Consider the following 72,089-nt stretch of genomic DNA (forward strand, 5'->3'; position numbering starts at 1 on the left):
CCACCCGACCCCGACCCCGGGCGAGGCATAAGAAATCGGGGTGTGAGATGGCCCACCCCCCCCTCCCGCCGCCCAACTTATAAGTGTATGTGTTTATGTTGTGAATGAATGAGTTGTATAGGGTGCAGTTAAAATTGAGGGGGCAGTTGTGCCACAAGCACCAACTGCTGGACGTCAGTGCTCGCCCACACTGCCCCCCCAAAAACCCTCCATGTCTAAAATGCAAATAAAATTTGGGGACAGACAGAAATGAGGATCTGAATGGGGCCATCTCAGCGGCCGCCCCTCATCAACCTCTAAGTAACATGCCTGTCCCAAAGGTCCTATATGTATCGTGTAGTATGTGTGCATGTGTTGTGAATTATAATGTCTATAGTGCAATTAAAAAGGAGATGCAAGTGGCCACGTGACTCTGCACGCAGCCTCTCAACCCTACACCCTACGTGTGTGTGTGTGTGTGTGTGTGTGTGTGTGTGGGTGGGGGTGGGGGGGTAAGACCAGGAAGGTGGAAAAAAAAAAAAAAAAAAAAAAACCCACCCAACCTGGAAGAAGAGAGCCAGCAGTCCACTGGCTCAGTAGGCACCCCGACCTCCCACACCCCAGCACAGGGCAGGGAGGGCTGAGCCCGGGGCCATGGTGACAGCATCCCAGAGCACTGCAGCACCTGAGACTGGTGCCACCGCCCCCATCATAGAGGGTAGCCCACTCTCCCTAGACGCCCATTCACTCAACAATAGACACAAACAAGCGACAGGACATGCTGGCCTGAGTTGGAAATACGGTGCCCCGTCCCCACCAACCACCCCGCCGCCGTCCCCACCCCCCCACCCCCCCCCACCCCCCGGCAGCGCAGGCACCCCAGGGCCCCAAAAGCGCAGACCGGACGTCCCAACGCAGGTTAGGTCAACCCACCCCACCCGGTGGCGCGCCCGGGACAGCAGAGACCCCCCAGCGCCAGGGGGGACCCACCGGGAGCCGGCACGGCCCCAGGCCCGGGGCCCCAGGGCCCAGCCCCCAAGCCACCCAGGGAAGACCAGCCAACCGACCGGGGGCCGGCACCCTTTACCCCAAACACCCCGGACCACACCCCAGGACCGCAAGGCAGCACCATCCAAGCCCCCACCACCATCAACTAGAACAGGCACACAGACATCACCAGAAGGTCGCCCCAGGACTCCAGTCTCAGGAGGCTACCAGCTACACAGGCCCCCAGAGCTCCCACCCGACCGCCTACAAAGCACCTCAGGGGCAGAACCAACAGCCAACCACCCCCACTAAGTAATGGAGCTGATCAGTGGGAACCAAAGAGAGTCAAATTCCTCCAATTTATCTTTAGATGAAGCAGACATTCTCTCTAAACTAACATAATCTATTAATAAATTTCTGTACTGAGTAATACATAGTTTATTTTTTGACTTCCAATTCATAAGGATAGTTTTCTTAGCGATGCACAAGGCGGTGAGAACTATGTGTGACATATTTGACTCCATCACTAATTCACTGATGTCACCTAAGATGCATAGTCTGGGGGAAGTTGGGACGCGACAACTAAACCATGTGGATAGGTCTTTACATATCCTTTGCCAAAATCTCTGAACAGGTACACAAGACCACAGAGCATGTAGATAATTCTCCTCTGAATTGCTTGTACAGTGGGTGCATATGTTTGAATGTGTAAGGCCCATTTGGAACATCCTTTGTCCAGTATAGTGTGTTCTATGGAGAATTTTATATTGTAAAAGTTGTACTTGGGGTCTTTTAGTCATTTTGAAGATATTTAAACATATTTCTGTCCATAAATTTTGATCTAGGTTAACAGAAAGATCACGCTCCCATTTTGCAATTGGGAGGGAAACTGAATCATCAGTTTTCAGTAATAATTTATACAATTTTGACAACAATTTTGGGGTATAGAGGTTAAGAAATTCTGTTACCCATGTAGGTATTTCTAGATTCAACTGATTAAGGTTAAATCTTCCCTGTAAAATGGACTTAAGTTGTTGATATTCCAGAAATCTACCGTTGCCAATTCTATATTTTGACATAAGTTCTTGGAATGTAATAAGGTTTCCATCTTGGATAATATGTGCTAAAATATTTACACTCTTATCACGCCATAACGGAAAATTCAGCATTTTCTTTTTCTGACAAATATCTGGATTGTTCCAAATCGGTGTTAGCTTACAGGGGATAAGTGAAGATTTAGTTATTTTCAAAAATTCCCACCAAGCTGTCAGAGAAGTATTTATACTAAGGCTTTTATAGCAGTTATGATGTTTAATACTAGGGCTAATGAAAGGTAGATTCGAGATTTTTATTTTTCCACAAAACTCCTGTTCTAGATCCAGCCATGGGTTGTCTAATGAATTGGATTTGATCCACTTTGAAATATACTGCAACCTATTGCTTAAGAAATAGTAATAAAAGTTTGGTAATTCCAGACCTCCACTGTGTTTTGGCTTTTGTAAAGTTTTTAAGCTTATTCTTGATGGTTTGTTTTTCCATAAAAATTTTGAGATGTTTGAATCTAGTGACTTGAACCAAGGAATAGAAGGTTTATTAGGGATCAGTGAAAATAGATAATTAATTTTTGGTAAGACCATCATTTTAATGGCAGCAACTCTCCCCATGAGTGATATAGGTAAACTATTCCAACGTGTGAGATCATCCTCTATTGTTTTTAATAAGGGGATATGATTTAATCTTACCAAGTCTGAGAGCCTGGCGGAAAAATTTATGCCTAAATATCTAATATTTCCTGACTTTAGTGGGGCCCTAGGGGTTCTATGGAAATTACAATTCAGAGGCAAAACTGTTGATTTACTCCAATTGATAGAGTAATCGGATATAGATGAGAACTTATCTATCAGTGTGATAGTCTTCAAGAGAGAAGCTTGTGAATTCCCCAGGAAAAGTAATACATCATCAGCATAAAGGCTAATTTTATGGTTCATATTTTCAGTTTGAATCCCTTTAATATTTGCATTTTGACGGATTGCTGCCGCTAGTGGCTCAATGAAAATTACAAAAAGAGAGGGAGAGAGTGGGCAGCCCTGCCTAGTGCCCCTCTGCAGACTGAAGCTTTGGGAAATGAGATCATTTGTCCTAACACGTGCATTTGGGGAGCTGTGTAGTGTTCTGATCCAGTTTATAAAGGATGAACCGAATCCAAATTTTTGTAGAACTGCTAGTAAGAATTTCCAATTTACCCGATCAAATGCCTTTTCTGCATCTAAAGACACGACTGTCGTCTCTAATTTGTTAATAGAACAATAGTCTATTATATTTATCAGTCGACGTGTATTATTGGCTAAGTGCCGACCCTTAATAAAACCTGTTTGATCTGGATGTACAATAAATGGAGTAATACTTTCTAATCTTTTGGCAAGGGCTTTGCAAATTATTTTAAGATCTACATTAATGAGAGAGATTGGCCTGTAGCTGGATGGGAGTGTGGGGTCTTTGCCTGGTTTAAGAAGCAGGCTAATGTTAGCAGAGTTTAGGGTTGGAGATAAGATGTGGTCACTCTGAATCTGAGTTACCATTCTGAAAAAAATGGGAGCTAGCTCTGACCAAAATTCTTTATAAAACTCGGCTGGAAAACCGTCTGGACCTGGGGCTTTATTATTTGGGAGGTGCTGTACTGCTTCACTAAGTTCAGATAATGAAAGAGGTAAATCCAGAGCTGCAGCTTGATCGTCATCTAGTTTTGGTAGAGTTATATTGTTAAGAAATTCTTCAATTTCAGTATCAGATGGGTTAATCTGTGGTGAGTATAAAGCTTCATAAAAGTCTTTAAAATAGTTATTTATTTGTTGTGGGTCATGAGTAATGTTACCAGTTGAATCTTTAATAGAATAAATGGCTGTTTTTTCTTTATTTAGTTTTAATTGGTTGGCCAGGAATTTTCCAGATTTGTTTCCATGCTCAAAGTTTTCCAAACGCAGCCTCTGCAACATAAATTGTGTCCTTTTATCAGTTATTTCATTTAACTCCAGTTTCAGTTTCCTCAGGTTGTTAATTATATGTTCTTGTGGTGAAGCAGCATAGGCAGTTTCTAAAGATTTAATTTTCTGTTCTAATTCTAACACAAGTGTTTTTTCTTTATTTTTCATATGCGAGCAGTAAGATATTATTTTGCCCCGCATTACTGCCTTTCCTGCTTCCCAAAGAACACATGGTGATATTTCCGGAAGATCATTATTTTCTAAATATGCTGACCACTCCTTTTTGAAATAATTAATGAAATCTTGTTCTTTAAGTAATGATGTATTAAATCTCCAGTTCCTGGTTGGTGGTGTAACTTTTTTCTGTGTCAGAGAGAGAGACACCGGTGCATGATCACTGATCGGGATAGGATGAATCTGTGTGTCTGTAATGTCCATCATCATGGAGCTGCTAACTAGAAAGTAGTCTATGCGGGAGTGGGAGTGATATACTGGTGAGAAAAAACTATAATCCCTCAGAGTGGGGTGATGTGAACGCCAAGCATCACAAAGACCAAAATCCTTCATGTACTGTTTAAGAATGTCTGCAGACTGCCAGTTCCTCTGATTCACTGCTGTACTGAGCCTGTCAATATCTGCATTAAGTACCAGGTTGAAGTCTCCTCCTATTACTAGTGTAGTGTCAGAGTGATCAGATAGTGAGGTGAAGAAAGTATGAAAGAAGGAGGGGTCATCAACATTTGGTCCATATATGCTAGCAATACATAAATCTGTATTCTGAATAGATAAATTAAGTATTATAAATCTACCTTCAGGGTCTATTGTAGTGTTGCTAATGTTAAAGTTTATCTTCCTGTTAATCAGTATAGCTACACCTCTTTGTTTGGAGTTGTAGCAGGCTGAGTAAGTGTGAGGGAACTGTGGAGAGGAGAGAGTGTGCACAGATGTTTTGGACATGTGTGTCTCCTGTAAAAGAACATCTGCTTTTAAGTCTTTTAACTGATTAAAAATTTTTAGTCTTTTTTCCCTCGAACCAGCTCCGTGTACATTCCATGAGACAAATCTGAGTGTGCTCATATTTAACCTAACTAATGGGCTGTTGTGTGCTCACTAAAGATGTGTGTGTATATGCTCTGTATGTTGGTGGGTGTGTGTGTGTGTATGTGTACGTATGCTCTGTATGTTGGCGTGTTGGAGTGCTAATTGCAGAAATAAAAAAGACGTGAAAAAAGTGACCTGAGTGACATAAGACTGAAATAAGAAGAGGAGGAAAAAAGAGGAGGAGAAGAAGAAGAAACATCTTTTAAACAAAACAAACAAGTGATCACGGCACTATGCTCATTAATCGGCGTTATTGGTAATATTTAGACAGTTGAATATACATTTAGAAAACTGCAGAGAAAGTAGAAAAAGAAACAAAAAAAAAAAAAAACTCAGAAAAGAGCGTTAATATGGACACAGATCACCTGAACGATCAGTAGAGCCATGGCGTGGTGCTTTTGTCGCGGTAAAGCTGTCCGTTTACATACAGTTTGTCCACGGCGATGACAGCCCGGGAGCCTCCCTGCATGAGCTTCTTCCGGATGGGGAACAGGACCTTGCGTCGCTCCAGGATCTCCTTCGGAAACTGGTCGTTGACGCTGAAGTCCGTCCCTCTCAGCTCCCGGCCGCGGCTCTTCACCAGCTCTTTTTGTTTAAAGTGTTCGAATTTGGCCACGATCGGTCTGGGTCTGCGTGCTCCGGGTCGCTTTCCTCCCAGGCGGTGGACTCTATGGAAGGCGATGGTCTTCACGGTGTCATCCGGGAGCTTCAGGTGAGTTTGGATAAACTCCTTCACTGTAGCCTCCGGGTCCTCCTCTGCCTTTTCCGGAATACCTGAAAACACAAGATTTTCTCTCATGCTGCGGGCATGAAGCTCGATAATAGATTCTTTAATTTTCTTATTTTCAGCTGAGAGCCGGGTCGTTTCCTCGGTGAGGGAATTTACCGACTCTCTGAGGACAGCGTTTTCAGCAGCCAGTGTTTCCACCTGATGCTGGCTGAACTCGACTGACTCCCGCAGGGCCTGAAACTCCTTGTGGAGGATTTCAACCAGGGCCAAGCGGGCGTCAAAGCTTGACAGCTTGTTGTCAATGGACTCCAGAATGCCCACAATATTAGTGGTGGGTGGCGATACCGCCTCTAGGGAATCTTCGGGGCGGCTTCTTTTCGTGGCCGGAGTTCCCTTGCTGGTGGAGGGAGTCGACGTCTTGTTGGGTTTCCCCATAACGACTCGCTCAAAACACCCGTCGATGTAACGCAACAGACTGTCCAGGTCCTCTTCACAGTCCTCCAGATTGCTGCAAAAAATTTAAGTTAGGCTGAAAAAACTATCTAGATTTGTTAGTTTTAAGCCTGTCTACTTTATAAATTGGCGGAAAAAAAGCTAATCACTCAAATGTTTGCAAATGGAATCACGCCGCCATTGGCGATTCTGCCGAGATTCACAAAGTCTCGCGTGACTACAGCATAGCCTCCTGACTCTCCGTTTCTTCCTTCTGATTAGTGAAGCACTATGTTGGAAAATTGGCACAGAGCAAACATTGTGTTCAGGGCAGACACACTCATGTCACAGCAGCCCAAGGGCCGTGATTGGCTACTGACTGACCCATGGTCATTTCTATAATGGCTCAAAACTTTTAAAATTTGCATTATTGATTTAGAACTGCATGCAGAACAAGTCCTCCTAATGACTTGGGCCTTGAACAAAAATGTGATTGAACAATTTGTGTAGATTCAGAATCACTACTGATCTGTGTCCACCTGAATTAATATCTTGGCACTGGCAACGATGAGTGAAGAAATATTGACATCAAAAACAAAGAAGTCAATAACAAACTGACAAAACCATTCTGCTGAATTTGTGAAATGACAGTTGCTGTATGAAAAATTGTTAATAGTCAGCTTCAGTACGAGACAAAACATGCTAGCTTCAGTGCAGTGTTGCTCTTTGGTAGCGGCTCACGAAAGGCTGAGAATGCAGATTTAAAGTTGTGTTATTCTATCAACAGCAACCATCCTAACAGTTACGACTGCTATTGCTGAAAAAGCCAGTGGTGCTTCACTGTGTGTAACTTGGGAGCTGGTGGAGCAAGTCATTTTTGAATGTTGAGCTTGTGAAATTGTGCACTTTGGGAACTGTGCAGGAGTTGTTTGCCAGTGACAAACACAAAGATGACACTATTAGCCGTGTGAAGCAGGTTCAGCTGTCACATTCAACAGCGGCACAGAGGATGGAAACTTTGTAGCTTTCTATGAAAATAATTCTCTGAAGATGGATAAAATCAACCTCCTTGTAACTCACTGTGGGCCATCTATGATAGGACGAGAGATGCTTAATCTGCTACATTCATCATTGACCAGATGGGTGTTGCATCTTAAACTTTTTGGTGAAATGAAAGAAGCCATGGACACAGTGATCACATTCAATTAAAGCTTCCAGCACTGATGGTTCAAATTGCTCCCACAGGAGCAAGAAGCTCAATATTGAGACCTACTGCAGCACAATGATATTGGATGGCTAAGCAGGGTGAGTTCTACAGTGCTTCTTTGCGCTGTGAGAAGAAATTGTGGAATTTCTTACAAATCTATCAAACAAACAAAAAAAAAGCAGAGGAGTTGTCTCAGTTTATGCAAGATAAGGAATCTGGGGCTGTGGTTGCATTTCTATCACTGTGATATCAATAGTCAACTGAATCATCTTAACCTGTAGTTCCAAGGTGGGGATGCAAATGTGGGAGAGCTTTGAAAAAGTGAGCGCTTTGCAGTCAAATTTGGATGTATTTGTGACAGACATAGAGGGGAAAAAAACCTTAACTTCCCTACGCTGCATGATGTTCCTACAAATGGGACTGTGCTGTCATGAATGGTAGCATTGCTTAAAAAATCTCTCCATAAATTTCAGATTGTGGTTTGACAACTTCAAAACCCATTTGCTGTTAGCAGAGGCAAAAAAAAACGTGGTGCCTGCTGTCATTGAGGGCGCATTCCAGCTGGAACAGGTTCAGATGCAGGCCAATGATGTCCTGAGAGCTGAGGTCAGAGATGAGAGCCTGTAAGTTTTGGGCACATTATGTCCATCAGTATGCAAATTGTAAATGTCGTGATGAGTGTGGATCCAGACCCAGATGCAGAATCAAAGGTGGAATTAGAAACAAGTCCACCAGGCAGCAGATAAAACCCAGAAACCAGAATAGAGACACATGAAGAAAGACCACTGTCAAACTACCAGTACAAACAATACAATACAACAAAAATCTGAGAGAAGACAAAGGCTATAAAAACACACAAAATAATTAGGGAGATAGGAAACACAGCTGCAACTAATTGGGGAAAACACAAAACTAAATGCAATGCACACCAGACAAGAGCCCATGAAAATAAAATAGGAATTAACTAAACAAGGGAACTTAATAAGAGTACAGGAGGAACGCAGGGGGGGCACAGACAAACTGAAAGCCAGGAATAAAATATGAACCATAAACAGAAACCAGGCAGTGAGCAAGAATAGAAGACTCTAGTAACAAATCTAGAAAATAAACTTATACCAAACATAAAATAGAATCATAAAGAACTAAATTAAAGCAACAACTATATACAAGACAAACATGACTTAATTAAATTCATTTCAATTCAGTTCAGTTTATTTATATAGTGCCAAATCATAACAAACAGTTGCCTCAAGGTGCTTTATACTGTAAGGTGAAGACCCTACAATAACTATAGGGAAAACAGTCAAAACGACCGCCTATAAGCAAGCACTTGGCAACAGTGGGAAGCAAAACCTCCCTTTTAACAGTAAGAAACCTCCAGCAGGACCAGGCTCAGGGAGGGGCAGTCATCTGCCACGAGCAGCTGGGGCTGAGAAGAGAGAGACAGGACAAAAGAGACACCTTGAAAGAGAGCCACAGATTAATAATAACTAATGATCAAATGCAGAGTGAAGTATAAACAGAGTAAAAAGAGGTGAATGAAAGGAAACACTGCTGGATAACCTGAACCATGAGAAAACTAAAGATTTAAATGAAACTAGAAACAACTCAAAGATAAAAAAAAAGATTTATTCGATCCATTTTGACAATGTTTGGGTCCACATATATATATGTGACTGAGGGTTTTCAGTGATGACTCTAATTAAGGGGCAGTGCAATAGACTAATTGTCTCACACCACAACATATTGCCTTCACATCTCACAAAGCAAAGTTCAGTAAATTCTCAAAATTAATGAGATGCATTATCTCACATTAAGCAGGAAATCAATAACTGACAGTGTGTGATACATGAAGCGGTTAGAGCACCTGATCCCGTACCTGTATTGGCTGTTTCAGATGTTACAATATCCCTCACAGAAGAAAGCTGTGTTTGTGTTTTTATGAACTATTTCAGTATTTAAAGATTTGCTCTTTGCAGCTACACTTTATGTTAATAGAATCAATATATTTTATACAGGTTTCACATTAAAATAGCTGAAATGTGCTCACTTTATTCTGAAGACTTATTTGTAATAGTCTTTATGAATTTGTCCAATATTTGTAAGCATTACAGGAAAGGTTCCAATAAAAATGTTGAATAGCTCAAAATATTTGTTGATAAATTGCAATGGAGATAATAAAATACATCAAACTATTAAACTAAAGCTATTAGCATTTGTGCTCATTTTATATGATGAATGCAGTTTATTAACTGGCTCCCAGCTTCTTCTCATTTTGAAAATGTGGCCCTCATCCAAATCAAGCTGAGTATCCCTGAGCTAGATGTTCGAAATTAGCCACTTATCTGCACAAGTCAGATGATCACAGCCCTCACACCGCTGAGTTTTCCCACCTCCCAAATCCTACTCTCCCACCCTTAACCATAACCAAGGTGAGGTAGCACTTCCTGTTTCAGAGAAATGCTGCACCAGAAAAATGAGCCTGAGACTCTTCTCAAACATATTGTAGATGAGAAAACAAAGATTTGCTCACATCAGGAAAAATATTCTGCAAGTCCTTCTGGCTTCAATTACCGTAACACTGTGATAGTTAATAAATTAATTTTCCTTTTTATTAAAAAAAAAAAGGATTGCATTTTCATCATGCAGAAATCAAATCAAAACAACAAAACCAAAAGCAAAACAAAACAAAAAAACAAAAATTAACCTTTGTCAGAACCTTTTGGATTTAATTTACATAGCAAGTTAAACAATTAATAAAGTGTTAAATAAAATCTGAATGTACAGATTCATAGTGAGAATGGATGGTTACTGGAGCCTGTTGAAGGAGGTTGCTGTGGTCTATCCACTGAGCATTGGTGTTGTGTGTTGCATCCTTCTCTCATATGCTCTTCCAGTATTCCTCCATCTCTAGCCTTGGTGGAGCTGTTTTCATGTTGTTTCATGTTGAGCGTACACCTTTGATGGTTCAGTGGAAAACATCTGGTTTATTCTCCTGGCTTCTATCTCTCTGGTATACCGCTTCAAGTGGTTAGCCAAGGCTATGCATAGGTATGGACAGCTTGTTGTACTTTTTAGGCACCACTTTCTTCATCACAACTTTCTGCAGCTCTGAGAGCTGAGGTGAGGTGGTGAGGTGGTACTCATTGTGAAAAGTTTGTTAATCACTTCTCTAGTGGCCACCACAAGCTGGTGAATAAAGCTAGTCAGTTCCCATAGAGTCCCATTCCAGATTTATAGCAAAAAATACGGATGTTTACAGTTGGCTAAGAAAAAAGGCCTTAGGGCTGGTTTTCACCTTTGTAATATTTGTATGAGTTTTTTCAAATGACTGATTAATTTTAAATGACTCAAGTGAATGCTGACACAGAGAGCTGTAGCTGCGTAGCCTCACAAAGCTAATTCCTAATTCAGAGAAAGCTAATGACTGTCACACAACTGAGAAGATGGCAACCTCCTTGCGTCTACAAAAAAAAGAAAGAAAGAAAAGAAAAAGACAGCTCCTTGATGACTGTACTGAGCAAGGGGACTCAACTCAACTGGCTACCAGCTGGTTGTATTCTGGTTATATTCCTATAGAACAGGAAGGTTGCTGTGAACAAATGTAATAGTTAAATGGCAGCATGGTGGTGCAGTGGTTGGCACTGTTGCCTCACAGCAAGAAGGTCTGGGTTTGAATCCACCTTGGGCCGGGCCTTTCTGTGTGGAGTTTGCATGTTCTCTCCGTGTCTGTGTACTTTTTCTCTGGGTACTCTGGTTTTGTCCCACAGTCCAAAGACATGCAATTAGTGGGGTTACGTTAATTGGTGATTCTAAATTGCCCAAATGGTGCTTCACTATGAATTCTGGGATGGAATGATCTCTTCAACTTTGATAAAGGATGGTCCAGTGTGTGCTAGGCTAAAGGAGGTAATAAAAGGTGCATTTAAATTATTTCCTTCATATTTGGTGAATTCAACCAGCTAATATTACATTTGAGAAGCAGATACTTCCGGGTCACTTCTTGCAAGCTCTGTCCACACAATAAGAGTCATCAGGGATCACTTTGTAGCTGATTGGTTAAGAGTGGACATTCCAGGCTCTGGTTGCCCAGGTAATCCTCTAATGTATTTACTACCCCATCATTAATTAACAGCGTCCTGAACTCCCACTGAAGTGCATTTGCATGGCATGATTTGATTCTGCCTCCAAATGCTAGTTTAGTTTAATTTACAGAGAGTTTGTTCTGAAATGACTAATAACATTCCCCATGCAAGAACTAGGACATTTTCAGTTATACCACAGTTTTAAAATGAAACCACTTTAGCCAGCAGAGTATGTGACACTTCGTGAGAACTCTACAGTTATGATTCATGCGTGAGAGCCAAGACCAGCAGCGTGGCTTCACCTTAGTTTCAGTTCCACCGAATGACACTCCTGTGGGAGATTTCCAAAAACTCTTTCATAGTTGTGCCAGTGCAGAATCGACACGATGCACTGAGAAACCCATAATACTGTTTCAAGTCCACAAAACCCATGTATACTGGATGTGCAAACTCCTGGGGTGGTGGTCCCCATCTCTAAAAAGGGAGACCGGAGAGTGTGCTCCAGCTATCGGGGGATCACACTCCTCAGCCTCTTCGGTAAGGTCTATTGTCAGGGTGCTGGAAAGGAGGGTCCGTCCGTTAGTCGAACCTCGGATTCAAGATGAACAATGCAGTTTTCGTCCTGGTCGCGGAATGCTGGACCAGCTCATTATACTCTTGAGGATATTCAAGTGTGCGTGGGAGTTTGCCCATCAAGTCTACAAGACACACCACCCAAAAGCAAGATGAATAATTCTCTGTCTGCTGGATGTTTAAATAGGAAACTAGTTTCTTACTTTTTTCTTCTAACTCTTTTCAGTGAATATTGAAGCACTCTCTCTGAAACCACTAACACTTGAATGGAGTCTGGATAAAAACAAATGCATATTTTCTGCTTTACATTCAGTAATTTGGCTGTAATCTTATACAAACTGCAAACACAACTAGTCATTCATATGGGGCACTCCAGGCAATACTTTCCAGGCTGCCTAGTTGAAGAAGACATTGCAGTGATATGGATAAAGTGGCATGTCCCACATAAAAGGCTTAATGTTTTCCTGATCTTAGCACAAATGTTAAAATGTTGAATAACTTTGATGAAAACATCAATAACTTTCTCCCCTTGTTTACACTAAAAGTGTGTTAAATTTGGAATATACATTCAGACTTTACAATTTGCTTTGAGGACAGCATTGGCAAAAGCTACATGTGTTACTTTTCATACATTTGCAACATGTTTGCTTTTGTGTTATATTTTGCTCATTTTGTGTAGAGTTCTTACATTAATATCTAGAATTTGATGTTAAAAAACAGCACCTTCACATTAGAAAAATGATTTTAAGAGGGACATTTTGTGTTTTCAGCTTGACCTGACTACAATATAACCAAATGAATAAATGAACAAATAACTAAATGCAGATTAAAGATGTTCTTTCTTATCTGGAGTTATATTTGCGTTTCTTACTGCATTTCATATATCGGCTTTTACCTGCTTTTGCTTGTTTTGTTGTTGTCATTTTGCAACCAAAAAGTATTAGTCATTTTACACATTATTTTTTTTTTTTTACTACCAATAAACTTGGTATTCTATTTTTTATTTTAGAAATCTTCTGTTTTCTCTTGGAAGTTACATAAATTCAATTTTGAAACCAGTTTATTTGCTTAAAATGGAAATTCCTCAATTTATTTATTTTGAAAGCAGGATGAAAACAGTTTGATATTTTATCCATCCATCCATCTTTTTTAAATCCTCTGGTGAAGTCGTTCACTGCTGCTTCTTGAGATCTGATCAAAAGCACCATATCACCATCTGCTGACAATACTGGGTACCGTATTTTCCGGAGTATAAGTCGCACTTTTTTTCATAGTTTGGCTGGGGGTGCGACCTATACTCCGGAGCGACGTATATGTGACATTTATAACACATGAACCAAAATACTCCAGCCACTTGACATCTCCGTGAACTGCAGCTTTAAGGCAGTCTTGCGTAACCTGTGGGCGCAGTGGATGATGGATGGAGAGCACAGCTTAACGGCAACTGGGAGAATGCGCCACCCAACTTTCCTGGAAGTCATTGGATGGATCAAGAAAACATGGGCTTCAGTGACAACCAAGCCATCCTGTTGGGATTCAAAAAGGCTGGAATAATTGGAACTGCAGCTGACGACGAGTCTGACTAACGCGACAGAAGAGGAAGCGGCGCTTCGTCTACGGAGTGTACGGAATTGTTTAGAAGTGACACCGAGGATGAAGAATTCAATGGATTGATGGTTTGGTTAACTTGTTAGTATGTTCTTTATGCTATGGTTATCTGAATAACTTAATGTTACGTTAACATACCGAACACGTGTTCGTTGTGTGTCATGTAGCTGAATTTATTTATTTAACATTTATCTATGCACTGGTAACATTTATCTGTGCACTGGTAACATTTATCTGTGCATTCGTAACATTCATCTGTGCACTGGTAACATTTTGTCCCCTTAGAATTATAAGGTTCTATCTACGTTCTGACCAGTATTGAGATATTGAGCTTTAAAGTTTTTGCACTCTGTATAGCAAAAATTACACATGAATAAGTCCTGTTTACACATGATTATGAAACACACCCTATATGTATTCTAAATCAGTAATATCAAAATCCTATTAAATGTGCAAATGGGTTGTTTTTTTTTTGAACAAGTATAATGCAGATAGAACCTTCTAATTCTAAAAACTCCTTTTTTGTTTGGAATTATAAGGTTCTATCTGCAAAATGTGATAACTACTACTGATTTGCAAGGAATGAAAAATAGTTAACTTATAGTAAGTTTTAAACCATAAAATTATAGATATAATAGAGTGTCCACAAGTATGGTTAAATCAAATTTAATGAATTCTGTGACATTTTTAAAAATTTCTTCTTTCATGGCAAACTGTTTTTACGGACACATTTCCCTTCCCTTTACTAGAAGAAGATGATGCTTGACAAAGTTTTATCTTTGAATGTTTCAATTCAATTCAATTCAATTTTATTTATATAGCGCCAAATCACAACAAACTGTCGCCTCAAGGCGCTTTGTATTGTGGGTAAAGACCCTACAATAATACAGAGAAAACCCAACAGTCAAAATGACCCCCTATGAGCAGCACTTGGCGACAGTGGAAAGGAAAATCTCCCTTTTAACAGGAAGAAACCTCCAGCAGAACCAGGCTCAGGGAGGGGGGGTCATCTGCCGCGACCGGTTGGGCTGAGGGGAGAGAAAGACATGCTGTGGAAGAGAGCCAAGATTAATATCAATTAATGATTAAATGCAGAGTGGAGTATAAACAAAGTAAATAAGGTGAATGAGAAGAAACAGTGCATTATGTGAACCCCCCCAGCAGCCTAGGCCTATAGCAGCATAACTAAGGGATGGTTCAGGGTCACCTGATCCAGCCCTAACTATAAGCTTTAAGCCTAATCTTAAAAATAGAGAGGGTGTCTGTCTCCCGAATCCAAGCTGGAAGCTGGTTCCACAGAAGAGGCGCCTGAAAGCTGAAGGCTCTGCCTCCCATTCTACTCTTAAGTATCCGAGGAACCACAAGTAAGCCAGCAGTCTGAGAGCGAAGTGCTCTATTGGGGTGATATGGTACTATGAGGTCTTTGAGATAAGATGGTGCCTGATTATTCAAGACCTTGTATGTGAGGAGAAGAATTTTAAATTCTATTCTAGATTTAACAGGGAGCCAATGAAGAGAAGCCAATATGGGAGAAATATGCTCTCTCTTTCTAGTCCCTGTCAGTACTCTAGCTGCAGCATTTTGGATCAGCTGAAGGCTTTTCAGAAAGCTTTTAGGACAGCCTGATAATAATGAATTGCAATAATCCAGCCTAGAAGTAATAAATGCATGAATGAGCTTTTCAGCATCACTCTGAGAAAGGATGTTTCTAATTTTAGAAATATTGCGCAAATGCAAAAAAGCGGTCCTACATATTTGTTTAATATGTGCACTGAAGGACATATCCTGGTCAAAAATGACTCCAAGATTTCTCACAGTGTTACTGGAGGCCAAAGTAATGCCATCCAGAGTAAGTATCTGGTTAGACACCATGTTTCTAAGATTTGTGGGGCAGAGAACAAGAATTTCAGTTTTATCTGAATTTAGAAGCAGGAAATTAGAGGTCATCCAGGCCTTAATATCTTTAAGACATTCCTGCAGTTTAACTAATTGATGTGTGTCATCTGGCTTCATTGATAGGTAAAGCTGAGTATCATCTGCATAACAATGAAAATTGATGCAGTGCTTTCTAATAATACTGCCTAAGGGAAGCATGTATAATGTAAATAAAATTGGTCCTAGCACAGAACCCTGTGGAACTCCATAATTAACCTTAGTGTGTGAAGAAGACTCCCCATTTACATGAACAAATTGGAGTCTATGAGATAAATATGATTCAGTGCTGCAACATCTCCATTCATCCATTCTCTTCCGCTTATTCTGTTCAGGGTCGTGAAGGGGGGGGGGGGGGGGGGGGGGGGGGGTCTGGAGCCTATCCCAGCTGACATAGGGTGAGAAGCACAGTATACCCTGTATAGGTCACCAGCCTGTCACAGGGCCAACACCGAGAGACAGACAACCATTTACACCTGTGGGCAATTTAGAGTGACCAATTAACCCCAGTAACTGCATGGCTTTGGACTGTGGGAGGAAACCCACACAGACACGGGGAAAACATGCAAACTCCATACAGAGAGACCCGGGCCAAGGTGGAATTGAACCCAGACCTAGCTGTGAGGCAGTAGTGTTAACTACCATGCCACCTTGCTGCACAACATCTGTTACACAATTTTAAAATTGTACAATTTAAAAAAAAAAAAAAAAAAATTTTCTTAAGATAACTCAACATATAATTATATGAAAACCAACTAGTAAAAATAAAATTTATAATAAATAAATAGAACAAAATAAACATTTGATATAAATTTAGGAGGCGTATACTTTGACATATAAACAAACTTAAATTTCAATAAAATTTATACAGAGAGTCAAACAAATTCTGGATAATTTACCACACTGTTTTTTTTTCCCCTTTTAGCCTAGATCTTTTTAAATTTTACAAGCTGAAATCTACCTAAAAATGCATTCTTTAAAATTCTGAATAAACATTTAGATTCTGAGTCCATGTCCACTGAGTACAAAAATCCAAATAAAAACTCATCCCATTTAAAAGGTAGATTTTTTAAAACTTGGATCTTTAATTAAAATCATTCTGCTATAAAAATGTCACTGACAATGAACTGTTTTCTTTCGGTTGTATTTATTCAGGAAAAATGTAACAATTTCTTTGCCGTCCCTTTTCTGGTGTTTTTTTCTTTTACTTGCTCTTCTAGAGTTTGATGACAGAAATAAAAATAGACAGAGCTCATTAGCATGGTACCACTGCTAGGTCATAGAATATATTAAATTCTGAAGTCATTCTTCAATCAATAATATTTTATACATGAGGTAACTTATATTATGACTTTTGACTACTCTCAATATTACCAACTACATTGTTTGTTTTTTTATGTTAGCACTGACCACAGACAAACAATACAAAACTAGTGTTAGCTCACTAGCTTCGTAGCTAACAGTGCAAAGAAACAGCTCAGTGGAATCTAAAAAAAAGAAATCAAAAGTTAAGAATTTTTCTGCCATTAGTACTTCCGTCTGTTGTCAATTCATTTTTGAAATCCTCAAGCTTTAGATGTCTTGTAAACAGCCCCAGCTTACCATGAAACATTTTCTCTAGCATCTCCTCTGCTCCTTTGCTTGACATTGGGCACCAACATTACAAAAAAGAAGCAGCCTGATTGGCTCTCTAGTGAACATTTCAAGTGCCTATTGGTTCACAGATAGAACCTTATAGTGCCAAGTTAAAGCTTGATTTTGCAGATAGAACCTTATTATTTTGTGAATAAAACACCCAAACATATATATATTTGAAAAAAATCTCTTACATATTGTTCATAAGTGGTCAGCAAATAAGTATATGACAATAACTCAGTTTTGTCAAAAATGTCAGAACCTTATAATTCTAAGGGGATGATTTATCTGTGTATTGGTAACATTTATCTGTGGACTGGTAACATTTATCTGTGCATTGGTAACATTTATCTGTGCACTGGTAACATTTATCTGTGCACTGGTAACATTTATCTGTGATCAAGCCAGTTTGCCCACGTCCTACGATTATAAAACATATATATATATGAATGTAAATTATACATGCAATCATATAAGTGTACACAACACTATTTTTCCAAGAAACATTTGAAAAATAAGAAAGTAAAAGATCAAATAGCATTTTTTAATGCTTTTCTCAGAGTATTTATGGATCTGTCAGGTTTCCGATATGTGTCCCCCCCAATAGGAAACTCATTCCTATGCCCCTGTCCTCTATCCTGAGGTTATAGGCCTGCTGGTTCTTCATTGCAACAAATCCTATCAAAAGACCCACTGAACAGCAATGGGGCTCAATGGGACAAATGACTAAGACACACCAGGATGTGGAAACACAGACAATACCTTTTGGCATTATATATACACAATAAAGTGTTTATATGTACTTAAAGTCTGCTGGGTAGCCCAAGTCCAGATTAATCACATGCAATGCTCCCAAGGATGTGAAACACTTCCACACCTCTGATGATGACTCCAACACCTTCCAGGTCATCTATGGGTTCTGCATGTTCACATTTCATCATTTCATGGCAAAAGATCATCACAATAGCATCTTGGTTGTCTTCAACGTCCTCAAAAGCAGAGCAAAAACACTTTAGTCAAAACAGGCATACCAGGAAAAAAAAGAAAAACAACAAAACTGTCAATGCCAAGTGACAAGTTACCATCCCTCCAGACAGCATTTGTTGTAGCTTTTCTAGATCTGATATTATCTGCTGTTTCTATCTTTTATCAATCATGCATATAACAATGGTTTTAAAAAAAAAGTTTTTTTTTTTTTTTACATGTTTCTATGATATAGTAAAGATCACAGAGACTTCATAAGCTTCAAGAATTTCTACTGGCAAATCAATACAAATTTTGTTTGTGCCACTATCAAAACCTCTTGCAAAATAGCAAATAGGTCTATGAGACATACAATATATAAGGCAAAAACAATCATTTTTTTGCAATTCTAATAAGCTTAAAAGTCAAGCTTGTGTTGCAGAGGCATGTCAACCAAGACGGCCCTACAACATCCAGCGCCATGAGGAACTCAAATTTTGTTCACCCCAGGGGCCCTGCTTGTTGCCAAGGAGTTATTTAACCATCTCAGTGACCTCAACCACAGTAATGAGCAAGTCATCCCCCTCATCCCCAGACTCTGTTTAGTGCTTACAGAAGGCGTGTCAATGGGATTAAGGAGGTCCTTAAAGCATTCCTTCCTCTGCCTGACTGTAGCTTCAGTTGAAATCAGCAGTGCCCCGCCCCACCCACACTTTAAACCGTGTGAGTAGAGCACTGCTTTCCCCTTCTGAATCACCTGACAGTTTGTCAGCTCTGAGTAGCAGCCAAAACAATGAAAGTGCAGAACATGGTCCATTCAGACTCAATGTCCTCAGCTTCCCTCAGAATGCTGTTGAAGTTCTGCCGAAGGAGGGAGTTGAAGATCTTGTGGACTGGGGCCTATGCCAGGCCTTCCCAGCAAACCCTCACAATACGTTTAGGTACGCAGGGTCTGTCCAGGATCCTCCCCCACCGCCTGATCAAATTTAACACCAGGTGGTGATCAATTGACAGCTCAGCTCCACTCTTCACCCGAGTGTCCAGAACATACAGCCGCAGATCTGATGATACGATTGCAAAATCGATCATCACCCTGCGACCTAGGGTGTCCTGGTGCCACGTGCACTTATGCATATCATGTTCCAACATGGTGTTCGTTATAGACAAACTGTGGTTTGCAGAGAAGTCCAATAACAAGACACCATTCGGGTTCAGATCGGGCAGGCTGTTCCTCTTAATCACGCCCCTCCAGGTTTCACTGTTCTTGCCTCAGTCTTTCCTGTTTCATTTTTTCAGCTCAGGGAGCTGAGCATGTGGGTTTGACTGAAGCCTCTAAGCTTGCGAAGGATTAATCTACAAGGAACAATCTACACTGATTCTAGGCGATTCTATTACCATCTTCAGTTGCTTTCGTATTTGTATTGTTGTGCCATTGTGCTGTACACTCTGCTGTACATGATCTCGTTTCAATAGCAATGATAGAACTGATGCTGCGGCTAAGAATGCTGCTTGTTCTCCTCCCCTCATGCTGCATAATTGGTTTAATTCCCGGCTGACACTCCTTTTTCACCGTCTCAGATGCAGACACTCTCTGCCCCTACTGAAAAAGCTTTGTGGAAACAACATCATGGTTAATGTGGATGTAGAAGATAAACATTGCCTCCCTAAACATTTCTTCCCTCACTATGCAAAGCTGATGCATGGGTGAGACCATGTGTCAAAAGGGGGGATGCTAGCTATGCTAACTCAGCACTGGTTCACTAAAGGATCCACTAATTATGCAGATAGGTATTGCTGTTCTTGCATGGTCTGTGCTACTAACAACTGGGATAAACCAACTTTGCAACCACCTGTTGCGTACCCACCTCCTGGAAAACCCTTTGTTAATGTCATGATGAATTTTTATTGAACTCAGTCCTACTGAAGGGAGGAGATGCTGTCTTCTCAGGTCTACCCTGGACCAGAGGCCTTTCACTGGTCCTGACTGGCGTGAGGAAAAGAGGGTGATACAATCGTAGTTTTTTTTTTTTTTTTTTTTTAATTTTGTGTGGATAGCCTCCTGCACTGGGCGTGGGCCCACCACCTTGATTTCGCCCATCTACTGACTATTGTGAGCATGTTATGTTAACCTATTGTAGGACTTTGTCCTCTGTTCTTTTACAAGTTTCTTAGCAGGTCAGCATTAGTTATTTTAGAACCTATGCTTTACTCACAATAGAACAAAATATTATCAATCTGAAAAGCCGTCAGCTGATCCAAAATGCTGCAGCTAGAGTACTGACAGGGACTAGAAAGAGAGAGCAGATTTCTCCCATGCTGACTTCTCTTCAATGGCTCCCTGTTTAATCTAGAATTGAATTTAAATTTCTTCTCCTCACATACAAGGTCTTCAATAATCAGGCCCCATCTTATCTCAAAGACCTTATAGTCCAATATCACCCCAATAGAGCACTTCGCTCTCAGACTGCTGGCTTACTTGTGGTTCCTAGGATACTTAAGAGTAGAATGGGAGGCAGAGCCTTCAGCTTTCAGGCGCCTCTTCTGTGGAACCAGCTCCTAGTTTGGATTCGGGAGACAGACACCCTCTCTATTTTTAAGATTAGGCTTAAAACTTTCCTTTATGATAAAGCTTATAGTTAGGGCTGGATCAGGTGACCCTACACCATCCCTTAGTTATGCTGCAATAGGCCTAGTCTGCTGGGGGGTTTCTTTTCATTCACCTCTTTTTACAGTTTTATTTATATCCCTGTCTTCCACAGCATGTCTCCCTCCCCTCAGCCCAGACTGGTTGTGGCAGATGACTGCCCCTCCCTGAGCCTGGTTCTGCTGGAGGTTTCTTCCTGTTAAAAGGGAGTTTTTCCTTCCCACTGTCACAAGTGCTTGACTGGTGGGTTTTCTCTGTAATTATTGTTATATATATTGTAATATAAAGCAACTTTAGGCAACTGTTTGCTGTGATTTGGCACTATATAATTAAAATTGAATTGAATTGAAAAGTTTTCATCTTTTGTGACTCCTTTCTGTTTTCCTTGTCATGTCACTGTGTGTTATGGTCCTGCACCACCTTCATCGCCATCAGTATGATGGCGATGAAGGTACATAATTCATCATCTTCATCATTCAAGTTGTAGTAAGAGAGTGGGAAAGGTTTATAGGAGTGTTGGAAGGGTTTATAAAGCCTTAAAATATATATAAATAATAAAATAAATATAGAATAAATATAACACTGCTACTTTGCAAATTTTCACCTATTGCAGGGGTCTCTGGAACGTACCCCCCCTGCGATAGGTGAGGGTGGGATCACTGTATACTGCTTTGTTATAATCTGAAACCTTAAAAGTACTCGGCAGCTACAGCTGTTAAATCAAATACTGTGCATTAAAAAATTATATAAATTGAATTTTATGTAAATCACATGTCATCTAAATATTTTCACAATGTAATCACGACATGACATGTTCAAACTTCATCTTCACCCGTATGTTGGAAACTAGCCATGCTTCACATGCTCAACAAAATTAATGGAACACTTCAGATCGCAATGGGAGAAAAAAAAATAATTCTGATATCTACAGTGATATGGACCGGGTAATGTGCCAGAAATGAAAGGATGCTATGTCATTTGATGAAGATGAAAATCAACCTACAGACTGACTTCACATGGAAATACACGTGGAGACACGTGTGGCGAACACTCCCGGTGTGAGAAAAGCGAATAAGCTTCACTTCATCACTAAAAATTCTGCCAACCTCAAAAGTGTACATATAATGTATACATAAGGGGATGTATGTCATATGATATGACCATGTGAAACAGGAGGTTGTTTTTACTTCAGTTTTCAAAAGACATGCAAGCTTCTGAAATAATGTGAAGCTACATTTCCATAAAAAAGCTTTAGAAACTGAAATTCAGCAGTGCAGATGGCAACATTTGAAAATAAAGTACTCAGTTTCTGCTATTTGCTTTGCAGTACTGATGCCCACTCTTGCAGTGTTTGACAGTGGGTGTTTGTACTTTCCTTCCTTGCATGTTCATTTTAATCTCAAAATAACTGCAGATGAAGATTTGCTTAAATCGAATTCTGGCCCAGTATCTAGAAATGCACAAGGACAGATACTGAACTAAGACAATGAAGCATTTCACAGTAAATAAATCCAGACATTTTTGAGATTGGTGTCAGAAGGGTGCACAGTACGTAGGGTGGTAAAAGATAACCCTGCCTCAGTGTATTAGCCCAACACTGAAGCACATGGTGAAAATACCAAACATTATTCTACCTCTCTAAGATGTTTTTTTGTCAGATGTTGATGCCACCATCTTCAAAATGATCTAATATTTTTCATGAAAATAAAAGTTTCAGTTCAAACATTTGCTTGTTTTTTTTTTTTGTGAATAAAAAAATGAGTTTATGAGATTTGCAGCCCATTCTTTTGAGTTTTTATTTACATTTTAGACAGCATCTCTTTGTCGTCAGTGGTGTTATATTTTGAATGTAATTTTAATTTAGCCATTAGTGTTGGATGAAGCTGGACATGTTACAGTATATAGTTTTTAAACTCATGCCTCCACTTCAGGGCTTAATAGAATCAGGTTTGACTGTCGTTATGTATAGTGTGTGAAGAAACAAGACAAATGCCATTAAGGTGTGAAAGTAATAAAAAGGAATTAACAGCCCTCATGACCGCAGAAAAATTCCAGTAAGAAACAACTCAGTTGCAGTGGATTGTGAGTTTCGTTACACATCTTCAAACCCATTAAAAAAAACACCTCAATAAGTTTATTTTTTGCAAAGTGGCTGTGATGGTTTATTATTCTTATACAAGCACATTTACAAACTGCATATGGCTCTATGCAAAATAAAAACAAAAGAAAATAATTAGCAAATCAGTTAAACCCTATATTTACGGTAATTATAAATATACAGTTTGTAGTGTCTCAAGATTAAAAAAAAGAGGATGTCAGAGAGGCCGTAACTCTGAGAATCAAAGAAGCAGTTCATCATTCTGTGAAAGACTGCACGGAAAAATATACAATAATTTAAGCTCCCAGTTACATTTCTTGAGCTCAAGAAACATTTCTGTATTTATATATGCAATCTATTCTATATCCACCTTTTCTCCAAGGAGAATCTCTACACTGCTGTCTGATAGCAACCTACAGAGAACTGTGCAGGACCCACTCTCTGCTGTTCTATTTGGCCTTCCTCGGGGCACAAGTCACCACATAACTGCTCCTGTACATTCAGGTCCTGTTCTGTTCTGTCAGCCTCTGGAAACATTTGGTGAATTGCTTTAAATGCCATTAAAAAGCCCCCACAGAGCAGCTGAAATCTTATCTCTCACAAAATGGAAAAATCTAGAATGAAAATCTAGATTTTTCTGAAAGTAGCTTGCATTCATTCAGTTAGTTCAATGTGCAGTTACAATATCTACATTAAGATCCTGCATTGGTGGATTAAGCTCAGTGCATATATAAATGTAACATTCATGTTTAATTTGGGAAATCTGATTAAGTGCTCTCTTTGTGTTGGAAGAAAAAAGTGTATACATCATATTTCTAAGCATTGTTTACAGAGAGCCAGCTAACAGTTAACCTAGCTTAGTATGAAGATTAATTAGATGTCAGTGCTTTGTGTGATCAACTCTGATGTGTACTTCCGTGTGGATAACAGAAGCTCCCTGGAAAACCCTGCGCGCTTTATTTGAGAAGTGAAAATATAGGTAACCAGGATTATGAAAGTGCTGCGAGATCGCTCATTATGGGTAACCATAGACATGCAATATATTTAAAGGGGGCATATACTGACAGTATACTCACTGAGCCATTAGAGGAAGCATCAGTAACGGCATATAAAACAGCTGAAGGACCGTTATAATAACTTAAGACATTAATTTCTTATCTGATCTTGATTTCAGCCAGCATGGCTAAAGCTCTTGATTTTACTTACAAACTTCTTAAAGTGATCAGAAGTAGTGTGGGTATTTTAGTGCTTATAGTCATCTTCTACATCCTGCAGTACATTTATAACGTGCATTTTTTATGCTCTTGTAAACCAGGATTACATGCGAATGGTGTACTGTACATGGTTCTCCCTCCCTTGATCCTTGCCTTTGTTGTCAACATTGTTGAACCCTTTCAGCAAAGAAAAATTTGTTACCGCTGTAACCATTGGAAACACTGCGGTAGCTGTTTCTGCGGCTATCTGTTAAAGCTTGCGTTCACATGGACGGGCTTGGCTGCTGTGTGGATAGCTGCTGTCTTGTTTGATGGAGACTGGTACATTTGCCTAAAGACAAACTTCAACATGAATCAGACTGGAATTCCCTGCAAACAAAATCTGACCTTTGAGGAGCAACTGATTCTAGGAGAATACATGACTGACTCGCTCGTAAGTAACAACACACAACAGTCAAATAACATAAATTAGATCCATTATCTGGAAAATGACATTTTTGTGTGAAGTCGTGCTGAAAGTGCATCATGTATCTTTTCAAAGTATCTACTTTTTATTTAAGATTTTTTCCATGTTTAAAGTAAAATATTTTTGACTCGACACCATAACAATTATTTGAGTTACTTGATATATTTTTCAAAATGTTTTACTGCTTTTGAGTAACCTAAACAAGTTTGTTGAAAAGGAACAGCTGAAAATTCACACATTTCAGAAAACTAGTACAATTAAACGTATTCGTTTATAACTCGATTCATATGAAACTCTCAATCATCACATTTAAAGTCGCACTGAGTGCAAGTGTAAAAAAACTGTCTGCATTACATTTGATAAATTGTGCATGTAGAGGGGACGATCACAGTGAAAGACTTTTTTGGCAGGAATATCTGTCTAATTATTGAAGTCACTGAGCTAACACTTTACCAAAACTCAAAAGCACTGTGTGTGTGGCAATAGTTGGATATCGAATGCTGAATATTATGTAATGTTGAAAGAGTTGAAATAAGCTGGAGCTTGACTGAAAACCCAAATATAATTTTGCAAAGCTGACCTTTTTTTTTTCTTTTCTTTTCCAGCGCTATGGCCTTATTCTCATCTCTGCTTTTCTATTTTTCTGGGGCACCTTTGAAATTAGAAGAGTGTCGTGCATGACTTGTAAAACAAATCCTTACTACCGCGTGGTTTTTAAAGATCTTCTGGCAGAGGAAGTCAGTAACCATTTGAATGACAAATTAAGAGAAATAGCAATAAAAAAAGCTGAAGCAATCTGTACATCCTACCTTCAAGTTATTGAGAACGATGAGGTAGAAAATAATGGGAATGATGATGGGATCGCTGCTGCTGATGCCTGGACAAAAATTTCAGTCCCAGGATTCTACTTCATGAAAGATGAGTAACAAGAAACACCCGGAGACACCGGAGCAAACCAGGGGACACAGCAGGAACAGACGGAAACAAGTCTGGTTGATCAAAATGTTTTTTTTTCCAACAGTCTAAATTGATGTTTGTTGTTGCTTTTTCATGTTAATTTTAAGGTCTTTTGAAATGTTTCATTTATTCAGTTATTCTGTTAATAAGGAATGCTTTTAAACTGTAAAATGTGTGGATGTTTTAATGTTCAGATAATCTTACCTGAATAGGTCTAAGTGAAAAAAGAATAAATCCACTGTTTTTTCAGGAGGAAACCTGCATGCAGTGGCTCGATTTTGTAAATGTTGTGAAGCCAACTGAATCATATGATGTAAATGTGATGATTGAAGGGGGCAAAAACTAGTTCTTGGGTATTTCTTGGGCATTGCTGTTGGTCACTTCCTGTGCTAAAGAAAAATGGATTCCCTGCTAAATATGAAGTGGGGGTATCATAAAGAGATGGGGGTGATTTCGTTTAATCACAGATGCAGTTATGAATGAGGAGGCTGCTGACCCCCAGACTGGAGTCTCCAATGATGAGGTGACTGTAAACTATAAATGTCATTTTTCAGAAATCCCAGGTAGAACCAGTTTCATAGGAGGAAGATGGTCTTCCTTTCCTCCATGTGCTCACATTGTTTATGTCTCTAAGTGCTATTTGTCCAGAAATCACAGGTATATCTCTGCCAGAACAAGAACATTTACAGTTATACCACAGTTTCACTTCTGAAGTTCACATGGTTTTAAAGTGAAAGCACAGCAGCCCGTAGAGCACGTGGCACTTCTCAAAAGTTCAGGATTTATGATTGATGCTTGACAACCGTGATGAGAAGCAGGGTTTCACCTTAGTTCCACTTCCACTGAGGGGCATCGAAATGATTATACATCCATTTATTGCTCTGAGCTCATAACTCCATCCCTTTGTTTTTGTTCTATAAAGAAACTGACATAAACTCACATTCCTCTGTTTTCTTTTTTTTTACTGCAGTAGTTACACCTGCAGAGGTTTCTCTGACTCAGTCACTTCCGTTCATGTGGTGATTGGATGAAAAATCAGAACGAGGAGTTTAATTTGTCTCTGTAGATTTCATTGGATATCTACTTCTGTGGCCGGACAATCATGTTAATGTGTTTGTGTATTTGTTAGGTTGGCAGCTGAGAGTAAAGCATTGAGTTGTGTTTACAGCATGCATTTAATTTGGATTTGGACAATTTAACTTCACAGTGCATAACCCGCTGCAAACTGCAGAGGTTAGTAACTAGCTGAAAATGATGCCTTCAGCTCACTTAAAGTTAAAAATACACACAATTCCAAATTAAATTGAGTGATCTACTCCATCTGCCGAATGTTAAAATGTTTAAAATCATTTTTCTTCTCACTTTGTTCATTGATTATTAAAGCTCTCTCTCTGAATCCACTAACACTTGTATCCAGTGAACTCTGGACCTGGGAGGTTACGGACTGTGTGGAGAAATAGAAAAAGCTCCATGTTTTCATTTTCTCCTTGTTCTTCATGTGTTTACTCAAATGATGTGAATTACTACAAGAATTACTACATTACTACTATTACTACAAGAACATATATTTGTTCATGTTATGTATTTTTTGCTGGTCTTATGTAAGGAGTCTTTTCAATTTTAATTAGCAAAAAAAAATTTTTTTAGTCTCTTATTTGTCTTCAAAACTAGATCAATTTAAATTACAAACTGTCAAATGTACTGTGTGGCAGGCAGGATGTGGACCCAAAGGCAAGTCTTAAGAAGCAAGCAGACAAAGGCCAAGGGGAGGCTCAAGATACTAAGGATGTGATATTAGGTATAAACAATAATAAAATAAAAACCAAATAGAGCATTAGAATAATAAACAGACCTTCAAAGCTCCCAAACTGAAACCTCTGGGTCCAAAACCCAAAACCATGACAGAAACAAGTTTATTCACTTCAAAACAAAACAAAACAAAACAAAACAAAACAAAACAAAACAAAACAAAACAAAACAAAACAAAACAAAACAAAACAAAACAAAACAAAAAACACTTTTCCTATTTGTTTTAGAACACCAATGTCTGCAGGACTTATACATAAAATTCTCATAATGTTTAAGCACTTTTACTATGGTATTTATTATCATTACTATTATTATTATTACTGTTATTTAATCCTCTGGATAAATCTTTTGAGGTCTGATCAAATTCACAACATCACCATCTGCTGGCAATCCTGGGTAGTTGTTTTCTACAGTGTCGAAGTTTTCACTCATGCTGTAACAGCTTCTTTTGGGTTCGGATATTCTATAATCTAAAAAGAAACTTAAGCTTCATTCTCAGGCTTAATTTGAGTGAACCTTCACTCAAGCCGCTATGTGAGTCAGGGCCAAAACTCAGACTGTGAACAAGCAGCTACACTGATAAAGAGCCTTGTGGAAAAACATTAAAATCTCTGCAAATGTTACAGCTTGCTGTGCTGCATTGCTGTTGGTGGGTTTCCCCTTCAGAATAGATTAAAAAAAAACCTGCAATGAAACTGTCAAGAACTCAGTTACTAAACTGGGCTGATTAAATAAGTTTTCCCTCCTCTCATGTTTAACAAACTCAGTGTCACTACAGTATGTGAAACATTAATCAGTTAAAACACTTTCACGTTAGTGTGACAGTTGATGAGAGATGAGAGAAAAAGAAATTTCAATGCTTTTATTGCTGCTCGTGAGCTCATAGCGAATCCAAATCCATAACCAGCTACTACAATCACAAAGATCACTGTAACAGCTTACAAATTATCAGTGAACTCTGCATCATAGCTAAAGTAATTTAATTAAATTTTTTTTTTTTTTTGCATTTTTGGCCACAGCAGCTCTTATGAGCAGTGGAGAGAGAGAGAGACAGGAAATGGGGGAAAGATACCGGGGAAGACACGCGGGCAAATTGGCGACAGGCCAGGACTTAAATCCACGCCGCAATGTGGCATATGTATGTGGCCACCGGCTTCACCACTAAGCCACCTGGGCGCCTAAAATAGTTAAATTTTTATTGTTTATTTTTTTTTAATCAGAAAATATTTTTAAAGACTGGATTATTTTAATTTTGCTGCCTGATTCATTTGAAAGTTGATTCAGTTTATTTCTGTCACAGTTTAACAAACCTTCAGGGAAAAACCCTGATACAATGTTATGAAGCTTTCTGCTTCTTCTTGTTGGGTCTACGGGGGTTCACTCATAAATATTCTTGATAAGTGGCAGCTGGTACTTTCACTTTCAAATGCATGTAAACATTATACCCCAGTGCTAAGCCATTTTCTCACAGATCCACCTCAGATCAGCCTCACATGAGCGATCGTTCCAGTTTTCTTCTGTATTTTTGCCGCTTCTGATATGTGCGCAGTCTTCTTCACCCCACTTTGGGTCACCGCCACCGTTATCAGGCTGCTTATCGTCCCAGTACCTAACAGGTTTCAGAACAAGACAGTGGTGACACTGTTAATCTCTGACTCGAACAGTCTCCCCATAAAGGGATGGAGGGACATAATGTGTGACATGCTGTCTGATTGTAGTCACCCTGTAAATGAAATCTTGTGGCCACAATTGCATATTGTCTCTGGACACAGAGTGGACCGTGAGTTACTGGAATCTACAGTTATGTTATTTTCATGGGCGTGCCCATGTCCCATTAAAAAAGGCTGGAGCTGGGTGACCTGAGAGGCAGAATTTTGTGGTCATTTGCACATCCACTTGGTGGGTAAACCTGCGCTGAATGCAGAGTGGAACGCAATCCAGGCTGTCCCCGACTCTGCGTTCAAGGCTTAAAGATCATTTATGATCTGCAGGTTATTACACACATGCACAGAAATGAGTAGCAAACAGAGTGAATGTGCAAAATGTACAAACAACATCTCAGAACCACATCTGTTTCTGGCAGGAAGTCGGTGTGTATCAGGAAATACAAAGTTAACACTGAGAATAAATGTGTGATAAAATGAGGGTGGGGGCTTGGTGGTGCTAAAAAACCAACAGTAATTCATGAAAGTCTCTTTCTTTGAAACCTTGAGCGCTTGTATATATGTATATATAATGAATAAATCCATAAAATTCTTAACATGCATGCGACATCTTATGATGTGCCCAGCAAAGAATGCAAGATTTAACCTTCTGTATCTGTATCGCATTGTGAGGAAACTCATAAATATATGACATGTTATATAAATGAATCTTCTCATGAATGTGAGAAAACAGTAAAAGAGTTTTGGTTTGAACACAAACACCAAAACTCACAGTGGTAGGTGGTGCTTGATATGCTTTGGTGCAAGAAACCTCAAAAAACAACAACAACAACAACAAACCTTAGAGTGAGTGAAGATCCATCGATCCATTTCCAGGTTCCCTCAATGCACCCATCAGTCAAACCAATCCAGCTCCAGGTTTCTGACTTTGTTAACTTAGACAGGAATGTCTGTTTTAATGATAAAATAAAATACATTCAAATAAGTGCAAATTTGATCTTTGATCTGACAACTCGACCCATATTTTGAAACACACTGCTTCTAATTATTCCGCTGAAACAACTCAAAGAATGTAATTCTCAAAGATCCTTCGACACAGTTTGATCTGTGATCACTTACTTTAATTACTTACATATAAATATAAATACAACTAAGGTTGTACCTTATTAATTAAGCAGTCTGGTGAACTAGTAGGAATGCACACTAAAAGTTGCAGGTTATTAAATAATGCTGCAGCTTTCGTGCAATATGTCTTCATCAAATCTGAAATATGGCCTCATCTACAGAGGAAGGATTGACCCAAAGAAGACGGGGACACAAAACATTTGTTGTCCTCAGACCTGACTTATCAATTAAAAAGTTATATGTAGCCTCTCATTGCCTTAGAAATAATGCAAAGGTTTTACGTTTCTTACAGTGTAAACACTGTTATCAGTGTTACAATCCGATAACATGCTCCTCAAAAGTATATACTTTCTATAAAGTATATACAAATGTAGTTACAAATATAGCAGTTTACTGGCTGTTTGAACCAACTTCAGTTCAACTTTAGGCCATGTTTTTGTGGAGGGCAGCTTTAAACCACACGGTGGATCTAATAAATAAAAACAATGCAACATCTTTTGCTTCTTTAATATTTGTGTTCCTGTTGTGTTCTGTCAGAACTTTGTAATCAGGACTCAGTATGTTGCAGACACTTTATGAACATAAACACACTGCACCTGCTCACTGTTGACATCAATGATGACTAGATCTGCTCCTTTGCCTCTGCAGTCCTGTCTGGCTCTCGTCCATGAACCAGACTCATTGGAGAGGAAATAACAGGAACCACTGAACGTCCTCCATCCTGCTGGACAGGCTTTCTCTCTCTGTCTGCTCGAAGTGAGTTCTTTCTTTAGCTCAGTGACGCTTGAGTTCAGCAGGTCTCTCTCTCTGGCCATGAAAGAGAGCTCGTTAATAGAGGCCTGGAGATGCTCAGTCAGGTTGTTTTTGAAAAAAGAGAACTGTGCAGCTTCGCTGTGATCTAGAATAAAAACATTAAAACAGAATGTAACTGAATGTAACATGTACCAAACATTTGTGTTTGGTACATGTTACATTCAGTTACAGATTCCAAGGCCAGGATAAAGTTTGATTTAAAAAATTCAAAGTTCAAAACAGGAAACTTTTGTGATGATGTCAAAAAATACTAGAATCCAAAGAGTTACGTTAAATATAAAAAACTGATTAAAATTTCTAAATGTGAACCAGACTCACAGTGAAGACCAAGGCCGATGAGCCCAGCGAGCAGGGAAACACTCAGCAGCCCCAAACAAAGAGAAACAGCTCCGTGAAATCTGTCAGAGCTCCGCAGACCTGATCAGAAAAATAACTCAAATAATCACGTCTCAATAAACATCTCTGCAAAAATGTCTGTGATATAATGCAGCATGTCAGTCTCTGTCAGACTGGACATTCTTACCTCTTTGAACTGTTAAAGACTTTCTGTTGACTGACTTGTCACATTGAACGTTAACATAGATTTCCTCCATCTCCCTTTCAGAGACTGAGCTCTGCTACTCAAAAGCCAACTGAGGAAGTTCTTGTTTCTTCTTTTTTTTTTTCCTTTACCAGAATTTGCAGAAGCTGTCAAAATGCTTAATGTTTAATCACACCCTCAAGTGTTGTTGAAGAGGAAATAAGTCAAAGAAACCAACTCTTCTTCATTTCTAACAAATCTTCGTACACTGGGATTTTATTTGTTGGTTGCAGGGAAAATGATCAGACTGATATTTCATATGAATTTACATCAATGTCCATTAAAATTAGAGAAAATAAAAAGGTATTCATCCAACAAAATTAAATGAAAAAACAGCACAAAACAAACAAACTTATGAATTTACAATATAACTCCTCATGTGTCCATTCAAGCTTTTTTTCTATACAGTGGTCCAGAGAGAGGTTTCCCTAGCCAGATTTTATCTGAAAATTTGAATCACTGTGGCTATAGTGATTTATAGCACAAAATATTAGGTTTACAGTAAAGCATCTAAAGTGTGCGAGTTGTCAGCATTTTTATTGAATAAAAGTCCAAAGTACAGTGGGAGTAGGTTAGCATGGCCAACAATCCAAAGGAGGAGCAGACAAAAGGCATGAAGTCCATGAAGAGGGTGTTTGATAACCGAATAAAGAGCAACACAAGTGAGAATAATCAGGACAGGGCCTACAATCACAAAGGAGTGAAAAGTAACAGACAGGAAATAACCCGACAACACTGTAAACTGCCTAGGAATTACAAAATAAAACAGGAAATAACTCAACAGAAACTCAGCATCATGACAGGCACTTGCTGTGTTTTAATCTACAGGCTTAGAATAGAATAGAATAGAATAGAATAGAATAGAATGCCTTTATTGTATTATACAGGATGTACAATGAGATTGGAGGAACAGTTGACTGCATTTCTCAGCTTCTTTTAAATCACATAACAAACATAACAAAAAGCCTGTACAATGAATACAATTTTAATCTTGATCACAATTTTGGCTTTCCACAAAGAAATGAACATGACCGGGTGATGCTGCAAATGTCTGCTTTACCAACAGAACACAAAGCAAAAGCAAGCAAGAAGCACTGAGAGTGCAAACCTACACCAAAGCAGCTTTTAAGGGAGGTCAAATGATGCATGATCTTTGGATGCAAACTATTAATGTGATATTAGAATCCCCATAGACCAGCATCATTTCCTAAATGTTGCCAAGATGTTTCAGGCCATAGATCACCCTTCCCTTTTCAGACTTATCTTAAATTTTCTAATGTTCTTTTCTGGCTCTGCACTCAGTTTTCATCTTTCCGGGTCACGCTTGTCTGTTGCAGGTTCACGATTGTTCCTTCTCAGACCATTTTTTATAGATACTGACCACTGCAGACTGGGAACATCCCAGAAGAGGTGTTTGGGAAGAAGAGGTGTTTTGGAGATGCTCTGACCCAGTCGTCTAACCATCACAGTTTGGTACACTTTGATTTAACACAAGTGATGTTAACCAAGAAGAAAATATGCAAAGGATGCTGTAGAGTCGTACCTGCATTGCCAAGCAACACAGTTAACTCATTAAACGGCCTGAAAAGACACAACCAGCTACCATAATTAATGCATGAAGAAAAACAATGCAGTGGTTGCTAACATGAACCATCCAGTATCAGCTCAGATGTCCATAGCCAGCCTATACAGCATGTCTGCATATCCATCCAGCTCATAATGTCATGGTCCTGGGTCTAGGACCTAATGTTTTCTCTTTTGGATGTTTAAGTTCTGTTTTATGTCTCTGGTTGATTCTTGGTTTATTGTTGATTTTGCAGTTTTTGTACCTTCTGTAATAACTCCTGGTTAGGTTCTTTATTTGTATCTTCAGGCCTTCTTAGTTTAGTTATCTGTGATACATTCTTGGTTATAGTTTATTTATAATTGAGTCCTTGCCCCCCGTTCCCCAGGTCACTGTCCCTGTTTACTCACTTCCTGCTTTATTTTGCCAGCCCCTTGTTTCATGCAGATTGTGTTCAGTTTTGCGTCTCCTTGTCTCATTAGTGTCATTCTGTTCTTCCCAGCTGTTTCCACTCTCTCATCGTTACCTCTTGTGTAGATATTATGTTTTCTTCGTTTCTTTGTTGCGTCGTCGTCAACTCTCCTCCCGCTCTGTGGGCCCTTATGCCGTGTTTCCCATGTTATTTCTGAACTGCTTCCTTGCATCACATTCTATTAGAACAAAGGTTTGTGTCCAGTAAACCCAATGAGTAACAAAAATGGTCCTCATAAAAGACGTTATCACCACGAGCAGTTATTTTTCCAAAGTGAAAAATCTTTCAGTGCACAAAGCGTCGCAGGAGAAATGGAGAGAAATCTCACAGCTGTCAAAAACCTTCTTACTTTCTTTTTTTAGTTTAGTTATCTGTTTTCATCGTGTCCATCATGCAGAATTAATGGCATGAAAGACTATATTTGTTGATTGTTGATTTCATTTTGCTAAGTTTTGGTATAATTTTTTTAAACATACTTTTTAGTTGTCCTGACATTCAAAATATTTTTGTAATTGTGAGATCTCAGCCTTTTGTCCAGGAAACCATCGGTGATAAACAGGCGATAAACTATCATGTTTTCATGCAAACATAATGTGACTAAACTTTACTCCAGTCTCCATAATTAAACTGACATTTTGAGTTTTAATTACTTTATTGTATCATGTGCATGCAAATGCAATGGCACCAAAATAAACTGATGTGGGGAAACATTTGTGCAACCTTAATAAAACTTTGTATATTACATTTTTAAAATTTTTTTTATGTTCTGACCCAATATTTGTAAATGAAATCAGCCACACAATATATTTTTTTTCTTGCTCAGTGGTCCACTATTCATCAATAAAGGCTAATCACAAATAAATGCAATTGTACTGACTGCACGTCCCCCTTAAAACATTAGAACTTGATGAACCTATGAGCACATTGTAGATACAGTGTAATTTGGATGTAGGTTATTCTGCAGTACTGTAGTACAGACATCTCTGCAACATCTACATATGAGGTATCTTTTAGATATTCTCAGTGTGTGTATTCTTTTTGCCGTGTCACAGTTAAAGTTCATTTGTTATTGTTTCTTGATCTACATTTCATGTTCTATCAGCTACTAAAACAGTTACTAAAGACATCAAGTGAATGTAGTAGCATAAAACGTGCTCTCCCTTTGAAAGCATAAAGGTGACCAATTTGAAAATGGTCAAATAAAGTGCAAGTAGCTTTTAAATGTACTTAATTACGTTCCACATGATATACATTTTAAATGAAAAATGAAGCCTATTTATCCTTGAAGCCACAATATACTCATCTGCCTGGACAGCATTACATCAAAGATAGCGAGGCGATGACTGAAAGTAAATACATCAAACAGCTATGAAAAAAAACCCCAGCATCAAAACTGGGATCGATTCTAAGAAATCTCTTTGAATTGCAGCATTTAACAGAAGATAACAAACTGTTACTTGGCTCATCAACCAGCTGATGTCAAACTTTTGTCTGTTAAAAACATGTCATATTATAATCTCATGACATTATCCTTATTCTCTGCTCTGATAATTTCACCAGTTCTTTAACACATGTTCTCCTTATTTCTCCTTACATATTGTCATTCCCTTCCAACATTTCCCATCTTCTGAAGTTTATTTTCCTTGTGCTAATCCTCTGCTCGGCCCCAGCTGACAGGTATCCACTGTGGTTCATCCTGTGCCTGTTGAATGATGGAGCAGAGCTGTATGCAGGTATCCTGTAGGTCACAGTTCACCAGCACGCTGTCAAAAAACTGCTTGTACTTTGCTTCAATCAGCTGTGATGTTTCTTCAAGCTCCACAAAGTCTTCCTCCTAAATGAAATTATCATCCTTTACTGTCAGTTTTGCATAACATTGCTCTCATCTGACACACCCACACACACACACACACACACACACACACACACACACACACACACACACACACACACACACACACACACACACTGTCTGTGCTCTTACTGTGAAAACTCTGTTGATGGCATAGTTGGTGATGATTCGAGCATCTCTCCGGGTTTGTCTGAGTCTTTCTGGGCTGGGTGGTTTGATAAAAATCACATAGGGTTTAAATTTCTTTGTTCGCAACAACTGGATGCTCTGGAAATAAGATAACACACGAACACCAAAGCTTTTCAGTCAGGCACACACAGAAAACTTCACAAAAAAGTGATTCTGTGTTTAATGAAACTCACATGTGGCTCAGCATCAATGATGCACATCCGCCCCCGTTTCAGCACCTCATCAATGGCATCAGTGCTAATCCCATACAGCTGACCTTTACTCTCCCCATACTCCACAAACCTGAACACACATCCATGCATACACATGTTCAAACATAAACACAAACATCATACAATTAGAAATAAATAAATAAGCTCATGTAAACCGCAGTTAATTACTGTGCAAGAAAACACAATAAGAATCATGCCAATCAACACCAAGAACATTAGCAAATCATATATAGTTAAAAAACAACGACAACTTGCCTGTGGTTGCAGACCATGTACTCAAACAGCTCTTTGGTAACAAAGTGATACTCCCTGCCCGTCTGCTCCCCTGCTCTGATTGGCCGAGTGGTGTCTATAGGAACCGAACAATCAGAATGTGTATATTAATAGTTACTTGTACACCAGTAACACTAAAACCATAAATCAGTCAATTCAGTCACAGATGAATGTAAACCACATTAAATAACTGGAATGGAAGTCACAGATCACTGACCATAAACTTTTAGTTGGACTTTGTTGCAAACCAATAAATAATGTCAAACTTCACAACAACCATCTTTCTATACAGTCCATGATAATATTCCAAATGTGCATTTAAAAGACAAAACTAAAAAATACTTCTCTCACCACAGAGCTACGCTTTTACTGTTATACAAAATGCGAACAGGCTAATTTGACTTCTGTAGGAATGCTACACAAATTAAATTAAATAAAAGGCACGTACGAGGCACAGGTCCCTGAAAGGTCGAAGGATTCAGTTTGATGAGTCTCTTCCTCAGTTCATTTACTCCAACTCCTGAAGCACCTGTGCAGAGGGAGAAATAAGAGGGGGGGGGGCTCTATTTCCAATAGATACAGATAGCAACAACAAACTTTTTGAAGCAATGAACCTAAAGCTGTCTGATCAGTGTTATGTGTTCTACATAGAACATGTGATCACAAAATTCATTTCTCCTTACTGCAGCAGTAAGCTGCATTTTCAAGTGCTAAAATGATAAGATGAGTCTGGTAGGTGAATGTCCAAGGTTAATGAAGTTAAAGGAGACCTTATGCTACACATAACTTGTTTTGAGGAGCAGATGACCCCTGCAAGTTTGCCAAAAATGCACTTTAAGTTTTTCTCAGTAAATTCGCAATAAATAAAACAAACAAACAAAAAATATATGAAACCTCCAGCTCATCAGTGCTTGTCTCTGATATCTCATCACAGATATTAAATTGATGTTTTGCTTCTAACATTATGATATTTTGAATACTGATGCTCAAAGATGGTTACAGGGAAAAAAAAAGTGCTCAAAACCAAAAACTGTACTGTACTTAAGAAGTTATAGGGAAAGAAAAACAAATTAAAAAGTACAAACTTTTAGCCCGTTCTATAATGTGACAGTACGCTGATTCTGATGGGAGGCTCTGACTGATTTTTCAGGGAAGGATCCCTGTGTGAGTAATGCGGCTGTTGCTCTCACCGACGAGGATGATGAGGCGGTGGTTCTCCTGTGGGGGGCGCTGGTACAAAACTACTTCCTCATACGGGGTGGACAAAGCATTGCTGTTGGGGGAGCAGGTGGTGCAGGACTGTCGTCGCTTCCTGTAGGAAGTCCTCTTCCAGACACGGAAGCTCCGACGGAAGCCGGCTGGTGAGGGTGAAGAACACTAAATGTGTTACCAGTCCTTGGGAACAATTTGCAAAATGTCCCTTAACAATTAAAGAGCTGAATGAATAATCAATAAAGGATTGACAGATACTTTTTTGATCCCGAAGGAAATTAGGGCACGAGGATAGTCTTCAGTTTGTTCTTATTAGTAGCTTATTACAACTGATAAATTAATCAGCTTAAATTCATCATTCAGTTCAACATTTTATTATCGTTCCTGCCCACTTCATGACTCGTTTGTTAACTATCTAATTATCTGACTAATAAATGTGTCTTACCCAGGTAGATTCCATCAGTAATATCAGATTCAGGCTCATCTGAAGGAAAAAAAAGTTTATCACCATTTACCATTTACTTCATATATACTTCATACTTATTTTTACCGAGTGCAGAAACAAACAATTTCGTTGAATTGTGACAATCTAAAAAATACAAATACAAAAAGGATACACACATATAATGTATTTTTGTTGTTGTTGCATTGATCACACCATAAGGCCCAAACACTGTAATCCACAACCTGCATGTTTTTATTTTTTTTTCAATAATCCACAATGACCCATGTCACTGTTTTATGACTTATTTGTGATTCATTTCTGTTGATTCTTGTATAAAACAGTAGGTATATCTGGTTCTGTGTCATTCTAAAATATTGATTTAACAGACTTAACTATTATAAAAAGCATAATGAATCAGAAAGGATCAGCAGTGATCACCGTACGATCAGAGCGTTACACTTTTTTAATGACACTTTTGTCACTGGACAGACTTACCTACCAAAATTTATTTCCTCCAGATCTAAAGAAAAGAGAAAAACAGCAGTGGCATTCACTGGGCTGTGGGATCATACACAGTTTTACTTTATAAAAACTGAATAATGTATTTATTATGTTTCACCTGTTACTGCGTGCTTCTCATCAGAATGTCCAGGATCGTTCTCTGGAGCGATAAACAAAAAGACACGTTTCTTATTCAAAGCTTGTTTTCACACAGCTGGGTTTTAATATGCCAACCAAGACAAAATCAAGTATCACCAAATGGAAAAAAAGGTTATAAAAATAGTGACCACTTGTTTGAAAGTGTTAATGTGACACAGTCTAATACAATGTAACACACTTTGATTACTGTGATTACTGGGTTAGGGTAACATTGCAGGTTAACTGGTGATTCTAAATCAGCTGTGGGTGTGAATGTGCGTGTAAATGGTTGCCTGTGTCTCTGTGGCAGCCTTGCAACAGATTGGCAACCCCACCTCTCACCCTATGACAGCTGGGATAGACTCCGGATAAGTGGAGAACATGTAGGGATGGATGAACTTAATCCCAGTGTTCTGCTTTAAGTCCAGGTGGCTCCTTTAACTGGGTTCAAACATAATGTATGCAACATTTCTCTTTATTGGAGGTTTGTTACTAACCAAATAACCCCTCTCTGAATGAACTGATAACTCACTCCGGATGGTAGGAACTGATCTTAGCTGATGTTCAGATTTAGTCCTGGTAAATAAACTATTCTTGCAGGAAACAACAACAAAGCCCACCAAAATCATGAAACAACTACATTAACTGTGTATTATGGATGGTGTGTCACATGTCACACCCACCATTAGCAGCCAGGGTCACTGAGGGCAGCAGGGTTAACAGAGAGAAAAGAAACAGCTGTTAAAAGCATTGTTAGCTTTATGTCACTTTCACAGTGCACTGCAGGGATTCACAAACTACAAAGTGAGCACAATCATTTAATTTTAGTGATAATAATCATGATTCCTCACGTGGTCTGATGCAGGTATGAACCTGTAGTGGCTGGCACCACCACTGTTCCCTCTGTTTACTGTAGGAAGAGAAAGAAATTATGAAGCACGACCAATGTTTTCAATTATTTAATTGTGCTATCACAGTGTAAAAATGCTTTTAAAATCATCTAAAAGTTTTGCGCCTGCAGGTAGCACAGGTGACTGCAGTTACCTTTAATGTATCATTAATAATGCTACAACAGAAGTATGAGCCTCATGTAGGTAAAGTACCAGTAATAAAGCTAACGTCTGATACCTGATTCTGCCTGACATTATTATAAACAAACTTCATCTGACAGTATAAAGGTTTTGCAGTCAGTCAATTTAAACATGTGGAATTTAAGTGGCATGTCACCTCTTCAGCATGCTGGCAGAGGGAATCAGACCAGCGCAGAATGTAGCACATGGCAGTTTCCTGGCCTGCCACCACTGTCCATCTGACTGGTCGACTACCTGAAGAAGGTCTCCTCTGCTGAAGGCCATTCCTGCATCTGGACATGGGATGGAGGAGTCCTGCAGAGGGCTGTAGTCCACCATTGCCCTCATACATACCTGACAGACAGATAAAGGTCGCTTACTTGCAGATTAATGACTGAAATAATTGAAAGTAATAATTTATGAATAGGTGAACATACAGGACTTGATCTAAAATATTGTTTTCTAATTAACTTTGAAATTATTGTTCTTTTTTAGTCTGTCTTTAATCAATAGGAGTGTTAAATTTATCATTTGCCTCTTGGTGTCTTTACTATTATAAAATGATTACTGAGAAAAATATATGTATATTTTTTAAAGGATCATGGAAATTTGCTCATCAAGTATGCTCAGATTTTTCACAGGCTTTGTTGTTCATTGTGCTTGATAAATTAAACTTCCTGCAACTTTGATAGTGAAAGTAAATTTATGGTATAATGTTGCTGGATCTTTGACTTTAGGTGGTGCCTCAGCAGCCCAGAAAATAATAGCCTGAAATTATTTCAGTGAATCATCTCCTCAATTTTCTACTTATAAGTAAATTTAATGTTATCAAAAGGTGCATTTACCCACAGTAAGTGTTATGGAGATAAAGTGATGAGGTGGGGGTGTCTTACCGGTGCCTGGCTGCTGCTGACCTGAGATGGATTTGGAATGACTTTAAACAGGATAGTGCCTTGGGAATTGGCCTGACAGAGAGAATCACACACAAAAAGTAAATTTAACGTGACCTTTACACAACTAAAGAAAGTATCTCATTTTCTTTTTATGAATGGTTCACTAATAATTATACACATTATTAATAATACACTTATAATTAAAAAAAATTTATTAGGTTTAATCTGTAAACTGGATATTGAGCAGTATAGTGACAAAGCATACAGCAAAGCATCATGGATGGTGGGAGGGGAGGGGGGGGCAGGTTTCAACATCATTTTCTCATCATCTTATACCAGTGAATTCCCGGAGTTTAATGTCTCTGAACTTTTCTGCTATTATACAGTAATACTGTAGTAGCAGACTTTTGAAGATGTGTTTATAACTTAGACACTCCAGCGGGACTTCACTACCACACAACAATACGAGCATAGATCAGAGCTGCTTAGACATGTTTTAAAAGCACAACTGTAAGAGTGTCAGATTTTTTACTTAATAGTCTTAATTTGTTATACTATAAGAAAGAGCTCGTGTTTAATTTGAGTGCTTTTACAGGGAGCAAAATCTGCCTATAATATTTTTTTTTTTACATATTTTTTTCAGCATCTAATGACGTACCAGTATGTGGATGACCTGCTCTGGGTCCAGGCCCACCACTGGGTTTCCATTCACCTCCACTAACAGATCACCGGGATGCAGGAGTCCTGGTACACACACAAACCCATTTTAAGGCCTATCACTGCGAGGCTTGATGATTTTTGTCTCTCACACAAATATAAAAACACACACACACACGCACGCACGCACGCACGCACACACACACACACACACACACAAAATGTATGGCTCACCGCTACGGTCAGCCAGTCCTCCATGAATCACCCGGGCGATGTAGATATCTCCTGTCACTTCATCCTTCCTGATGGTGGCACCCTGATAAACAGAGAGTCATTCGAAATTTAAGAAAAATAGTAAAAATAGTGTAAAAGCAGCTCTTGGGTGAGCTCAGTGTAAATGCAGGGTAAGCAGATCGGAATATTAATGGGTAAAGGATACAGATAAAAAAGATTTAAAAAAAAAAAGCCCTCAAGGCAAAAACTAAATGTCCTCTGCTGCCTGTAGCTTTAGCAAATAGAATGCTTTGGTTATGTTTGTAAAAAAAAAAAATACAATAAGTAATAAATAATTGATTACATACCTTTTCTCTTTATAAGATGCGTATAGAAAAAACCCAAGCAAACTTAAACTGTTCACCTCCAACACTGTTGAACAGCTTAAGGTTTTGACATAACAAAGAATTAAAGAAGTAAAATACACATTAACATAATACATCCAGCAGCTGCAGATACATTTAACTCAAACCCACATAGGTCAGCTCAGTGCTGGTAGTAGATGAACCAAAAAAGGTTTTATTGCCTGGGCATTTTCCAATTAATCCATTGAACTCTCAAAGCATTTTGCACACACTCCAAACATCAAGGGGACACTAAAGGTGGGAAACTTAATTGTACTGGCAACATGAATATCCAAATAGATTACCGTGGCAGAATCTTTAGACAGGCCCAAAGTGTTAGACCGATCTACTTACAGGCCGTTACTAGAGCCAAAAATGGTAGCATGGCTGAGGGTTCATTGGGAGGTAAGAAGCTTAAGTGGTAACTCGAGTGGTCCTGCAAATTTGTTACCATAGTTTTGGGAAAAAATTGCTAAAATATCTTAAAAATGCTAATTGTATGAGTTCTGACACTGTGCTAAAACAGCGCTCACAAAGATTCATTATGATGTTTGTCTGTATGTAGAATAATGTTAAATTTCTTATGTACTTCCACAGGGTTTTTGTTGTATTTGACATGCAATACTGTTAGATGTATAGGTACTATATAAATGTGCAAACAATGAGGCAAGATGCAGTTCCACATATATACAACAATGCATAGCAAATATACTTATTAAAAGTTAATTTAACCCCAAGCACTTATTACATGATTCCCAGAGGTTCAGCTCATTTTGTGTGCAGACCATCATAAAACAAAATACCAAATCAGAGCTGATGAAAAACATGAAAACTGACATAATTTTAAGAATTGCTGGACTAAATGAAGACTAAGAGAAAGTTATTTGTACCTTTATATTATTAGTATTTGTTCCTTTGAGTGATACGTAGCTCTAGTAATGAAACAGTCTCTTGAAAGTTGTTTTAAAAAATCCATATGCTGATGAAGCTGATGTTTCTTTTTAGACCGAAAACATTAGATGTGATTATTGTCACAGTTTTTTCCAAAACAAAGGCAGGAGAGAGTAAAATCTGTTTTTAGTCTGGTTAATGTTTCTTTTTCTTCTTTGTTTTCAAGCAGCCTGTGCTGTTACCGTCTTTTTGGTCCTCCAGAGTAACTCTTGAAACAGTTGCAGTGTTGAGTCTCACCTGTCCATTACTACCTCCTCTACCTGCCCTCTGAGTGGCTGGCACCATCCTTTTAGATCCTCCATTGATTCCTGTTGAACTTCTAGGTGTTGTAAAGTCATCTGCACAAGAACTTGTGGATGAAGAAGAGGAGTGAGTAAAGGACGGGGATGGTGAGAGTGGGTGTGGGTATAGTGTTCGCGGTTTACGGACCATTTTTGGAGATAATGAGGAGACCCTTGGAGGAGGAGGGGGAGGATTATATTGTTTATTTCTCAGAGGAGGTGATGATTCTTGGTGTTTTTTTGCCACAATCAGCCCCTGAAGCTTGTCCACCACCTCGGCGAGCAGGTTAAGCGCCTGGGCATTCTCTTCCACGCTGTTTGTGATCATCTCTGATGCCGCCACCATACTCTCACCAAGATGGCGTACGTCCTGACTATTGTGTTCAATACTGCTGGCTACCATCTGAACAGTGGACCTAAGCTCTTCCACACTGCACTGTTTGGTGAGTTCATCAGGCCGAGTATGGTGCCCTGATTGCTGCTGCTGCTCATTTTGTGTATGTTTTGGCTTGCTGTGGCATCCATTGTGATGAGGAGCTGAAGAGCAGTGGAACATTAACAAATGATTTAAAGACTCTTCCTGGTATTTGTTATCAGGTTTAGTTTGACCAGTTTGACAACCATGTTGTCTCTCAGGGGTGGGGAGAGTGTTGACCCCTTGCTCCCGAGTACTCCTTCTAGTTGCAGGACTAGAAGGAGTTGTGTGAGCTCTGAGAGAGTTCATGCCAGGACAAGAGGGGGTCTTGCCAGGTGTAGGAATGTTCCTTGATTGTCCCCCTGTAGAACTCTTTTTGTACAACACGGGAGAGTTGGGAAGGCTGAAACTGTAAGCCGGAATTGGAGGAGGTGGGTATGAGTAGTCATCACTGGTCTCTCTGGTTGAAGCACCATCTTTCCCGTTGGGTTTGGGTTCCTCTGAAAATGAACCATCAAAAAAATTTGCAGTACAGGAACAGAAAGACAACTGGCAAGATTAGGCTGAAAAGACAAGTTACCACAGCACAGCAGGAAAGTTTTAAAAAGCAGCCAGATGATGATGAAGAAACAAACTTGGTTGCAACTGAGGAATGCCACCAGTGTAGATGAGGTGGTTGTTGCCTTTCAAGCCATTGTTAGATAAATGAAAAGTTTTTTCTACAAAGTATCAAATGCCAGAATGGATAAATGAAAGAATGAATAGATGCGTGATTGATATTAGTGAACATATTGGTGGATGATCTGGGTCTTCATATTTTGTCACCAGCTCTTTGATGACTGAGCGGCTTGATGACAATGACTGAATGAAAACAAAAATGGTCAGATGATTGGTGATTGCATGGGCCATCATCATCATCTGCTCTTCCTCCTCTTACCAGTGCAGGTGGCAGGACTCAAAACAGAGGGAGCTGACTGGTTGAGTTCTTTCTTCCTTAGTTTTACAGTTGGCGGACTGAAATAGCAGCTTCCTGTGGATTCATAGCGAGGGAGAAAGGGGTGGCGTCTGCTTTCTTTATGAACAAGGAGAAGACTTGCTTCACTTTCAGGCACTCTGAGCTCCTCCCCTGACTGTGCTGATCTTGCAGGGATGAGGCGGTCCAATGTGAAGCGGTGAAGGCTGCTCCAGCGGTTATGAATTTCTCCTACAGTTCTTCTACACTCTTCTCCACTCTTAATGAACGAAAGATGAGAAACTCTGAGCTTTAAAAGAATGTTTTTAAATGAATATGATTTAATTAATAGACAAACCTATTTAATAGATCGATAGATAGATTGTAGCCTGGTGGGCTGGTAAGCCATCATGTTGACTTAATCGATTCTGTGTTGTAAGTGCGATCATTAATGCAACCCGTTCTTCTAAGAATATAATACTAATTTGCTTTCCAAATTAACAACTTTATTCTCAGAAAATGTCATTCCTGTCTGGATTTTGCTCATGGACAACGGTTTTATTAAATGTGTGGGAATCCTCCCACTTTTCTTCTTTCTTTTCTTCTTCTTTGTTTCAGAGTTTTGTCAAATATAAAATAGAAAGCTAAAAGCTACCATACCTTATCTTAGCCTAAAGACTGAGAACAAGAAGAAACATATGGCCTGGCTTTGCCCGCAATTAACAAGATTCTGTAAAAGCTCTAAACCATTTATACTCATGTTAATGTATCATGTAATTATATAGGCTTTAATTACTAGGTAATATTCCTTTAGATGACACACTGATGTTGAATGATTCATTCACAGACTTGTTCATTTGCTCCCAAAGGACCTTTTGGTCAGACGTTTCAACACCTCTGCTCACAACGGATTCCAGAGGTGGGAAAGTGCGCTGCTTGCACTACAAGTACCTGGATTTTCTATTCCTCTTACAAACAAAAGTTTTTACACTTTAAAAATAACAAACGTATATGAAATCTATACATAAGGGTTTTATGTAAACTAAAGAACTACAAACTAAATTAAAGTGCAGAATAAAAAGAGTAGAATTTAATAATGAAAATGATTTTGTCTCACCAATGGCTGGTTGTTCTTGACAAGACATACGATCCTCATGGCCTCCTCATCCTCTGGCAATTCATCAGGGAGAGGGGGTAAGACAGGTTCATAGTCTGCCTGTGCAACACTATCATGGGACGACAGAAGAGCCTTACAGACAGAGAGACAGATAATGGGTAACGTAAAAAGGAGCTTCAAATATAAGTTACAGAGAAACTTGAAATGAATAAGTTCCAATTGAGTATAAATACCTGGATATCAGGTAAGCTGAGGAGGCTGCACAGCTCTCTAGCTTCAGCTGAAGGACGGTGAGCTTTATGTATTACAGTCATGATCTGATGAAAAAAAAATAAAGGCTCCAGAATTAATGTTAAACTACTGTACTCTGGCAAGACACCACATACAGTAATGTTCAGACGTTTACATGAGCTAATCAAGGTCATGAATGTCACAGTAATTAGTGGATTTTAATGATTTCTTTGAGCTGTTCTTTTCCCAGGGTGGAATGATTGTACAACAAAAACCTTTAATGACTTTAAAAAACAAGGATTGGGTATCAAAGTTTGAATTTATTTATAACCATGCAAAAGTATGCATACAGGCTCAAATACACTGCTCAAAAAAACTGAAATTATTTTGAAAACACATCAGGAGAAAAAAAAAATCATGCTGGATATCTAAACTGATATGGGCTGAGTAATGTGTTAGAAACAAAAGGATGCCACATTGTTTGATGGAAATAAAAATTATTATCCTACAGAGGGCAGAATTCAAAGACAAAGTAAAAATCAAAGTGAAAAAATATAGAGCAGGTTAGTCCATTTTGTTGTGATTTCATTGCAGCAACTCAAAACAGTACTCAGTAGTTTGTATGGGCCCCACGTGCTTGTATGCATGCCTGACAATGTTGGTTTCATGCTCCTAATGAGTCGATGGATGGTGTCCTGGGGGCATCTCCTCTGAGATCTGGACCAGGGCATCACTGAGTTCCTGGAGAGTCTGAGATGCAACCTGGCAGCATTGGATGGACTGTAGCATAATGTCCCAGAGGTGTTCTATTGGATTTAGGTCAGGTGAGTGTGGGGGCCAGTCAGTGATATCAATTTCTTCATCCTCCAGGAACTGCCAGTTTACTCTTGCCACATGAAGCCCAGGTATTGTTGTGCACCAGGAGGAACCCAGAACCCACTGCACCAGCGTAGGGTCTGACAATGGGTCCAAGGATTTCAATCCAATACCTAATGGCAGTCAGGTGCCATTGCCTGTAGAGGTCTGGGCATCCTCCCATGGATATGCCTCCCCAGACCATCACTGACCCACCGCCAAACCGGTCATGTTGAACGATGTTACAGGCAGCGTAATGTTCTCCACAGCTTCTCCAGAATCTTTAATGTCTGTCACACATGCTCAGGGTGAACCTGCTCTCATCTATGAAAAGCACAGGGCACCAGTGGTGGACCTGCCAATTCTGGTATTCTATGGCAAATGCCAGTCAGAATTCATGGTGCCTGGTAGTTAGCACAGACTCCACTAGAGCATGTTGGGGCCTCATGCCCCCCTCATGAAGTCTGCTTTTGATTATTTGATCAGACTTTCACAGCAGTGTCCTGCTGGAGGTCATTTTGCAGCTCTGGCAGTGCTCATCCTATCCCTCCTTACACAAAGGAGCAGATACGGGTCCTGTTGATGGGTTAAGGACCTTCAGCTCTCCTAGAGTACCTGCCTGTCTCCTGGAATCTCCTCCATGCTCTTGAGACTGTGCTGGGAGACACAGCAAACCTTCTGGCAATGGCACGTATTGATGTGCCATCCTGGAGGAGTTGGACTACTTGCACAACCTCTGTAGAGTCCAGGTATCACCTCATGCTACCAGTAGTGACACTGACCCTAGTGAAATGCAAAACTAGCGAAAAAACAATCAGAAAAGATGAAGGAGGGAAAAATGTCAGAGGCCTCCACCTGGAAAACCATTCCTGCTCTGGGGCTTGTCTCATTGTTCCTCCTCTAGTGCATCTGTTGTTAATTTCATTAACACCAAAGCAGCTGAAACCGATTAACAACCCCCTCTGCTGCTTAACTGACAGATCAATATCCCAGAAGTTTAACTGATTTGATGCTATACTCTGATTAAAAAATGTTCCTATGAGCAGTGTATATACATACACCTTGAGTAATATTTGTTTAAATGTCCTTTAGCAAGTTGCACCTCAACCACACACTTTTGGTAGCCATCAACAAGCTTCTGGCATAATTCTGGCTAGATGTTTGACCACTCTTCTTGGCAGATTTGGTAGAGCTCATTTAAATTTGTTGATTTCCTTGCAAGGACCCGGCTTTTAATTAAAGTCACGGATTTTTGGTTAGGAGTTCCAGTGAAAGGGACTCTTAATGCTTCAGCATACTAAGATATCTGGGACAATTTCATGCTCCCAACTTTGTAGGAACAGTTTGGGGATGGCCCCTTCCTGTTCCAAAATGACTGCACATCAGTGCAAGCAGCAAGTCTATAAAAACATGGATGAGTGAGTTTGGTGTGGAAGAACTTGACTGACCTGCACAGAGTCCTGACTTCAACCCTACAGAACACCTTTGGGATGAATTGAGACTGTGAGCCAGGCCTTTTCATCCAACATCAGTGTCTGACCTCACAAATGGAAGAATGGTCAAAAATTCCCATAAAGACTCCTAAACCTTGTGGAAAGCCTTCTCAGAAGAGTTGAAGCTGTAATAGCTGCAAAGGGTGGGCTGCCATCGTATTGTCACCCTCCTAAAATAATGGCTTAAGTCATTTCTTAACAAAAATTGTTGCTTAAATCATCATATTTTCAATGTTTGGTTCAATTTTTGTGTTTTCTGAAAAAACAAACAAACAAAAAAATGACTTAAGCCATTATTTTAGGAGGGTGAGGATATTAAACCCTGTGGATTAAGAATGGATGTCATTCAAGGTCACGTGTGTGTAAAGGCAGACGAGCGAATACTTTTGTCAATGTAGTGAATGTTAAACTGCTATTTTTACAGAGCACAGTGTTAGCTTCTTCACTAAAGGATATCAGGGATCTAAACATCTTCCAGAACTGGTTGTTTGCATGTTGGTGCGTGTGTATACACACCTCATATGAGAGTCCTGAAGCATAGGGCAAAACAGGGCTTGGTGTCAGTCTCTGGAACTTTAACAGGCACTCATAAATCTGGAGACACAAACATGATATTTTTAGTTTGCAGACAGCTGGTAGATGTGTGTGTTTTACTGCAGCACTTTTGAATCACGTACCTTCAACAGGGCATGAAGCCACGGTGCGCTCAGTAGTTCATGCAGAAGCTGAGCACCATTAATGTTGCTGCTGACAGCTTGATCAACATCCTTCACCACACTGGACAGCACTTCACTGACTGAATGCACACATACATAATTTAAAAAAAAAGAGAGAAAAACAAATGAAGACATACAGCTGGGAAACTTGGGAACACTTGGTAAATGGACTGACAGATTCCAACATGCCGGAGACTGAATGTTGCCTTAAATATCACAGCAGCTGTTTGAGGCTTTAAGTTTTTCTTGAGCAGAAGGTGAAAAGCAAACATGTCTGAGCCAGACAGGATTAACATTACAGAGAAGCTGTGACCCTACAAAGACTAATTCTTTTGGAATAAAGTTTTAATTTAAAGTCTCTACTTGGGATTGAAACAGGTGAATTTAGTGGAAATTAACTGGGGCAGCTCAGGTGGGCACAGCAGACACATTCAGTGTGTTTACAAATGTTTTGTTGAACAAGTGTGAGATGGGGTTTGCTCTGTTTGCTCTCAGTTAGTGGCTGCATCAGTGTTATTCAATCTGCAGCAAAATGTATAAATGACAGAGATTCCCTGACCCTGCAGAGAGAGACACATTCTACTGGATTTTTCTGTGTGTGTGTGAGTGTGTGTGTGTGTGTGTACACTTCTCACCATCCTCCATAGCTTGTTTCATGGTGTTTTTTCAGAGGAGGAGGAAAGGGTTATTCTGAAAAGATGTGGAAAAGGGAAAAAAGCAGTGAAGTAACAGCCTCACAAATTAGATTTAAAAGAGAAAAGTCTGGATAAGTTAACAATCGTTAATTTGCACCAGTGGCACTAACTAAACTGATTAGTAGACTAAAATGATCACAAATTATATCCTGTGTGGCTATCATTATGCTTCTTTGTAACACATGAAACAAGACGACATATTTAAGTTTTCATTGCAAACTCATTTCACCTTGGGTCAGAATGCCCAGCTGATCTTGATATTTTCAAGAAAATAGATACTCAAAATAAAAAAAGTCTGTATTGCTAATAATTTTTGCTTCTGAATTGTACCAGTGGTTCTAATAATCGTCTTCCTGCATGTAGAAAGTGAAAATCAGGTTTCAGGGCGTGTCTTACTAAATATTTGATACAGATATAATCTTCTGTTTCTGGATGTTATGTCTGATAACCACAGCATACAGTAAGTTCAAAAACAGCACCTTGAGGCTCTGGACAGACCGAGTGCAGCAGCTGGATAAAGTGAACAAAGCACACCTTTGAAGTTTTGCAAATGCTCCGGCCCTATAACTTTTGTAACTTCATAACAAAGTCTGATTAGTATTAAATGTTATCAGCCCTGCTAAAGAAAATAAGTGCAATTTATATCTGTAAACCCATCGTGTAATACACATACTACCTAAAATGGTGTTCAGATTATTAACTTAAATCATGTTGTGATTGACTTTATTGTTATGCTCTTTAGTTTTGGCCATTGTAGGTGTGGTGTATGCTGAATGCAGATATATAAATAAAATGCTAAAATTAAAACCAGATTTCTATTTTTCTTGCATGAAGCTTTTCATTATGAACAACAAATGGTCAAATTTGTTGACAGATTTAAAAACAAAATCAAATTCCCTGAAACAGCAGCACAGGAGGAAAAACAGGGAGTGAAGGGAACGTTTCAAATGCAGCTTCTGTGACTTTAGAACTTCCTGTTACAGCAGCAGGTTACTAAATGTGGACTAATTTCAGGTTAGGTCACTTCAGCTGCTTATCTCAGGTCAGCTTCCGTTTCCACTTATACTGCTTGGGAGGAGCTTCAATTAGTCATCAGAAGTTAGGAGGTCACGTCACACTCACAGAACTTTCTCGGGATTATTTCTGTTGGTGTCTATTATCAAATACCACAAAATGAATAACAGATATTTTTAGCTTCATGGTATGCTACAAAAGTGTTCTGATGATTTTTCTGGCAGATCAGTTTCTAAAATTGGATGGTGGTGAAATATAAGTTTGATTTATAAAAAAATCGTGCCTGATGTTCCCAGAAAAATATGATTTCATCATATAAGATACATATTATCATTAAAAGGTTAATTGAATCCAAATCTATGTACACAAGGGACATTTTGGGGGAGTGCTATTGTATATAAAATATACAATAAAATTTTTTGTACACTATCATCAGGAGGGTCCCGTAATAAATATCATTTATTATTATTTTATTTAGATTATTCTGTCTTTGCTTAAATCCCTCGTCTTCACCCCTGAAGTCCTTAGCGCTACTAAGCAAATAGCAAACACAATAGAAGCAAACAAAAAGCTTAGTGAGCATATTAGCATTTAGCTCAGAGGACAACTGTAAATAAAACCCCATAGTGTGACTAGGAAGGCTCTATGTGCTTAGTCTGATTTTTATATCAATTGCAGAAGAGTCAGAAGTGTTAAATAAAATCCACTTACATCCTCTTGCTGCGGTCCAGTTTCCACTGCAGTGATTTTTCAGTGTGTGAATCAGTAGTGTGAGTGCATCAGAAGCAGCCAGTGGTAACTGACATGGCTGTGAGTTTACTACCAAACCTCAACCAACACTAATCCTCGCTGACCCGACTTAATCCACCAACCACCAATCTCTCTCTCTCTCTCTCTCTCTCTCTTTCAGCCCTTCACACTCTCTCCTGCCCCCACTTCCCTCTTTGTTGATTTTTGTAATTTTTAAAAAAATCTTTACTTTTCCAAACAACCCTTTTTATCACTCAGTCATTGCTGTCTTTATGTCCATGTTTATTCAAGTTCCCACTTTCTCATTGCATTCCTCATTCATCATCACCTCCTCACACGCTCATTCACTTTAAGTAATTCATCACATCACAAAGCTTCTTAACTCTTCACTGCTTTTAGCCCCCGCCCCACACACACAAACACACACAAAGTATAATCACACATGTTTGTACATCTATCTTTGTGAGAACCCTTTGTAGCACACTGCATTACTCTGTCCTTTATTTTAATCTTAACCTAATTCCAATGACAAAGTCTGAAGCCTCAAACAACCGGCTGCAGGTTTGTCAGAATGTGAAGAGCAACAAAATTATCCTTTATCTTCAATGTCCAGATAAGCGGAACATCAATCTTGGTTCTGGCAATAACAGATGAACAGGGACACATGCACACAGCAGGTCAGCAAGCAACCCAGTGTTAAGATGACAGCACAGAATAACAGTAGATCAGCTGCATTAAATCCCACTTCAACATCTGGGTGAGGCCAGTTGCTATCTGCTTTGTGCATGTGTGTGTTGGGTGTTATCACAGGGTAATGGTCACTGGGTCACCTCCTCAGAGGTTAACACTCCTCCTTCAGAAAGCGAAATAGACAGAAATACAAAGAAAAGAGAGAGAGGCCATATAACAGAAACAGATGCAAGAAAACATCAAAGAGGAGCCCTGTTTTTTTCTTAACAGCTGACCAGCAACAATTCTTTGAAAAATTCCCAAAGCAACACCCACATTAGCTTATCTTAGACTAGTTCAATTCAATTCAATTCAATTCAATTCAGTTCAGTTCAGTTCAGTTCAGTTCAGTTCAGTTCAATTCAATTCAATTCAATTCAATTCAATTTAATTTAATTTAATTTAATTTAATTTAATTTAATTCAATTCAATTCAAGTCAGTTCAATTCAATTCAATTCACCAAATCACAGCAACAGTTGCCTCAGGGTGCTGACCCTACAGTAATACAAAGGAAAAACCCAACAATCAAAACGACCCCTATGAGCAGCACTTGGTGACAGTGGGAAGAAAAAAACTCCCTTTTATCAGGAAGAAACCTCCAGCAGATCCAGGCTCAGGGAGGGGCAGTCATCTGCCTTGACTGGTTGAGGGTGAGGAGAGTGAGACAGGACGGAAGACACACTGTGGAAGAGAGCCAGAGATTAATAATAACTAATGATTAAATGCAGAGTGAGGTATAAACACAGAGAGAGTGAAAAGAGGTTAGTGAAGAAGGAACCCCTCAGTAGTCTAAATCTAAGTAAGGGAGGGTTCAGGGTCACCTGAAACAGCCCTAACTATGAGTTTTATCAAAAAGGAAAGTTTTAATCCGAATATTAAGAATAGAGAGGGTGTCTGTCTCCTGAATCCAACAATTCTTTGAAAAATTCACAAAGCAACACCCACATTAGGTTATCTTAGACTAGTTCAATTCAATTCAATTCAATTCAATTCAATTCAATTCAATTCAATTCTGAAAGCTGAAGGCTCTGCCTCCCATTCTACACTTAAATATCCTAGGAACCACAAGTAAGCCAGCAGTCTGAGAGTGAAGTGCTCTGTTGGAGTTACACAATACTATGAGGTCTTTAAGATAAAATAGGGCCTGATTATTTAAGTCAGTAATTTTTTGAGACTATTTAATAGAAAAAAATGATATTGTACTCATAAATATACATACATTAGTGTGTAATTAACACAAATAATTGATGCAGTCTCATAAACTTATAATTAAACCATTAAAAAATGAATTGGTCTTTACTTTGTGGAGGCTGCAATGTTCCCCCACCATATTTCAATACAGTGGCCAAGAAGGACATCTCTTTTCACACTAATCGCCAGGCAGAGGAGAAGAGAACTCATAGGCATGCTCATGTTGTGGAGGGACACTTAAATTTGTGCCTGCAACTTCAGACCCAGCATCATTCCTATGTTTTATTCAGAAAAGGGGTCCCCATCCCCCAAGAAGTGAAAATGCGAAGAGATGACACAACACCACCGGCATGTTAAACTGAAATGACGCCAGGGCTCTAACACATGAAAATGTGCATAAGCATTTATTCCTGATATTGTCAGCAGATTACACGTGCAGCCCCTCCATTTCCAGACAGCTGACAAGAGCGGCTAAACAACAGCAGCTGGTTATAAGCTAACACTGTCAGCTGATGTTAGACGCGAGTGTCCAAAAAATCACACGTTCCCTTTGATAAACAGTTTGATTTGTGTTTGAGATTTTGAGTTTATTCACTAAACCTCTGAGTTCAACAATGTTAGAGCCACTTCAAAGAAAGTTTCACTAATGTCAGCTAACAGCAGTGCTTACCAACAGCAAAGATCTGGATACTCACCTCAGTAACACTGTCATCAGTTAAAAGTGAGCTTCACTGACTTCATCCATCCTTTTTCTTCCACTTATCTTTTTCTTCCTGGACAATAATCCAGCCTAGGAGTGATAAATGCCTGGACTAGTTTTTCAGCATCACTCTGAGACAGAATGTTTATAATTTTAGAGATTTTGAGCAAATCCAAGAAAGCAGTCCTACACATTTGTTTAATATGTGCATTGACGATCATCTGATCAATAATGACTCCACGATACCTCACAGTGTTACTGGAGGCCAAGGTAATGCCATCCAGAGTAAGTATCTCGTTAGACACCATGTTTCTAAGATTTGTAGGGCAGAGTACAACAACCTGTTGTTGGAGATTGTTTTTAGTTCTGGCTTGTTATTTTTACAATACATGTAAATACCATATTTATTTGCATTAACTTTCACTTGTGGTCCTTTCTTTCAATCTTGGCTGTTTACTTTTTCCTTTTAAGCTTTTGTTCTCAATCATATGCCACTCCCACATCCCCTAGACTCACGGGACACAACAGCTTCTCATTTACATGAACAAATTGCAATCTCTTAGATAGCTATGTGACCCAGTCTGACAAAATAAGTTGGAAGTTGCTGGGGCTAATTCTTAGGCCAATAAAATATGAATGTATTGTTGGTCATTTTTGGGTTCAGGATGTTCTAAGCAACAAGGGAGAGATTGCTAACATGTTCTGAGGGCTCATACGGGCTACCAGTGCTGTCATTACTAAAATTAATTTGCATATTAAGTATACAATGTAAGTGGTTGCCTCATAGCAAGAGGGTCCTGGGTTTGAATCCACCAGCCAGTGGGGGTTTCTCTGTGAGGAGTTTGCATGTTCTCCCTGTGCTTACCCCAGCTTCCTCCCACAGTCCAGAGACCAGCATGTTCAAAAATTGGCCATAGGTGTGTGGGTGTCTCCCTGTGCTAGCCCTGCAATAGGCTGGTGACCTGTTGTTGATGCACCCCAACTTTTGACCTATGACACCTGAGGCTCCAGCATCCATGCAACCCTGAACTGTTTGTCATTTCCTGGATGTTTATGTCATTATTAGGTAATTAGAATAGATTCAAGAAGATTTAAATGAGACCAGCAAAAAAAGAAAAAAAAAGAAAAAAGAAATCCAAACACAGGGCACTATGAAAGACACATAAATCCATCCATCCATCCATCCATTCACTTCTGCTTATGCTTTTCAGGGTCGCAGGGGGGCTGGAGCCTATCCCAGCTGTCATAGGGCGAGAGGCAGGGTACTGTTAGGGATTATTTTTTACTCAGTGAATAAAGGACAAATGTTTAAAGGTAAACTCCAGTAAATTAATTAATAAACAGTGGATCAACCACATAATAAACAATTAAATAATATATTAGACAGAGAGCAACAGATCAGAAAGTACTAGACTAACTTCTCTGTTTCAGTGCATCTTATCTTGAGGACCGGCCACAGAACGTACAATTAAAACATCACCAACGTCACCATGTCCTGTCATTAATCTGGACAAGATTTCTCTATGACAAATTAAAACATCAGGAAGATGATGTGCTTCATGACTCCACAGCTGAGGAATCTGGGCCATGAAAAACCAACTTGAACAAGACTGAATGACGAAGGTCAACTCGTAGCGCCCGGGCTCAGAGAGAGAGAGAGAGAGAGTGCACACTCTTACTCTGAGTCCCCACATTAATATATTAAATATCTTACTTTTTTAATTAAAGTGTTTCAGGTGTCTTCCTTCATAAACAACCTGTCAGTACACCCTGTACAGGTTGCCAGCCTGTTGCAGGGCCAACACAGAGAGACAGACAACCACTCACACTCACATTCACACCTATGGGGAATTTAGAGTTTCCAGTTAACCTAATCCCAGTAAGTGCATGTCTTTGGACTGTGGGAGGAAACCGGAGTACCTGGAGAAAACCCACACAGACATGGGGAGAACATGCAAACTCCACACAGAGAGAGAGGGTGGGGCCTGGGCCAAGGTGGAATCAAACCCAGGCCTTCCAGATTGTATTCTAACTGTGAGGCAGCAGTGCTAACCACCGTGCCACCGCACTGCCCTATAAATGCATTTTCTAAAAATTAAGACCATAATGCTTATTCTTACAGCTCAGCTTTGTTTCTGTCTGAAGATCTCCAGCTCTTCAGGTTTCATAGACTAAAAACTCTTTATCATTAACTTTTATCAGTGCAAACAAAATTACTAAACAAGCAAAGTAAGCAGATACTGCACAACAATATGAACAATACTTCACTTTCTCACTTTTATGTATCACTGCCGGATTTTTATATGCAAAGTACACAAAACACAACAGTGGTTTGTCTTTGTAAAATGAAAATTTAATCTAATACACAGATTCAGTACAACCTCTATATTATGATAAACATGATAATGGGTGGTTGAACACATCTATTTTTATATTTCGGCTTTATTTTTTGCATGCATTTTCTCAAAATGTAAATTCACTTATTTTGTAAACTATTAATAAAATTCAAACAAAAAGAAACAAGGCTAAGTTCATGTATTCTGTTCAGTATTGTCACACAATTTCATTCACTAATCTGAACTAATAAGTTAGAATCTTAAACTTGGCTATATATATGCAACACCACACAGTGGTTCATGAACAGTGACTAAACCACACAGTGGTTCAGTCACTGTTCATGAATCCATTGTAATGGAGCCCCTATAGGTCCTGTCTATCATGGGTATATCTGATAAGGAAAAGAAAAAAAAGTCACTATCTTTTGATATGAAGCTCAAAGTTTACAGTGTCATCATTTGTAGTTTTACCCCAGAAGCACATAAAACACATGTTCTAATTTCTGATACATTTTTGCAATGCGTTACATTGTAGCTTTAATAATTGAGTCTTCCTCTGGAATGAGAAATTATTCACAGACATTTTTAAGTTATTTTTAATGCTGATTTTCTCATAAAGCGGTTGAAATCATATGAGTACTTATATGTATGTATATAAGCATTGTCCTTTTGGTAGCTTGATACAATAGTTTAAAGAGAGATAAATTAAGCATTGATGGATGGGTGGTGGTGGAGTAAGTGCTTATTCACTAGCGTTTGCTTTCACTCTAGTTAGATGTTACAGTATGCCAAAGTAAAGATCAAAATGCAGGATGCAACAAAAGGCAAATGAACTGAAGGGGAGCTTTAATAATTGATATATAAGCTTGACATAAACAAATAACAAATAATATTTAAATGAATCACCCAAATGTGATTTACGAAGGGTTGAGGCACACAATTTACTGCAAGTTGTGCTAAACTTAATGCCAAACAAAGCACATCTTATGCTTGATATGGCTGTGATACAGTGACGTGCGGTGAGGGTCGTGACTGGTGAGGCACTGACGTCATCACATCAGATTTACAAACATATAGCTTATTCACCATTTGATTGGCAACAGTTGTTTTGTTTAACATTAACATAGTCTGAAGCAAACCTTTTAGCTCCGGTGTTGGTCTTCCTTTAATTATTATCTTCTGCTTTGATTGAAAGTCCAGTTTAGAAAATTCTTTCAGTTGAGTTATGTAATCTTCCATGTTGAACATAAGGCCAAGCAACAGGAAAAACTAACTGGCCTTGCTAACTGTTTATGGTAGCTTGCCGCCGAGGAGTCGTAGAGTCCCTGGGATCACCAGCGCCCCCTACCATGAGGCACGAGAACTGCGTGCCTCACCTAGTGTCTCTTCGCAGCAGTTTCATGATCGCTCCACACAAGAATGCATTACACACATACAGTTGTTAATGAAAAAAACAACAAAAAAAAACTGTGCATTATATACACCAGCTAAAATATAGAAATTTAGTTCATATAGTAAAAGTGTTAGAACATTTTAATAGCCACATGCAAAGGGAAAGTAATCCGGTCTCACTGCATAGCATGCCAGCACAGTTAGTAGTCATTGGCAATGACTATACTGAGCCGCACCACGGATTGCGCAATCCGTGGTGCGGCTCGCCGGGCTGGTGCCTCACCGTTCGTCTCTTAGTATTTGACCGGCAAATGCGAAAATTCAGCGATTTTGAAAAAACTAATCTAAAAATGGTGTAGTTAAATGGAAAAGAACTTTAAAATACAAATCACTGAATGAATATAACCATTTAATTTATTTTTTAATTTTATATTTCCACGATGACAGGTGAGGCCGTGCCTCACCTGCCTCCCCTGACTGCACGTCACTGCTGTGATAGTTGCTTGTAGGAGTGTTTATTTATTTGGAATGAAAGGGGGACATATTATCAGAATGAGTGCATAATTATCACTTTGGGTGGGTGGCTCAAAGCTGTAAGTGCAGTGCCGCAACTCTGGCTTTATCCTAAAACTCTTTACTCAGTACTCAAGAATGTTTAGAGATGAGCCCCACTTATTTCTGCTTTTCAGTAGTACTGTTTTTTTTTTTATGAAACAGTTACAACAAGCCACTGCTTTCTATTGAATGAGCTATAACAAACCAAATTCAAAGGTCTGTCAAAATACAATTATTAATCAAACTGCACTTATGTGTTAGATTAATGGCTGAAACTTACAATATGTGACTGCTGAAAAAACAAACAAACCCCCCAACAAGCCTTGATCAATATGTGCATTTACACAAGTGACACAGTAGCAGTACCTTTATTAACACAGGGACTGCATGTGATCTAACAGATCAGCTGTTATACACAGAAATGAAGTTTAAAAGGTAGAACAGGTTGTAATAATGCAGCTCTTCTGATAGAAATTGTTGAGCGCTGTGTGTGAGATCCTAAAGACTGAGACTCAGTTCAGGGGGTTGGCCTGGTGTGGAAGACAGTGATAGAGATGGAGATGGAGCTGTTCTGGAGGCCGGCCTGCAGGCCTCAGCTCTGGAGGTATGGAATCCAGTGGCTCAGTGACGATGGGCTCAGATAACTCTGGACCCACCGGCTAAGACTTCGATGAAGTGAGACCCACTAAAGACTCTGGAGTCTGGGACTGCACAAGGCACTCAGACCTTAATGGTTCAGGATCTGGCAGTTCCAGCTCAGGCTTGGGATGCACAGGATACATGGGATGCACACGATACTTGGAATAAACAGGATGCTTGGGATACACATGATGTGCATAGTTAGCCAGCACTGGTTGCTCAGAGTTGCTTAGGATTTATAGGGTCACCATCTGAGGCGCAATCTCTGAGGCAGCTTGCACTTACTCTCATGGTGCTGACACAGAATCTGGGGAAGTGCCGGCTGGAAGAAGAAACACTGGCAGGGACCAGGTGTAAGTAGACGTGCACTGGGACACGGTCTGGCTGGGACCAGCATTGATCTTCTGCTTCCCTCTTCCATCACTCATGAACAAGACCCCAAGATACTTAAATTTCTCCACTTGGCCAGCAGGTCGTCCCTGACTCAGAGTGGGCATTCCAACCTTTTCTGGCTGAGGACCATTCTCATGAATTCTAATGAAGTCAGCAGAACCACATCATTTTCAAAAAGCAGAGATGAGATTCTGAGGCCACCGAGGCAAAAGCCTTCCACGATACTCATGCAGCACTGAGTGTGATCCCCCTATAGTTGGAACTCACGCTCCAGTCCATCTTCTTAAAGATGGGAACCATCGCCGCAGTCTGCCAACCCAGAGGCACCACCAGGGATCTCCATGTAATGTTGCAGAAGCATTTCAACCAAGACAGCTCATTCTCTTTCTCTTGACAATACTTTCTTTAAAGATACAACACAGTTTGGGATCAACTTGAATGAAAGGCAGATGTAAAATGTAAATGTGAGATCAGTCAAATGTGACATATTTGGATGTGAAATGTGAAAATGTGAAATTTGAATCCCCATCATTCCTATGTGCTTATACACTCCCCTCCCAAAGTAATAGAGAAGTGAGGTCAATCCCTTTATTTTTGCTGTAGAGACAATATGAGACAAAAAATCTTAGCTTTAACATCTTAGCTTTTATTTCCATGTATTTTCATCTGGATCTGAACAACAGTTCTGAAGATGGAAAGCAAAAACAGCAAAAATACACCAGAAATAAAGGGATTGTCCTCACCCTTCCAATACTTTGTATGTTGTCAATACAAACAATGGCAGTGATAAGCACAGCTTTAAATAGCCCTATATAGCATTATTATCCTTTTGCCCTTCAGAACAATCTACTGACCTTGAAGGGGAGGTCAGAGATCAAATGTGACATGATATTTTAAATCTTTATACAGTAATTTCTATGCGTTGACAATACACACCACACTTGTAAGAATCATAGTTTCTAAGTTATAGGGGTTGTTGTCAATTTGCGACCAATAAATCATGGTCCTGGTCAGGCATTATTTAATTACCATCTTTTGTGATCCCTTTCTGTTTCCCCTGTAGTTGCTTGTTTTTTTTTTTTTGGGGGGGGGGGGGGGGGGGACTTTTCTTCCCTGCCTGGTTCAGTTGATTGGTTAATTGATTGGTTTGTTTTGTTCTTAGTGTCCTCTGTTTTTAGTCAGTCTCTTCTCCATATTATCTTCTGTCTCTGTGTCAAGTTCGCATGTCTTAGTCCTGCTCTCATCGTCTTGTGCTACTTATTTCCTGTCTTATTTTGATAGTCTCTTGTCTCTCATGTTTTGTACTTGGTTCTGCTTCCCTTGTCTTGTCTTCAGTGATTAATCCCAGCTGTTCTTCTGCCTGTTTCCTCTCCCCTTGTTACCTCATGTGTATATATTGTCTTAGTCTTCCTCTGTTCTTTGTCACATCGTCTGTCCTCTTGCAGTGTGTTCTCCACTTCCATGTGTTTCCACAAATTCTTAGGTTGTACTTCTAGCTCCAGCAGAGCCCTGTCTGTATTTTGTTTAATCTGTGAGTTGCCACCAAATAAAGCTGAGTATTTTTGAGTCCTGCACTGGGGTCCTATTCCTACTTTCCACAAAGCGGTCAATGACAAATGATGCTTTTAGATGATACACTCTAGGTTCTGGTGTAAAAGTTCCTGAGAATCCTGGATCCTGGTCCAGATTTTAAGTCTCTTGGGGCATACAGTACAAGCTGGCCCTTTCAGACTTTCTTCACCATAGCAATGATGTGGCAAAAACCATGACCAGTCCTAAGTGATGTGCACACCTTCACCACTGATCCAGAGTGGGTGGTAGTTCACCTGCTACTGTCTGCTAAAGTCCACATCAATTTTTATAGTTTTTCTGAGCTTTAGTTTGAGGTTATACAATTATCATCTAAAAAATTAATTCCTATGAGTTCATATGATTGAAGGTCATATAGAAAATATGAAACACTGAATGTAATTTTTGCCCAACCTGTAAGAAGAATTAATAATGATTTATTGATTTTGGCACAGATTGGCAAGAGAATTGTGAAATGTCTGTGTTCAAAATGTAAGCCTTACACACTTCATCTGGATTATTACATGAAAACTGTGCACACATTATTATCATTATTACAACCAATGATAACAGCAGAAACATTTATCTGACTTATTAAACTTTTGCTACTTTTGTATCTGTACTTGTTTTAATGAGCCATGTAAGCAGAAAACCAATATTATAGATACTACTTTTATTGTTGTTGTTGAAGGGTACTCTCTGAAGGTCATATTTGTGAGAGTTACCAAGCTGAAGATTAATTGCTCTCTAAGGGCAAAAGACATAATGACCCGTTGACCACCTGATAATTTCAACAGTTACATCACTTAATTTACCTACCCATAACGAGGACAAATGAAGCAAAAATTCTCTGGTGTAAAGACTGAGTGTTTGTTATAACACATTAGATCAATGTCACAGATCTTTATTTACAGAGGTAAATGGGAGAAAAATCCCATGAGTCCTGCTCATTGTAGCCAGTTGGGTCATAATTAGCTGTTTAGAGACTGGCTGTAGTCAGGCCACTCCTGAGGTTTGGTCTGTTTTTCATGCAGTGCAGGTGACATGGGCCATAATACAGGTCACTCATTACATCACCGTGGGCTGTCAGTTTAATTTGTGTAACTAATATTAAAGTGATATATATACCTTAAAGGGCCATGTTTACATTATGAAAGTAAATTGCATCATATAATTGGAAATAACCACACACACACACACACACACACACACATCATTATAGTGTATTATATTGTCACATTCTGAACTTTCTGACTTCCTAAATGTCACAGCTACACAGACAGAGCCCACAATCAATTTATTACTAGCAAAAGGGAAAGGAGAAGAAAAAGAGAAGAAAGTAGTTGCAGATCATTTACATCAAAATAATATTGATCAAAAGAGTATTATTTGTTATTTGCAAAGCTTTGAGAGTTTGACGATCCTCTACTTTGCTATGCAGATGTGTTTGAGGAGCTTCTAAAAGCAGGGAACCTTATCAACATGGTATGCACAGACCAGTCAACAGTTAAGACTTTTACAATATATTGCCAGAAATCATTGAATTCAAATCACTTCCATGGCCACAGGTGTATAAATCAAGCACCTAGGCATGCAGACTGCTTCTACAAACAATCGTGAAAGAATGGGTCGCTCTCAGAATTCCAGCGTGGTACCGTGATACCCAGAGGTGGGAAGTAACGAAGTACAAATACTTCGTTATTGTACTTAAGTAGATTTTTCAGGTATCTGTACTTTACTTAAGTATTTATTTTTCTGACTACTTTTTACTTTTACTCCCTACATTTTTACACAAGTATCTGTACTTTCTACTTCTTACATTTTCAAACAGTCTCGTTACTTTTTAACACGTCAGAGAGAAGTTTGCATTTCCGGTCAGTGCGCCGTCAAAAATCAAGCGATCTGAGCCTAAACGGAGGAATATTAACATATAAGAGACAATCGTACTGGCGTATCCTCCATCACCGGGGCTTATCGGGTACAAAGGGATTAAATACACAAACCCATATAATTAATGTATCATTTATAGCGCTATAATCAGGGGTCACAGCGGGCCGGACCGAGTCCGTAAGTTATGCTCGCAGGACATAAACAGCTTAGCTGAAGAGGAGCGAACATGAAGGGAGTAACGTGTGGCAGGTAAATGCAACGTTTTTAAATGCTCAACAAATATCAGCAAACACACAAAGTGTGTGCAGTTTGTCACACAGTGTGTCTGCTAGCTAAAAGAAGAGCTGCTGCATTTCAGGGAGAGCAAAGAGAGAAGTTCACTCAGAGATGGAGAAAGAGGACAGGAGAGGAAGAAGAGAGGCTAGAATAAAAGGTAAGGACTGGAAAATAAACTGAAGTATGCTGACTTTGTGTTATTCAAAGATTGGATGAAAATACTGCAGTTTAGTACGTAATAAACAGGTTATCTTGTTGTACTGTATTTACAGTAAAGCTCTGTGTTGGACTGGAGCACAGTGTTTGTGTTGATGGTCAGAGTTACAGGTTACATCAGTGCAGCAGAGATGAGTTTGAATCAAAGCTGCTGATGCTGAGATTCATTCACTGAATCCAACATTTCTACAGCCTGTATGCTGTCAGTGTAGGGGATGGAGATCAGCTCAGAGAGCTGTGAAATACTGGGTTACATCTTTGTGAGTTCACTTCATCCACACAGAGCAGTAAACCTCAGAGCAGCAGCAGCAGGTCAGCTGATCACAGCCTGCACACCAACATCATTTACTGCAGCTCACAGTAGAAAGTTGTGATTCTTCTCCCCATGCAGAGCCACTACAGCTGATCTTAGGGTTCCTCCACCTTCTGAATCCCACTGTAACCCCTGAGTATCCTCATGTTGGTGTTTAGGTGGAGACACAGTCACCCTCTACTATGGAGGACACAGAGAACAGAGCTGTGCTTAAATTCCCTTTAACAGTTTGTGATTCAAGCTGAGTACATTCATTAGAATTAAAATTTAGATTGGACTAACGTTTGTGTTCTCATGTATTATTTTATATTATTACAATAATGTATAATAAGGTTCAGTTAGCTTTACACAAAAATAGCAGGTAGAAACGTCCTCCAAAGAGCTACTTTTACTTTCTTACTTTGAGTAAATTTCAGAGCCTGTACTTTTTTACTTTTACTTAAGTAAAGAAGTTGAACCAGTACTTCGACTTTTACCAAAGTATTTTTTAACACAAGTACTTGTACTTCTACTTAAGTACAGAATGTTAGTACTTTTGCCACCTCTGGTGATACCTGAGCACCATCCCGGGCAACGATAGTTTTAACTCTGTGTAATGAAGACCAATGTAGGCACTTTCAAAGTCTCAAATTTAACTCTATTGGGGTTGAATTAAATCTTCTGATTTTGTTGTGCAAGTTATGAGAACTCAGAATCTCATCGTTACATGATTAGCCCCCCCATTCACTCACTAAAAACCATATTTCCTAGTATTTCCTGTTGTACCACAGTGACAGGGTTATGTTTACCTCAAGTAGTGAAGTTAGTGTTTTTTTTTCTAGCTGTCTGTTTAATTAGTAGTATTTTAACACACTTGTACTCAGCCCTACTATTTTAGTATGCTTAGACTATCATTTCAGATTATGTCCCCTCTAGTGTTTCAGCAGACAGAAAATTTTTTTGCTGCAATAATTTTCAATAATTATGAAGAGCTGAAGAATTTTGAGTCGATTTTTTTTATGCATGTAAACATCATGTAGCTGATGGAGATGGTTTAACAGGAAAGTAGATGAGGCTGAACTCTGAGTGGCCTTGCCACCCCCTCATTCTGAGCGTCCTGAGGCATCCGGCTCAGTTTGAGCCTTGTCCAGAGCCGCTAGCACTGCAGTCGGCCCCTTGATCTGTTTCACTTCCATGGGGGCCCCGGCCCTTAGATCTGGTCCCTTAGCCTGGGCGACCCCCTGAACTACTTGGACTTTGTTGTTGGCCCCTGCCCTGCCTCGTCCCCAGTGTTTTTGGGTTGTGGACTTTTGCCCAGCCTTGTGCTGCTGCTTTTTTGTTTTGTTTTTGGCCCCTGTTTGGACTCTTGTACTTGTACTCTTTCGGTGTTTGCAGTGTCATGTTCGTTTGGTTAAGTTTTGTTATATCGCTGATTATGTTTATTAGTTTTCTTATTGTGTAGATTCTCATTTTGTTATGGTTTTGAGTTTAGTCTGGTTATTGTATCCTGTTGTCTTCCTGCTTCTCAGTGTTCCAGTGTCTGTTAGTTCCTGGTCTCTTGTCTGTCCTGTTCCTCATGTGTTTAGTCTGCGTTTGTGTCTTGTTTGGTTACTTCCTGTTTTAGTTTGACAGTCCTGTGTTCCCTGTGTGTTGTGTTGAGTTTTGCTTCCTGTGTTTTCATTAATCTGATTCTGTCCACCTGTTCTCCCCAGCTATTTGCTGTTATTGTCATTCCCTGTGTATATATTATCTGCATCTCCCGCTGTTCTCTGTCATGTCCTCCCTCATGGAAGTGTGGGTTTTGTTCTGTTTTGTTGCTGTTTTCCAGTCACCCTCAGTTTTGTTAAGGTCTTATAGTTTTTGTGCTTGTTATTTTGGTTATTTGTCTATTCGGTAATAAAACCACAATCTACATTCAGTCCTGTTTTAGAGTTCTGCTTTTGGGTCCACCCCGCTCACCACACTGCTCACACATGACAAAGCAACAGTGTAACAGTTTGCATGTGTGTGTCATAACTCCTGTACAAATGCCACTGCATTACACATCTGGGTATTGCAAATAGATGGATGGAAAAACTAAAAGCTTAGAAATGTTAATCTTCTGCCATTTTATAGGATCAATATGTAAAATCTGATCGGGCTCTTTTCATAATCTGCTAATCTGTCTTAAAAGTTAATATAAATATGAGTAAGCTTGTAACATGAAGCTTGTAACATGAATTGTTCCAAAAAATTCCTGTCAGAGTAAACCTATAGAGTTTTACATTATAATACAACACAACTGACACTGCAGTCTCAACAGCAGATATAAGCCAAAACCAGATAATGCACACTATAGTGCAATTACAGCAGAGCACCAGAATATAAAGTGTGAATATGATGACAAAATAAATATATCTATATCTGTGCAATTTTGCAAACTCACTAAAAGTTATTAATGTTACATTTAATTAAAGTAATCAAATCAAAAGTGCAGACAGATCATATCACATTCAAATCTGATAGATATTCAAATCTGAGCCTACTGCAGAACAATATTTTCTGTACTGAACTGTCTTCTGTATTAACCGTCTATATTCACAGATGCAGTTAGAAAAAAATAAAGTGATCCACTGTTTTTAACAGAATGAGTCATCCTCAGTTTCAGCTGTGATGAGGAACACCACATTCAGAGCCATGAAAACACTGAAGCATGAAGAGGTCAGAGTGAATGAAGAAGCAAAACACCTTCAGTTTGTTTCTTTTTACAAATCTGAACAAAGACAATCCATATTCCTTAATGCCAATGATGTGGTGGTTTTGGTCCAATCATGTCCTTTTCATAACCATAAAATTTTATATATCTATATCTATATCTATATCTATATCTATATCTATATCTATCGCTCTCTCTCTCTATATATATATATTCTGTGATTTGTAACAGCACAGACAAATAATGTAGTAATTTTCACAGTTTTTGATAAATTAATGGTGTGTTTATTTGTATAGGGGCAGGTATGTAGCATGAGCCAATGCCACACACCACAGCATTTACAGGCTAAGCTGTATTTGTTAAAGGGGATGTGACATCATATCATATAATCTCAGTTAAGCTTCACTGTAAACTGTGCCTTTTTATGTCCTGTGGGTTCTACTACAACTGCAGGCTACAAGAACCAGCAAAAGTAGTCAGATTTGACCTTTTCACATCATTTACTAAATGGCAACTTCTCAGATGGTGTCTTCAATCCTGAATCAGATTTTATTGTCATGGTCCTGGGCCGTCTGCCCAGCGTTTGTTGTTTAATTTTATTTTCCCTGTGTTTTCCCAGTTTGTTTTGGTTTTTGCTGTTCTTAGTTCTGGCTTTATCATTTGTGGTTTCCTGGTTCCTTCATCCCTGTCTCCCCAGCGTCTGTGTTCTGGTGTCTGTTTGTCCTTTTGTCTTACCCCTGACCTTCTATGTTTCCGTATTGAGTTTTATTCTCAGTGTTGTGACTAGTCTGCATTTCTGTCCCCATGTCTGTGTCTCTGTTTCCCTGTGCCGTGTTCCTTCTTTAGTCACTTCCTGTTTTATTTTGACAGTCTTGTGTTCCCCGTGCTTTGAGTTTAGGTTTGCTTCCCCTGTTATTAGTTTCATTTGCTTCACCTGCTGTGCCCTGCTGTTTCCTCTTGCCCTGATTACCTAATGTGTATTTAAGCCCTCAGTTTTCTTCTGTTCTTTGTCGTGTTGTTGTCTATGGTCCTGCTGTGTGCGTCTTTGTTTCTTGTTCCCTCTAGTTTTAGTTCTGGCCACAGACCAGCCCAGTTTATTTGTTTATATGGCATGTATCTAATCCAAAATATAATCTTAACAAAGCAGTCTTGTTTTTTTTTTTACACAGAAAATCTGACCTCAGTTCCTGGGGCTTCGACATATGTTTACCTGAAGTTTTTTAATTTTTATGTTCACCATGTATAACAGGTTTCTGGCATAGAGCCCAGCCCCACTCCAGGAGACTGTTTCCAGAGCCCAGACCATGCATTAAGATGAGTCTATATCTACCCGCTATCTCTCAACCTCCCACACTCAGGCTCCTTCCCCACCAGAAAGGTGACATTCCAAATCCCAATAGCCAGCCTTGACACCCACAGATCGGTCTACCAGGGCATCGCCCTTGGCTGCCACCTGACACACAGTGAACCTGGCTCCTATGACTCCTCCCCCGGGTGGTGGGCCTACAAGAGGGTTCTCTTCAGGCTTCGCCTGGCCAGGCCCCATGGGCTAAGGCCCAGTGTTACATACTGTAGAGCTGTGTGGCAGGACCCAGTAGAGAGAATGATGATTGGAGAGCTCCAGTGGTGGCTGGCTAGTGAGTAGTATGGGCAGCAGATCCCTTGGCTGACTACTTTTCGTTTGTGGGACTTTATCCACCCCAGTCTTTGGTTTGAATTTTGTTGTTGATATAGTGACGTTGCTGTCTCTTTTTGTCGGATTTCCTTATCAACATAGTGGCACTGCCGTCTCCTTGTGTTGAGCTTTTTATTGATAGTGGCAGGGCCGACATTCTGAGTTGAGATTCTTCCTTCTAATTTCTAATAAAAATCAGTATTTAACAGTTGCTGCCTGTTTGGTCTTTTTGTCCCGGTTTTATCTACTGTTGCCCCACATTACCCCCAGACCTCATTGTGGGGCTGTAACACCCGGCCACAACGTGCTCTCCCTCGAGCTCCCTCACCGGGCCTGGTTCCAGGGTGGGACCGCAATAATACAATTCAGTTTTATTTCTACAGAACCAAAGATTTCTGAGCCAGGATGTTTCTAAGCTTAGAGATATTTGCAAATGCAACAAAACAGTCCTGTGTATTTGTTTAATATGTGCATTGAAGGAAATGTCCTAATAAAAAATGATTCCTTAGAGTTTTACTGAAGGCCAAGGTAATACCACCCAGAGTACGAATTCAGAAGAGGAATCTTCTGAGAATTTCATGTCAACTACAACATGGATGATTTTTAAAGTAAATTTGATATATCATATTCAGTTAACCACCTTGTGTATCAGACGGCAGTTTGCTAGTTTTGATGGTAGCGATGAGTTCTGATAGTGAACCAGTGAAATTCTCAGCCTGGCATGATGTTGGCCCAGAGCGATCAACAGCTGGATTCAGAATTTCATCTCAGCCATCAAGGATGATTTCAAATAAATTTTTTGATATCACAGAATAAAAGAACACATCTTGATTAGAAAAAAATGCTACTGAATGTTCTCTTAATTTCCTCAAAATAACGAGAGACCGATGACAGCTCACTTATCAGTCTACTGTTTACCTCAGCTGTCAATGTCAGATGAAAATCGTCCACCTTTATTTACTCTGGAGGAGACTGTAAAACTTTATGAAAGGAATCAGATATGAATTGGTGAGTCAGTGAAACCCACTTCTGATCGATGACAGTGTTACTAACGTGAGTTGTTGAGGGAATGCTGAACTTTTCTGGCAGTAAGCCCTGCTGCTTTTGCCTCTGTCGGCTTTTGGTTAGTTGCTGTAAGCTGGAATTAGTGAAACTGTCTTTGAAGTGGATCTAATGCTGGACACCAACACTTAGTGAATAAAGTCTCATATGATGTAAGAATGCAATTCAACTGTTTATCAAAGGGAAGAGTCATTTTCAGGACACTCGAGCCTAACATTAACTGGTTTGTCCGAAGACAGGAGGCTTGTATGTCTAATCTGCTGTCAATAAGTAATTGTGGCAATACAGGGAATTAATAAACGTGTTTATGCACTTTTTTGTGTGTTAGAGCTCTGATTTCAGTTCAGGAAATGAAGCTTGAGGTGAGGAAGAAGAGGATGGCATTTTATTAAGATGCTGGTGGTGCTGTCTCTTTCCTTCCCATTTTCACTTCTTTGGTGAAGGGGACTCCTTCTTAGATGATAAAAACATAGGTATGATACTTCATATCTTGAGTCTGAAGGTGCAGACATGAATTTAAATGTCCCTCCATGGATGCAAACACCTATGAGTTCTCTTCTCCTCCACCTCTAGCCTACTATGTAAATGGCTGCTCTCTAGTCACTTATCTATATTCATGAGTGCAATATCCTTTTTTTCCCCAATTAAATAACCTAAAAAAAATTACTGACTGCAAAGTTTTTAGAGGAGAATATTTAATTGAAATTTACTGTAGCAATTTACTGCAAGTTGTACTAAATTTGCTGGCAAAATAAGCACATTTTATTTTGTGCCAGATGCAGTTATAATTGCTCATTTATTTTAAAACTGAGGGAGAACTGTTCTCAGAACAAATTAAATCAACAAACAAATCAAAGACAAGATCAATGCATACATTAATTATTTATTTCTGACATTTAAATCAACATATCTTTATATGTACTCAATAGCTCCATATTTACATTTCCATATGTACCTAAGTTTACCATATACACATATATATTACCAGAGGTGGCAAAAGTACTGACATTCTGTACTTAAGTAGAAGTACAAGTACTTGTGTTAAAAAATACTTTGGTAAAAGTCGAAGTACTGGTTCAACTTCTTTACTTAAGTAAAAGTAAAAAAGTACAGGCTCTGAAATTTACTCAAAGTAAGAAAGTAAAAGTAGCTCTTTGGAGGACGTTTCTACCTGCTATTTTTGTGTAAAGCTAACTGAACCTTATTATATATTATTGTAATAATATAAAATAATACATGAGAACACAAACGTTATTCCAATCTAAATTTTAATTCTAATGAATGCTCTCAGCTTGAATCACAAACTGTGAAAGGGAATTTAAGCACAGCTCTGTTCTCTGTGTCCTCCATAGTAGAGGGTGACTGTGTCTCCACCTAAACACAAACATGAGGATACTCAGGGGTTACAGTGGGATTCAGAAGGTGGAGGAACCCTAAGATCAGCTGTAGTGGCTCTGCATGGGGAGAAGAATCACAACTTTCTATTGTGAGCTCCAGTAAATGATGTTGGTGTGCAGGCTGTGATCAGCTGACCTGCTGCTGCTGCTCTGAGGTTTACTGCTCTGTGTGGATGAACTGAACTCACAAAGATGTAACCCAGTATTTCACAGCTATCTGAGCTGATCTCCATCCCCTACACTGACAGCATACAGGCTGTAGAAATGTTGGATTCAGTGAATGAATCTCAGCATCAGCAGCTTTGATTCAAACTCATCTCTGCTGCACTGATGTAACCTGTAACTCTGACCATGAACACAAAGTGCACCAACACAGAGCTTTACCGTAAATACAGTACAACAAGATAACCTGTTTATTACGTACTAAACTGCAGCGTTTTCATAGAATCTTTGAATAACACAAAGTCAGTATACTTCAGTTTATTTTCCAGTCCTTACCTTTAATTCTAGCCTCTCTTCTTCCTCTCCTGTCCTCTTTCTCCATCTCTGAGTGAACTTCTCTCTCTTTGCTCTCCCTGAAATGCAGCAGCTCTTCTTTTAGCTAGCAGACACACTGTGTGACAAACTGCACACACTTTGTGTGTTTGCTGATATTTGTTGAGCATTTAAAAACGTTGCATTTACCTGCCACACGTTACTCCCTTCATGCTCGCTCCTCTTCAGTAGCGCTAGCTAAGCTGTTTATGTCCCGCGAGCATAACTTACGGATTCGGTCCGGCCCGCTGTGACCCCTGATTATAGCGCTAAAAATGAGACATTAATTACATGGGTTTGTGTGTTTAATCCCTTTGTACCCGATAAGCCCCGGTGATGGAGGATTCGCCAGTACGATTGTCTCTTATATGTTAATATTCCTCCGTTTAGGCTCAGATCGCTTGATGACTGACGGCGCACTGACCGGAAACGCAAACTTCTCCCTGACGTGTTAAAAAGTAACGAGTCTGTTTTGAAAATGTAAGAAGTAGAAAGTACCGATACTTGTGTAAAAATGTAGGGAGTAAAAGTAAAAAGTACTCAGAAAAATAAATACTCAAGTAAAGTACAGATACCTAAAAATCTACTTAAGTACAGTAACGAAGTATTTGTACTTCGTTACTTCCCACCTCTGTATATAACATTATGTTGACAATATAAAAACAATACTCAAAAGAAAATAAAACAATGTGAAAAAGAGAAGGAAAGAAAGAAAAGAAAAAAAATGAATCTGAAATGAAGTAGGAAGAATTATACAATTACTTATTAATTCCTACCCCATATTCAGCACTTTGTCCATAGATTATACAGTATGTAACAATCCCACAACTTGTTTTGTCCAGCGTATACCTTAATCCCCCTTAAATACACAACATGAAAAGAAAACATGTTTACACTTTGTATACCTGGCTGTTATTGCCATTGCTGATTATATTAATCCCGATCCCTAGGTACCCAGTTTTCTATTCAATTTTCAGCATGTGGTCCAGTCACAGTGTTGTTAACACATGGACAGCTCGGGTTTTGATGGTAAACAATGTTTCATGTTCTTCTACACATAGTACAGGTCATCTGCTACACATTACTAAATTACAGGTTGATTCAGTGAAATAGTTTGTAATAATGCTGCTCTCCTCTGGATACATCCTGCACTCAACACACAATCTCCACCAACTTGTAACAGGAGAGTTTGTCATAACAAAAGTGGTAATTCTGCTTCAACCTCCTCTTATTGATATGAATTGCCAAAGAGAGAAGCACACACATGAAAGCTGTGCTTACACTATTGTTTTTTTTAAATAATATGTTACTAAACCTTTACAATCCCACACTGAGCATGCTCAATTTTGACCCACTAATCTGTGCTGCTCTCGACAGAATGCTGGTCATTACTGAAATA

At 39.2% G+C, this 72,089-nt stretch overlaps 2 protein-coding genes across 2 annotated transcripts; both read right to left on the minus strand.

The window, feature by feature from the left end:
• Window positions 1–28,853: 28,853 nt before the first annotated feature.
• On the minus strand, window positions 28,854–34,114 carry LOC115800155 (CD209 antigen-like protein C). Its single transcript, XM_030757413.1, has 4 exons — window positions 34,036–34,114; window positions 30,787–31,088; window positions 29,906–30,015; window positions 28,854–29,010 (listed from the first exon to the last, which is right to left on the minus strand). The coding sequence occupies exons 1-4, from the start codon at window positions 34,112–34,114 to the stop codon at window positions 28,854–28,856; spliced, it is 648 nt and encodes a 215-aa protein (XP_030613273.1).
• Window positions 34,115–34,170: 56 nt separating this feature from the next.
• Window positions 34,171–51,219, minus strand: LOC115800951 (MAGUK p55 subfamily member 4-like). Its single transcript, XM_030758586.1, has 21 exons — window positions 51,110–51,219; window positions 49,325–49,379; window positions 48,651–48,769; window positions 48,490–48,567; window positions 45,628–45,711; window positions 45,395–45,526; window positions 41,296–41,377; window positions 41,063–41,148; window positions 40,405–40,476; window positions 39,669–39,865; window positions 39,293–39,351; window positions 39,125–39,142; window positions 38,422–38,463; window positions 38,302–38,322; window positions 37,803–37,841; window positions 37,336–37,503; window positions 36,594–36,674; window positions 36,128–36,221; window positions 35,834–35,942; window positions 35,604–35,738; window positions 34,171–35,453 (listed from the first exon to the last, which is right to left on the minus strand). Exons 2-21 carry the CDS (start codon window positions 49,344–49,346, stop codon window positions 35,268–35,270), a joined length of 1,824 nt encoding a protein of 607 aa, XP_030614446.1. The 5' UTR covers window positions 49,347–49,379; window positions 51,110–51,219; the 3' UTR covers window positions 34,171–35,267.
• Window positions 51,220–72,089: the final 20,870 nt, after the last annotated feature.

The sequence above is a fragment of the Archocentrus centrarchus genome, chromosome 21, assembly GCF_007364275.1.
Source record: "Archocentrus centrarchus isolate MPI-CPG fArcCen1 chromosome 21, fArcCen1, whole genome shotgun sequence".
NCBI classification, from domain to species: Eukaryota; Metazoa; Chordata; class Actinopteri; order Cichliformes; family Cichlidae; genus Archocentrus; species Archocentrus centrarchus.

Excerpts from the sequence above, each read along its gene's own strand:
- LOC115800155 (XM_030757413.1), bottom strand. The coding sequence starts at position 34,114 with ATGTCAGGACAACTAAAAAGTATGTTTAAAAAAATTATACCAAAACTT. Across the intron at positions 31,089-34,035 it reads ATCAACAATCAACAAATATA|ATCACAGCGAAGCTGCACAG; the intron begins GTCTTTCATGCC and ends TTTTTATTCTAG. Across the intron at positions 29,011-29,905 it reads GGATCTTCACTCACTCTAAG|GTACTGGGACGATAAGCAGC; the intron begins GTTTGTTGTTGT and ends GAAACCTGTTAG.
- LOC115800951 (XM_030758586.1), bottom strand. The coding sequence starts at position 49,346 with ATGAAACAAGCTATGGAGGATG. Across the intron at positions 37,504-37,802 it reads TACTGATGGAATCTACCTGG|CCGGCTTCCGTCGGAGCTTC; the intron begins GTAAGACACATT and ends CACCCTCACCAG. Across the intron at positions 35,739-35,833 it reads TCATTGATGCTGAGCCACAT|AGCATCCAGTTGTTGCGAAC; the intron begins GTGAGTTTCATT and ends TCTTATTTCCAG.